The 72089-nt window shown below is 38.3% G+C and overlaps 1 protein-coding gene across 8 annotated transcripts; it reads right to left on the bottom strand.

Annotated features, from left to right (window-relative positions):
* Positions 1-13958: 13958 nt before the first annotated feature.
* On the bottom strand, positions 13959-54860 carry UAP1 (UDP-N-acetylglucosamine pyrophosphorylase 1). 8 transcript variants are annotated; one of them, XM_007171677.3, is made up of 11 exons: positions 54650-54858; positions 44310-44646; positions 36048-36252; positions 33789-33964; positions 31860-32032; positions 26684-26877; positions 21447-21587; positions 20467-20655; positions 19292-19342; positions 15303-15369; positions 13959-14527 (listed from the first exon to the last, which is right to left on the bottom strand). In XM_007171677.3, the coding sequence occupies exons 2-11, from the start codon at positions 44587-44589 to the stop codon at positions 14435-14437; spliced, it is 1569 nt and encodes a 522-aa protein (XP_007171739.1). In that variant the 5' UTR covers positions 44590-44646; positions 54650-54858; the 3' UTR covers positions 13959-14434. The 8 variants fall into 8 exon arrangements, 6 of the variants coding, with proteins under 6 accessions (XP_007171739.1, XP_057408335.1, XP_007171737.1 ...); XM_057552352.1 differs by lacking the exon at positions 54650-54858 and adding an exon at positions 54507-54525; XM_007171675.3 differs by lacking the exon at positions 54650-54858 and adding an exon at positions 54163-54304 and having other exon boundaries at positions 19292-19339.
* Positions 54861-72089: the final 17229 nt, after the last annotated feature.

Genomic DNA, 72089 nt, shown 5'->3' with positions numbered 1-72089 from the left:
TGCAAAAGAAAGAACCTGGACAAAAGCCATGAACAAGGCTTAGAAAACAACCAGTTCATGTGGGAGCATAGAGGGAAGTGGAAGGGAGGTCTGAGGTGTTTGAGAATTTTGAAAATACTATTGCTTGTATTTGACAGATTTTTTGGAGTATTCGGATAAAATAGCAGTAGGTAAATAGAAAGCAAAGCAAATGGAAAAAATGAGGAAATTATTAACCCTAGGTTGACCAAAAATTACGTATAAAAGAAAGCATAATCACAGCATACTACTTGGAGCAATTAGGGAACACATTTATAGAAACATAATACTATAAATATTGTGATATAATTATATTAGGAGAATATTAAGAGAATGAAGGGGAGATAATTAAGAGAAGGTGTTAGAAAGCTAGTTCCTCATCTACAATAACAGAAAGTTAATGGGTAACATCTAAAATTGATAAATTAATAAATCATAGTATATACATATACAAATACATGTGTAAATTGTCCCTGACTTACGGTTTGACTTAATGGATTTTCAAATTTAAGATGGTGCAAAAGCAATATGCATTCAGTAGAATGCATACTTCGAATTTTGAATTTTGATTTTTTTTTTTTCCAGCTAGCAACATGTGGTGCAATACTCTCTTGTGATGCAGGGCAGCAGCAGTGAGCCACAGCTCCCAGTCAGCCAGTGATCATCAGAGTAAACAATGGATATAATTACAACCATTCTGTACCCATACAACCATTCTGTTTTTCACTTTCAGTACAGTATTCAACAAATTACATGAGATAGTCAACACTTTATTATAAAATAGGCTTTGCGTTAAGTGATTCTGCCCAACTGCAGGCTAATGTAATTGTTCTGAGCACATTTAAAGTAGGTGAGGCTAAGCTATAATGTTTGGTAGCTTAGGTGCATTAAATGCACTTCAACTTACAATATTTTCAACTGAGATGGATTTATTGGGACGTAACTGCATCGTAAGTTGAGGAAAATCTGTATATGGAAATATGGAAGTAAATACCAGAAGAAAAAGCTACAAGAATTTAAAGTGGTTACTTCTACAGAACAGGACTGGGAGGGAGGTTCAGTAGAAGTGGGGCAGAGGATTAGTATTGTTTTAATAATCCTTGCACTATCACTTAATTTTCTAAACACATCAAGGGAAGTAACAAATGAAATCTGTGAAGCATCATTTTAGTATTAATAAATTTATCGGATTCTTTTCGCAAAAGGGCTTTTGTTGGAGCGAAATCTGGAGAGAGCATATGAAAGTTAAGAAAACTTCACAAATTTCTTTAACCCATACTTTTGGTACTGTTTCTGGGACTCAGTCCAGGCCCCATCCTACTCTGCCCTTCCTTGTCTTACTCTACGGTCGTTACCATTTTATCCACATCTAGACCTTTAATTACTTTCAATAAATTGATGACCCCTAAATCCTAACTCCAGCTCAGACCTAGAATCTAGTCTGAATTTTGTCACTAACGAGACGTGCGACCTGGGGGGAGTCACCTCTCTTTGGCTCTGGGTTGCCTTGTCTGTAAAGTGAAGTACTCAGATGAGTGATCTCTTAGGCCTTCCGCAGATAAGAGTGGTAACGGAGGAGACACGTTTGTGTGGGTCTGGTTGTGGTAGGACTCCTCCTGAAATGTTGATCTGGAGCGGGAAGTGGACTCATGGAGCAGTTATGCTGGCATTCTGAGATACACATACACATTCCAACATTCTGGAACCTCAAGTTCCCACTTTTCTCCTAATGGCTGAGCATTTGAAACTGCTGCCCTCTACTGCACAGAAATAATCCCACCAGGAAGGCTAGGAGGCCTCCAAGAACCAAAGCCAGCCAGGACAAGGCCCTCTGGGAGGCAAGTGAGTCACAGGAACTAGCCTATAATGCAGTCAGAAAATAAGTGAAAAATCAAGCTATAAAAATCTGCTTAAGCAAATACATTCTGCTCCAGTACTTCAGATATGACCTCATCATTACCCTCAAGTTTTGCTTACTCCAGCCCCCTGATAGCCGGGCAGATTAAGGTAGGACAAGCAAGGGGGCCAAGGGCTGCTGCCACATTCCAGAGGACTCCAGAAAACTCCAGAAACAAGTCCCTGGGAGTGTCACTATTGGAAGGCCACTGAAATATGGATACAAGGATAGGGTGAGGCAAAAAAGCCTAATAGCTGTTAGTTGAAAGAGTACTATGGGCCTTTAATTTGATCACCATTAGGATATTCTCATCTCTGACTGAGAATAGGCCAATAAGCAAAGTAGTTAGTCTTACAACTTTGTTCTCTGTGGGGGTAAGTTTTCAACTTCCACCTGCAACCCAGTGTACAACTGTAGCTTTGTGTTTGTTTTTCTTCTCACTCCCCAGAAGCAAGTTATCAAGATTCCCATTCCATTTCCCAACAGCTCAGTAAATGGGATTGAATAGAATTTAGTGTCCTCTGGCCTTTTTCTCTGCTGAGACAATCCAACCAGTGCCAAATTCAGCCTGCCAAATGCACTGCCCCTTAGTATGGCTTTTATGAGCAGTGGACAGATGTGGGCTGGGAATACAAGAAAGGGAGGGGGGAAAGTATGAGAAAAACTTTTCCATTGAAACAACTACACTTATCTAAATATAGCCCAAGTCTACTCTCGAATGTTGGTTACTCCCAGAACTGCTCTTTGCTATTCCCCACAACTACACACACACACACACACACACACACATACACTTTCCTATAAAGAGGAAATGTAGCGTAGGCTCAAGAACAGTAATTGGCTTGGGACTGGTGTTGCATAACCTTGTCATGATTCCCCTTATTTCACACTGACTTGAGCATGGCCCTGGCGACAGCCATCTGGTCCTGATCATCATCTGGTATCTCTCTTGTTGTGCTTAAAATCCTTCCTCCTTTGAGACTGTAGGCCAAATCAATCTCTTACCAAGTTGCCTTTCAATTGAACTGCTAATTGTGAAGTTCACTGAAAGCAACTGCTCTCCCTTCACTATTAGTTTTTTCCATTCCTCCTCAACCTTGACAACTTAGGAATTGCAACACACAACTATTACATTCCTTTTCTCTTTCAAAAGCTATAGTTGGTGCACATAGCATTTTTTAGAATGTTGCTGGGATTAGGAGAAGGCACGGCAGGAAGCAGATAGCATAGTAATGAAAAACAGGGATTTTAGAGTCAGATAGAGGTGGATTTTCATTCCTACTGTTCCATCTACTAAGTTATGGAATTTTAGATGTTATTTAAACTTTCTCTTTGATCAATGAATTATTTTTAAATGTATTTTAAAACTCAAAACGCATAGGGAGTAAGATATCTATTTTTTCTTCTTAATTGAGGTACAACTTTGAAGAGTAAACCAACTTATTAGTTCTAATAACTTTTATGTAGATCCCATAGGATTTTCTTGGTAGATGGTCATATCATCTGCAAATAAAGACAGGTTTACTTCTTCCTTTCCAATCTGGATGCCTTCTATATCTTTTTCTTGCCTTATCACACTGGTTAAAACTTCCATACAACACTGAGGTGGCAAGGATGAACATACTGCCTTGTTCCTGATTTGGGAGAGAAAGCATATAATCTTTCACCATTGTGATATTAAACTGTAGATTCTACATACATGACATTTGTTTATCTCATTCATCCCTTCTATCTCTAGTGCAGTAAGACTTTTTATCAGGAAAGGATACTGAATTTTGTCAAATGCATTTTCTTAATCTATAATTTGTCTTTTTTAGGCTGTTAATATGGTGAATCACATTGATTAATTTTCAAATGTTAAACCAATCATGCATTCCCAGGATAAATCCCACTTTGTTATAATACATTATCCATTTTATATATCATTGGATTCAATTTGCTAAAATATTAAGAATTTTACAACTATGTTCATGGCAGCCAGCCTCTAAGATGGCTCCCAATGATCTCTGCCACCTTTAAGCAGTCCCTTCCAGCACTGCACAATAAATGACCAATACAGTATTCAATAAGTGTTGCTATGTGACTCCTGAGATTAGCTTATAGAAGCTGTGGCTTCCATCTTGCTTGCTCTCTCTCTCTTGCTTGGATCACTCATGCTGAGGAAAGCCAGCTTCCATGTTATAAGCAGCACTCTGGAGAGGCCCCATAGCACAGGAACTGAGGACTCTTGCCAATGGCCACATGAGTGAGTTTAGCATCAGATTCTCCAGCCCTAGTCAAGCCATCAGATGATTTCCACCTTGGATGACAGATTGATTGCAACCTGACGAGAGAACCTGAGCCAGAACCATGCAGCTAAGCCTGGATTCTGAATCTTCAGAAACTATAAGAAAATATATATGGTTTTGTTATGCAGCAATAAAAAAATAATACAGACATCATTAAATTATGTGGAAACAGTTTGATCCTTTCGGTCTTGCTTTTAAGCTTTGTTAGGCTGCACAAGAACTGCACTTAGTCTAAACAAGAACTTTCTTAGTACTCTACCCAATAATGTGAATTATGAGGTTTTCCACTCCAAGCACTGTTCTTTCAGATGGTTCTTTCCTCAGCCTCAAGTAGTTTCTCTATACACATGTTATCATACTCAACTGAATACCCAAAGAAGTGCCTTTGCAGATCTTGTTTTCTTTGTGCAGCTCTCCCTTCTCTAGTATGCTGTGCTATGAACTCCAGCTACTTTGGCTTTCCCAAACTCCTAGCTCTATTTCCTCAACTCAGGGAGACAGCCATATTTTTCCTAGTTCCTCCTTCCTGTGCTATTGCCTGCAAATTCTCTCCAGGCAGCCATCTGGGACAATCACAGGGCTTACTTCAATTGTGTCCTGTCTCCCAGGGATTACTGACCCTCACTGCCTGATGGCCAATGTCTTCAGTGTCATTGTTTCGTTTATTTAACCTGGTTTTTTAGTTGTTTCAGGTAGGAGGGCAAACCCAGTTAGTCTCTCTTAAGCTCCAGAGAAACAGACCAATAGGATGTGTGTATATATTGAGAGATTTGTTTTAAGTAATTAGCTCATGCAATTGTAGAGACTGGCAAGTCCAAAATCTGTAGGGTAGGCCAGAAAGCTAGAGACCCAGGAAAGAGCCAATGTTGCAGTTCAAGTTCAAAGGTCATCTGCTGGCAGAATTCCTTCTTGCCCAGGACAGGTCAGTCCTTGTTCTATTAGGGACTTCAACTGTGATTGGAGTTGAAGGGATTGCCTACATAAGAAGGGCAATCTGCTTTACTCAAAGTCTAACAATTTAAAGGTTAATCTTACTCAAAAACACTGTCACAGAAACATCCAGAATAATGTTTGACCAAATATCTGGACACCGTGGCCCAACCAAGTTGACACATAAAATTAACCATCACAGTAATATAAAGAAAATAAATCATTACACTGATTGTTAGGAACCAAGATTTTCAGCTTAAGAAGAGACACAAATATAAAGTCCAAAAAGTACCTGATTTTTAAACATTGGAATTATCAGTATAACACATCATATTTTTCTTTTCACAACAAACAAAATGTATTTTCTAGCTCAGTCTCCTAAAAGAATCTAGAACCTCTAGCAATAACTACTACTAGTGCCTAGATATTTACAGTATCTAAATATCATTTCTTATTCAAAGGAACCAAGGCTTTTTGGAGAAATGGCTTCCTTTGACAAGTTGGACTCCTTTCCCACTGCTGGGCACGACTGGGTACCTCTCTCTTTAAAGGGCTTGCAATCTCATTTGAAGGTGACCTCAGTGAGGTTTGGAAGAATTATCCAGATTTAACTTGTATTGGAAGTATGCAGAACCATCTACAAAGTATTTTTTATCAAAAAAAAAAAAAAGCCTGAATCTGATCAAATCTCAGATTCAACTACAGTTTTCAGGAAATATGGAAGATAGAGGAAAATGTTAAAGGACACTATGAACATGAAATCCAAAATCTACAAAATGACACTGGAAAAACAACTAATTTTTTCCAACTAATAAATATTTTTTTAAAAAAGAGGGAGGAGGACCTGGATAGGTTAAAAACAGACAAATAGTCAAAGGCAATAAATGAACTCAATCAGAGCCTGATTCAAATAAATCAATATTAAAAAGATAAATATGTGATACTTGGGGAAATGTGAACACTGGTTGGATATTAGATGATGTCTTGGTCCATTCAGGCTTACTATAACAAAAATACCATAGACTGGGTGACTTGTAGACAACAGAAATTTACTTTTCACATATTTGGAGGCTGGGAAGTCTAAGATCAAGGTGCTGGCAGATTTACTGTCTGGTGAGTTTCCACTTACTGGTTCATAGATAAATGGCTATCTTTTTTCACTGTGTCCTCACAGGGAAGAAGGGGCAAGGGAACTCTCTGGGGTATCTTGTATAAGGGCACTAATCCTATTCATGAGGACTCAACCTTCATGACCTAATCACTTCCCAAAGGCCTCACCTCCTAACATTATCACACTGAGGGTTAGTTTTCAATATATAAATTCTGGGAGGACACAAACATCCAGTCTATAGCAGATGATATTAAAGAATTATATTAAGGTTTTTATGTAGAATTAATTTTAAAGTAACTCACTGGGGTTTGGGAGGTGGGAATTAAATGAAACAGGATTAGCCAATGTTAATTGTTAGGAACTAAGTAACAAAGGGTCATCATTCTGTTCTCTACTACTGTGTATGTTTGAAATTTTCTGATTAAAACATTAACAAAAAGAGTGGGTCTCTGGATTCAGACTCTGGGTTCACTTTCCAGCTTTGTTTCTTACTGGATAGATATAAAATCTTAAACAATGTACTTAACCTCTAAGCCTCAGTTTCCTTATGGACCAAACAGTAAGAGTTCTCACCTCATAGGAAAGTAATAAGGGTTAGATGAGACAATGTACATAACATGCTTAATACATGCCTGGCTCATAGTTAAGCATCATAATGAAATGCTGGGCATAGTTATCATTACTTAATTACTCACGTTGTATGTTCATGAGATTTAATCTCCCTTCTGTCAAATTTCAGATCTTTTAGAAATACATAAATTAAGAAAAATTTTAAACTTGAAAAGGAAATCTGTCATGTCTCATTTCAATCTTATTCGTATCACCTATGTTATATATTTTACCATATAAAATATATACATTATGAGTTCTACACATCATTTTGTTAAAAAACAAAAACAAAAACAACTTTGACTGCCAGAAGAAAATCTGCGAAGGAACACTTCCTGAGAAGTAGAATCACTGAGACAGAAATAAGAGAACTGATGTGGAAACAATGAGTCATGAAGCTATAATGATAGACTTTTCGTTCTTACATTGTCCTTTGTTTATAACTTTGAAAACGCTATGTCTATATAAACATATTTGGTGTCACCACTGACTCACTGAGCTTTTGGCAAGCCTATTAGGCCTCTCATCTTTAAGAGGCCATAATAAAATACTGAATTCATGTATTACACTAGAGGACTCATGTTAAGCCTCTCGCAGAAAAGCTTTAACTCCAAGTGGATTACCTTGAATTCTTATAGCATATTTGCTTCATACACCAGTCTGAATTACATCATCAAATTTCACAAAGAAGCTCCAAGTAATGCCCAAGCTCAGAGAGAACAGCATATGAAGACCATGTTGTTCTACACTACAGTAGTGCACTGTCAACATTCCATTATCTGAAGGTACGTTTACATCCCCCCAACTTTACCACAGCCAATTTTACCTCCAAGTTCTCTCACAGCTGTACGTAACTAGTTAATGTGAATACCCATGGTTTATTTATCCTTTGAGCCTTCATAAAAGGAAAAACTTTTTATCATAAAGTTACTAAGAATGAATTATCCAAAAATTTATGAGAAAAACACCCCACCCATAATGCCATCACCTTAACACATCGTTTTACTTTTTACTTCTCATTCAGCTTGAAATATAATATTTTTAAACAAAATTATTCATTAACTTTCTTTTGTCCCCTATCATCCCATGTTTTAGGAAATGCTAAGCCAAAGACAGATAAAATTTAGAAAGAGCACTATTTAGGGTGGTCCTTTCTAGCAGTCTGAGATATCTGCAAAATCAAATCGTCTCCAGAATGTTTGTTTCCCGGCCCCATCCACCCATTCTGTTTGTGCTGTCTTGTCAAGTGAAATCTTCTTCACTCTTTGCCCCACCCCTTGTCTATTTTTCCAAAGCCAGAACACATTCAAACTTTTCCCCTCTCACCCTTGGTTGTTGATTTCTAAATTAAGTCTACATCTCCAAGTCAGTGATTCTCACTTCTGGCTGCCCTTTACAATCACTGAATGCTTTTTACAAATTAGCTACACAGGCCTTCCACCAAACTGAGAATCATAATCTCTAGGACTGGAGTATGTTTTTCTTAAAGCTCTCCAAGTGATTCAGAGAATCTACAGGGCTTGGAAACCACTGTTCTAGCAATTACAATTGTACTGGTCAGGCCTTGCAAATTCCATCTTCCATTCTTCTACCAGTATTCGTACATTCCCTTGGTATTTTTTTTAACATCTTTATTGGAGTATAATTGCTTTAAAATGGTGTGTTACTTTCTGCTGTATAACAAAGTGAATCAGCTATATGCATACATATATCTCCATATCCCCTCCCTCTTGAGCCTCCCTCCCACCCTCCCTATCCCACCCCTCTAGGTGGTCACAAAGCACGGAGCTGATCTCCCTGCGGGATACAGCTGCTTCCCACTAGCTACCTATTTTACATTTGGTAATGTATATATGTAAATGCTACTCTCTCACTTCGTTCCAGCTTACCTTTCCCCTTCTCCGTGTCCTCAAGTCCATTCTCTACGTAAGCGTCTTTATTCCTGTCCTGCCCCTATGTTCGTCAGAACCGTCTTTTTTTTAGATTCCATATATATGTGTTAGCATATGGCATTTGTTTTTCTCTTTCTTTTTTTTTTTTTAAATTGATAACTATCAATATTTTATTCTTTTTGATGCTATTGTGAATGAAATCTTTTTTTTTAAACATCTTTATTGAAGTATAATTGCCTTACAATAGTGTGTTAGCTTCTGCTTTATAACAAAGTGAATCAGTTATACATATACAATATGTTCCCATTTCTCTTCCCTCTTGCATCTCCCTCCCTCCCACCCTCCCCATCCCACCCCTCTAGGTGGTCACAAAGCACCGAGCTGATCTCCCTGTGCTGTGCGGCTGCTTCCCACTAGTTATCTATTTTACATTTGGTAGTGTATATATGTCCATGACACTCTCTTACCCTGTCACATCTCACCCCACCCCCTCCCCATATCCTCAAGTCCATTCTCTAGTAGGTCTGTGTCTTTATTCCCGTCTTGCCACTAGGTTCTTCATGGCCTTTTTTTTTTTTTTTCCCTTAGATTCCGTATATATGTGTTAGCATACTGTATTTGTTTTTCTCTTTCTGACTTACTTCACTCTGTATGACAGACTTTAGGTCCATCTACCTCACTACAAATAACTCAATTTTGTTTCTTTTTATGGCTGAGTTATATTCCATTGTATATATGTGCCACACCTTCTTTATCCATTCATCTGTCGATGGACACTTAGGTTGCTTCCATGTTCTGGCTATTGTAAATAGTGCTTCAGTGAACATTTTGGTACATGACTCTTTTTGAATTATGGTTTTCTCAGGGTATATGCCCAGTAGTGGGATTGCTGGGTCATTTGGTAGTTCTATTTTTAGTTTTTTAAGGAACCTCCATACTGTTCTCTATAGTGGCTATATCAATTTACATTCCCATCAACAGTGTAAGAAGGTTCCCTTCTCTCCACACCCTCTCCAGCATTTATTGTTTGTAGATTTTTTGATGATGGCCATTGTGACCTGTGTGAGGTGATACCTCATTGTAGTTTTGATTTGCATTTCTCTAATGTTTAGTGATGTTGAGCATTCTTTCATGTGTTTGTTGGCAATCTGTATATCTTCTTTGGAGAAACGTCTATTTAGGTCTTCTGCCCATTTTTGGATTGGATTGTTTGTTGTTTTGATATTGAGCTGCATGAGCTGCTTGTATATTTTGGAGATTAATCCTTTGTCAGTTGCTTCGTTTGCAAATATTTCCTCCTATTCTGAGGGTTGTCTTTTCATCTTGTATGTAGTTTCCTTTGCTGTGCAAAAGCTTTTACATTTCATTAGGTCACATTTGTTAGTTTTTGTTTTTATTTCCATTTCTCTAGGAGGTGAGTCAAAAAGGATCTTGCTGTGATTTATGTCATAGAGTGTTCTGCCTATGTTTTCCTCTAAGAGTTTGATAGTGTCTGGCCTTACATTTAGGTCTTTAATCCATTTGGAGTTTATTTTTGTGTAAGGAAGCATTCTAATTTCATTCTTTTATATGTAGCTGTCCAGTTTTCCCAGAACCACTTATTGAAGAGGCTGTCTTTTCTCCATTGTATTCTCTTGCCTCCTTTATCAAAGATAAGGTGACCATAGATGCGTGGGTCTATCTCTGGGCTTTCTATACTGTTCCACTGATCTATATTTCTATTTTTGTGCCAGTACCATACTGCCTTGATTACTGTAGCTTTGTAGTATAGTATGAAGTCCAGGAGGCTGATTCCTCTAGCTCTGTTTTTCTTTCTCAAGATTGCTTTGGCTATTCGGGGTCTTTTGTGTTTCCATACAAATTGTGAAATTTTTTGTTCTAGTTCTGTGAAAAATGCAGTTGGTCGTTTGATAGGGATTGCATTGAATCTGTAGATTGCTTTGGGTAGTATAGTCATTTTCACAATGCTCATTCTTCCAATCCAAGAATTTGGTATATCTCTCTATCTGTTTGTATCATCTTTAATTTCTTTCATCAGTGTCTTATAGTTTTCTGTATACAGGTCTTTTGTCTCCTTAGGTAGGTTTATTCCTAGGTATTTATTCTTTTTGTTGCAGTGGTAAATGGGAGTGTTTCCTTAATTTCTCTTTCAGATTTTTCATCATTAGTGTATAGGAATGCAAGAGAGTTCCCTTGGTATTTTAAAGAATAAAGCTCACAATGGACATATCTATTTAGTTTCTGGCTCAACTATTCTTGCTCTAGGAAACTCTGTTTCTCCCCTAATTTATGTTCTCTTTTTGGTACCATCTCAGAACGTTTGATTAGCCACCCTGAATTCTCTTATGGCAGTGGTTCTCAAATTTGAGTATGCAGCAGAATCACCTGGAGGGCTTGTTAGAACACAAATTTCTGGGCCCCACCCAAAAATGTGTAATGTAGCAATTCTGAGAATTTGCATTTCTAACAAGTTTCCAGGTGATACTGATATACCTGATCAGGAGACCACACTTAGAAAATCACTGTCACAGATTTTATTAACCAATAACTTGGGCATAACCTGGCAACTTCACACAGGTAAGTGACTCCTTCTTCCCAGAATAATAATCAATCTCCCTTTAATAATCCATTTCTGAATCACAATATGCATTTGCATTTTAAGGCAATTAAAGTCAATAAGTCAGAGTAAACATTGAGTGCTTATTAGGGGCAAAACAGGGTTCTGATTACCAAAAACCTGACTTTTCATAATACATGTTAGAATTATTGACGTACATTTTCTTGTTAGAACATAAACTTCTGACCCCAATTTGAGAAGGGAAACGAGGAGGTTCTTTGTTGAGTTCTGCCACACCAAACTCCAGGTCATAACGATGACCTTTAACTGTTACTGAACTTTTCATTCCTTACATTTTAGTACTAGATTATCTTCCCAATGTGTTAAGTGGGTTAATTTTCTCTCTTTAAGCAGAATACAAGCTTTGTAAGGAGAGGACCCTATGTTACACTTTTTATCCCTTAGTAGTGCTGGACATGTGATAGGCACTCAACCTTTATTGGCTGACTCATTCATTCATCACTTCCCAACATGCTTTTCCTAAATTGGGGATCCAAAGAGGATCATGAATTGCAAAAGCATCAGTCTCAGCCAGAGGAAGAACAGATTTCTAGGCCAACTGAATGATTCGTGTTTTAGTCACTCTCCTGGGTTATGCATGATTTTTCCTTGCCTCTTTTTACCTGGATAACTGAGATCTTACTGTACCATGATGAATCATCAAGAGGAAATGCTGGAGATAGTTAAGTTAGAGTTAGAAATGAAATCACATATTACCAGTGACAGCCCAAACTTCTAGGGATAGAAATTGAAAATGGAATTCTTTTTGTTCACCATCCTATAGATAACACTAATAATTCCTTTTTAGACATCAAAACTGGATCAATTTTGAGAAGCAAGAGAAAAACTGAGGAAAAAGAAATATTCAAATATCACGCTCTATTGGGTTTATACGTTCATTTGTGGCTATCGGCAAAGTTATTAACACATAGCAAGGGTGATTTTGACCAAACTCAGTGATTATTAACTCTCACATAAATTCTACCATGCTGTTGCCAAGTGATTCTAATTCATATTTTGATAAACATTTTACCCAATTCTATATTTGCTGAATTAGAACAATAATTTGAAAAGGATTCATGAAGGTACCTAATGCTATCACTTATAATTTCATGGCTCAGAGGCTCTCCAACTCTTTGCCCTTAATACACCCAGTGTTCCCCAGCCATTGCTCCCCTATAAAACCACTACCGCAACCCCATACTGCCAGTGCTCCCCTTCCCTGGCACTATTAGTATGATCTTAAAGACAGGGAGACAGGAAATAGCAGATGAAGGTTCAGAAAAAAGGAAATGAAGCATACCATTCAGATGCTAAAGACTCGGCAGTTCTGTACTCACAATCCATCTTGGAGACTGTTCTGATGAAGAACTCAAACCTCACAACCTTTTGAGAAATGGAACAGATAACAATAGCAAAATTGGGCTGTTATTGAAATAAAACAGAAAATATGCTAGATACACTATTTAAGCCTTAGCACACACATACAAAAATTTTAAATAGATATAAATATCATACAGTCTTCAAAAAAAAAAAGTGATCTTTAAACTTTGTACTTATAAAGAACGAAAGACCCACCCATGACATTCTATCATGTGACAACTTATCAATGGAAAATAAAATTTACTAATGTTTCCTTTAGATATAATTTTTAGAATTTTTCACTTATCCAGATGTCAATTTTTATGCTTTTGGTCAGTACTTAAAGGCTATATAAAATGCATTTATAAAGCTCAACATTTTTATGCAAACTACATGTTAGACATAGAGAATCCTTACTAACAACCAATGATCTATGGCCCATATTTAAAGAACCACCTTTGTCTTTTTTTTTTAATATGGCATCTTTTTTAAAAAAAAATATTTATTTATTTGGCTGCACTGGGTCTTAGCTGCGGCATACGGATCTTTAGTCGCGGCATGTGGGCTCTTTTAGTTGCGGCATGAGTACACTTATTTGTAGCACGCATGTGGGATCTAGTTCCCTGACCAGGGATTGAACCCGGGCCCCCTGCATTGGGAGCGTGGAGTCTTAGCCACCGCACCACCAGGGAAGTCCAAAAACCACCTTTGTCTTTTTAATCCTCTAGCTGAAAACAATAGAACAAAACTGGAATAGTAGTGATTAACTCACCTGGGGAAATGCAGGAATTATATTCTTTTGAAATCCCAAGTGCCACCAAATATTTGAGCAAAAGATAATAGCCAATGATATACAAGGTTTTTCAACCTTTACAGTTTGGGCCAGATAATTCTTGTTTATAGGTGGTTGTGCTGTGCATTGCAGGATGGGTAGCAATATTCCTGGTCTCTATTCATTAGATGCCAGTACTACTATCCCACCCTCTCAGTTATGACAACAAAAAATGTCTCTAGACATAGCCAAACGTCCCTTGGAGGAGGGCAAAACCATCTCTGGTTGAGGGCCACTATTATAAAGTGATAGGAGGATAAAGTTCAAAATTAGATATTCATAAAAAAAAACTAGACAGTCACAGAGGTATCAATTTGATTTTTTGCATTATCTCAAAGTTTCTCCAAAGATTCACATTTTCCCAATGGAAAAATTCCCTCAAGGTACAAATGACACTCCAGAGACAAGAAGAAAAGTTCATTTTATTGTCCAATCATTTTCTTAAAAAAATTTAATTTTTGATAAAACAAACTTTTAGTACCATAGAAACCTTTCAACATGTACAATGACATATTATTACTATGTACAACTTCAAAAACAAACGTTGCCAGCTCCAAGTAAAGTGATGTCGAACACCCTGACTATACGTAAGCTGTAGGAAATTTCCTGGATGGCCAATGTTTTCCTTAGCTTGGAAAAAAAAGTATACAATTGAAAAATATAAATAAGACCTTCAATCAGTTGAGAATCATAAAAACACTTTCTGAAGTTCAGTCATCTGGATCTTGGGGAATACGTAGTAGTTACGAGAGTTCAACAATTAAGATGAAAGCCTGTGGATACTGAAAACTGTATACTCCAGGAGAGGTCCTGTAGGTTCACAGTCGGTCTATCAAAAATAAAAGCTATTCTTATTGTGGTGGAACTTGGTATCTGGCTCATATACCATTCTTCACCAGCTCATGGACTCCATTCTCATCAATGATTAAAGGTGCATGGAATTCTTTATCTGCCACATAACTTTCTAGTCCCTAAAAGAAGGGTTGAAATGAAACACAGTTAGAAAATTGGTGGACACTAGTCATGTAATGCTGGACTTAATGGCTATAATAATGATATAAAGCATGAATGCCAAGTTGGGTTGAGATACAGAATTTACAAGTCAATAAAAAATCTACTTAGTATACTTTTTAAACTGGGCTTAATGACCTATTTATGGAAGCATAAAACAAACAACAAAAAGAGGGAAAGTTATTCTGATTATAATAAAAGTTTTAAAGTTAATAAGATGATAATCATTCTTCCTTATAATCATCACTCAGTAGAGTTAACATTCTAAGCAAGGTGGCTGTTTCTGATGCTAGAACTGAACAACCTGACAAGGATCTCCAGAAAAAAATATTACATATTAGAATAAAGGGGTCCCTACATCCCCCAGTCTTAAAGGTGGAAGTACTAAGCATATGAACAAAACAGACCCACTGAAAGGAAAAATTACATCACACTAAAAAATGACAGATGATTTACCTAAAAAACAAGGCTTATTTTTTAAAAGCCCATTGCATTTCAATGTGTAGGTGAAATGAACTAAACATTAAACATTCTGTTCATGGCAACTAATGGATAGATGCAAAGCCATAACAGGAACTCTCAAAGAGAAGGTTTCTCATTCCCAGGATGAGCTCCTCAGGGCAGGGCCACTGGAAAATGATGTATCTTCTCTAAGGACAACTCTACTTCAACATAAAACAATATCACAATCCTACTTCTAAAAGAATAGGGAAAAAAAGCAAAAAGCAAACTTACTTCTCCAGCATAGGAGATAAGAGGAGAGATTTCACACTGTATTGGTACATCATTGGCATCTTTCAAGCTAAGAAAAAAAATCAGACACGGTAAAGATTCTGCTTCCCATGTTACTTGCCAGAGTGAAGATACAGACCATAACTTCCCTCTGAGAAACCTGAAGATAACAAAATTCTCCTAAACAAACAGAACAGACCCTACCCTCATGACCACTTAATTCCCTGAGGAGTAAGTTAACATGAAATCATCATGGTCCAAAAGACACTCTCTGGGGTAATCACCAGTAGCTCTTCAAATTACTTCACCAACATTGATATACTTATCCCCTAATGTACATATCATTTTTTATCATTTCCAAATTTTAAGTTCATAGAGAAGGGACTAGTTACTGAGTATGCACTGTGCTCCAGGCCCACTGCGAGGCATTTTGAATCCTTCGTATTTCATTTTAACCCCTGCCACAGCCTTGCATGTTACGCACTAATGTTGACCGACATTCTAAAGCTGCACTGTCCAAGACAGTGGCCACTAGCCACATATGGTTATTTAAACTTAGATTAATTAAAATTTTAAAAATTAATTAAAAATTTAAAATTCAGTCCCTCAGTCATAATAACCACACTTCAAGTGCTCTGTAGCCATGAATGGCTAATGACTACCAAATTGGATAGCACAGATATAGAACATTTCCTTCATTACAGAAAATTCCATTGGACTAAAAGGTCAGTTAAATTATTTCCCAGTACAGCCCAAATCTCCTAGATTAGCTGAGCTGATTTATTCAATGTTTCAAGGTGCTTCTCGGTTACTTTCACCAAGGTCCCTTTTTTAAGAGCTAAGGCAGAATGCACCCAAGTGAAGGCAAGGCCAAAGTCACCACTTGCTTCCTCTAGATCACGTTCTAACATTTACAGCCACCTGCGATCCTGAGTTTCTAAATTACGTAACACAAAAGTCAATAAATAGTGCTTTTAATATGTTTAAAGTCACTAACTTCGAGGTTTTTCACCATTTCAAGAATTTTACCAGTAAGATACAGGGCACACAAAAATCTAGTCTTTTGTAGGCTCAAACCATAGTTGTCCTGTGTTTTACCAAATATGTAGTCTGAAGCTTTGGTGGAGTCAATAAAATCAGAGGGCTTCTGAGGTTAGCCACACCCAATCTTTCTGTCAACAGAACCATTTAGTGAGCCTTCAAGGCACTCTATACCCTACTCCAACTCACTTGTCCTGCTACTTCCCACTCAAACCAGGCCAGACACATGCACTTTAGATTATTCCAAGTCATTCTCAACTACGGTCCCTTTAACTATCCAAATCATACCCACCCTCCAAGACATAACTCAAGCCCCAACCTTCCTTTGACCACTGCATTTCATAGTGATTGCTCTCATTCATTTATTTATAAGAAAATAAATAAATTTATTAGACATGTGGTAAGTCACTGCCTCCTAGGGTAATTATTATTTATAGCACACATTTAACACATAAACACATACTGCCTGATGATGTTACTTAACTTTTATGCATGTGCATCTTGAATCTCCCAGTAGGCTGTAAGAAATGACTTATTTCTCTTGTGTAAGCTACTTCAGCACCTGGGATACTGACAGTACCTGAAGGTAGGTGTGCAGGCCTACAAACGCTTGCTGGCTGAATGAATAAACGAACTATGAGGGTAGATGGATGGCAGACTAATTCAGGTAAAAGATGAACTAAAAGATGGAGCACATATCTCTCCAGCCAGAGATGTAGATATGTATCAGATTCTATCAAAAGAGCTCAAGAGATCTGGTCCAGACCCTCTGGGGCAGCTTGGAGTCCTATAAAACCAAATGGGAAAATGAGGACCCATTCCATTGATAAGATGTATATAGCCCAGCCCCACCTGAACCCCTAAAGGATTTGGTGTGCCAGGACCTGAAGGCGTTTTTGAACCGGAGGAACACATAGCCGACCTGAATATAACTTCCCTTCTAGTACCACAAAGATACCAAAAAAAAAAACTAAGAAAGTTGGATGCCCGAGAGGAGAGAAGAGAGGAGCTCCCGTCACCAAATGTAAAATCTCAGGAGAGACGCAAATCAGCCCCAAACAGCGCTGTCCCCCAATTCTTTAGTCAAGCATCCTTCTGGTAGCTAACACTGTTGAGTAGGTATTCAGGTAAAAAATAAAAATAATGTCATTTTGTCAAAATTCAGCATCCTTGCTTCCATTCTTTCAGAATACCTACAAGCTGTTTCTTCCCTCTTTTATAAAAAATACTTTCTTTTCATCTCTCATTTTTAAGTAATCTTTTTCTACTCTATGAGGGCATCCTTTAGTGCTAAGAATTTCAGCAGGACCCATTTCTAATTCCATGATCTCATTTGGGGCCAAACTTTGATTTCAGTTTAACTATTCAACGAATGGTTAAAATGAAGTAAATGGGGATGGGGGGAGTGTGAAATAAAAGAACACAAACAAGAACTAAATAACGTTTAAGACTTTTTGTATCTTAACTGAGATAGCTGGATGTTGTTTTCGGTTGTATAATTAAGAAGCTGTTTCACTTCACAGGTTAAAAGCTGTGGTTCAATCAGAAGGAAATTGAGGGTCAAAAACTTATTTTTTTAATTGTAAAAGCAGCTTGCTTCCACATATTAAAAACGATGGACGGGACAGAAAATGACAAAGGGCGCTGCGTCCCAGCTGCCATGGCATGAGGGGCAATAGTTAGCTATGGCTGCTGTAAGAAACTAGCCAGCTCTGTGAGTCCACTTCCTTGTCTCCAGGGCCACATCCCAGAAACACTGACACTCACAGGGACTTGTCTCTACAGGGCAAGGATGAGTGGCACAGGCAGGAAAAAACACACAGATGAAACTGACATCACTGCTACTCTGTTTCTGAGAAAACTCCCATCTCCAGATCCTTGGCTCTGTACACATTTCCCAAATTATCTTAAAAACTTAAAATTCAAACGAAACCTTATTACTTTTAAAGTGTAACAAGAATACCAAGCTGTCTCTTTAGCTATAAAGATAATGGCTTTTTCAAACTCTGTCAGTACCCAAACGAGAGAGGATACATGTTACTTCTAGCTAAAAATTATCAACCATTAAGACAAAAAGATACTTTCTTTAGGAGCAGGGAATAACTGACTAAAATTAACACAGAGAGACCAAAAATGGAGCTGTTACTATGAGAATAAATCAAAAGAACAGTTTTCTCCACATGAAGAGCCATCAAGGGGCTTCCCTGGTGGCGCAGTGGTTGAGAGTCTGCCTGCCAATGCAGGGGACACGGGTTCGAGCCCTGGTCTGGGAGGATCCCACATGCCACGGAGCGACTGGGCCCGTGAGCCACAATTACTGAGCCTGCGCGTCTGGAGCCTGTGCTCCGCAACAAGAGAGGCCGCGATGGTGAGAGGCCCGCGCACCGTGATGAAGAGTGGTCCCCACTTGCCGCAACTGGAGAAAGCCCTCGCACAGAAACGAAGACCCAACACAGTCATAAATAAATAAATAAATAAATAAAAGAACATGAATTTCTTAAAAAAAAAAAAAAAAAGAGCCATCAAATATGTCAGGAGCAGTTAACCTTTACACTGACAGCATATATCCAGTTTGATAAGACACATCTGCAGAATGTTATTTTTATCTAGCTTATGCTAAAAGGGGTACGCTGGGATCCAAATTTGTTCTCCCTGGCCTGTAACCTGCTCTAGATTTTATCTTTTACTTGTTAACTTGTCACTACAGGCTCAAATACGTATCGTCAAATTCTTTAGAAAAGCATTCTCCCCATTTCCAGCATGCACTGAGATTCTGAGTTAGTGTCATCCAGCGAGATACCTGCCACCAAATAAGCAGTACCCCCACCAAAGCTTCAATCATCCACCCCCCAGACCACCAAAAGGCAGAGAGCACTAAACTACAATGCCAGTTAGTATGGAGGGAAGCACAGCCCCATCACCATGCACTGCAGGCAGGCTGGTATATTTACTTGTGATTGACATCAGCTGTGATGGTCTCTGACTTTCCATTTGTAGCACTGCTATGTAGGAATAAATAAGCATTAATGGGAATGGAAACATACCAAACAATAGAAATGAAGTGGAACTGCAAAATATACTTGACTGAAAGGCATGTATTTATGGTAAATTATAAACTTGGCAAAGGAGATCTGAGGGGGTAAAAAAAATGAAAAACAAAAAACTCAATGGTCAAAGATGAAGCATGAGGACAATCTGACATGCCACAGAGCAAGCCTGTTGACAAGACAGAACCTGAAAGTAGCCTTGGACTGCGAGACAGTCTACCACTGATCCTTCTTGTAAAAACACAGTTATGGACCAGTAAGTGCCAATGCCCAATGTTCTAACCTTTACCAAGGCATTCTAGTGCTTTTGTGCATACAAACAGTCTTTTTATCCCTTAAGAATATAAATTATATGGCAGAATGTTTTCTACAAAAGTATAGAAACATCGAATGATTTTGAAAGGGGGAATTCTAGGTGCCAAAAGAGGTTTTATCAAAAAACATAAGACGTAGCTTAAAAGTCCTTTATCTCACATTTGAATAGCTCCAAGGATCTTCTTTTTTTTTTTAAATTCTAAAATCCTAAAACGTTTGCAAAGTTTGAGTATCAGTGAATGTAAGCAGCATGCACATCCGTTCCTGGCACCTCCCTCAGCAATCTGAAAGTGCCATGGTCAGAACTGAAGTACGCCTATGTCTCATAGGCAGCCTGTGGGTGGCAGGTCTTTTGAGGGTTGGAGGGCAGGGGCTCGTAGATAGCACTTAAGTGAAGCCACAGATATACGGGCAGCAAAAATCAATCCTCTTGCGCTGTGGCACAGTGGCTTCTGATGGACTTTAACCATGGGGCACACCAGAAGAATTACCTTCTGACCATTATTCAGTAGGAGTCATTTCACTGACACAGTAGAGAGGCATCCAAAAAACCAAGAGCTTTAGAAGATTCCTCTTTAAGGGGAAGTTAAGCTATTGTTCTCTTTGAAATGGGCCAAGCCTTCATTACTTCACATCAGGATCTGCCCACATCAATACTTTGCTTTTTTAAAAGTTCTTGGAATACATCAGAGATAGAGGAGAAAGAAGTCCAAGAGGAGAAGCCCAGGAAGCATCCACACAAAAGAGAAAAGGCATCGACCTACCGCGGAATTGCAGGGAGTCGAGAGCCATTTTCATCTATGAAGTGGCCCCCGGCATTGAGGACCCAGCAATGATGGAGGGACATCAAAGCGTGCCTTGCAGTAGTGGGGTTGTCCTTCCCGTTCTGACTGTCTGCATTCTTCAGCGGGGAAAACTCATCTTCCCGTAATACTTCATACACCACAAACTTCCTAGAGTAGAACCATACAAACACTGCTTTATTATGAAATAAAACTGTGCACACAGCTTCTGACTCCTCTCTATATAGCTAAGCCTTTGGTCTTCAATTACAGTCTCTCTTAATCCAATTTCAAACGAATGCTGAAAGAAATAATGTTCATCCCTGGATGAAATAAAGTTGGAATTCTCTTCTCTCTGCAAAAAGAAAAATTATTTCCACTCCCAACAATAAAATACTTCATCTTAAGTCAGATTAGAAATCTTAATACAAAAAGATCATATTAGTATCTATTCTGGAACAAAAAAACAGGCAAAAAGGATGATTTAGAAATGTATATAGGAAGATGACTCTTCTGCATTTTCATATTGGTCAAATTCTGAGACACAAATCTCAACATCAATGTGATCTTTAACAGAGGGCTATATAAGATAAAAACATGTTCACTGAAACATCTACTCATAGATCAGTAAGACATCCTAAACACAAAATGGGCCAATTCTCTATCTGAACCTTTTCTGTCTCTCAGCCAAAATAAGTGACTTTAACAATTTTGCAGGAGAGCCAGATAATAAACTAACTGAAATTTTTAAAAAAGTACTCACAGGCAACTCAAACCATATTCTTGGATTGGTGGTTTCACACTACAGGATGATAATGAGTCAAGACTATACACTCACAAGCAAAATGCCATAACTGACATATATGCTGTCAACTGTTTTCTGAAAAGAGTGTCCTGCCTAGAAGAGTAAAGGGCAACATTTCAAGACATACTTAATCTTACTGATGCTATTCAAAACATACTTTGCAAACTGGAAGATGTCAAAGACAAATTTTTCCATCTTTATTCCATTTGGTTTGTCTGGCTTAATTAACTGCCCCTGGGAATCCACATATGGAATCTTCTTTTGAGCCACATGGTGCTGCAACTGAGGTTCATAAATACTAAGTAGGAAAAGAAAAAAAAAAAAAAAAACATAATCACTTTCCAAATTTAAAATGCCAGAGAATCTGATAATCATACTCAGGAGCAAACGCACCAACAATGAGTACTAAGATTTCAAAGGGAAGAGCATTTGTTAAATTTCAGTTCATGTTTAAATATTAAATGAATAGACTTCCCTATTCATTTCCTTAAATTAAAAAAAATCAAATCATGATCTCCAAAATAAAAAAATACACACACAGCTCACACCATCTCTCCCATGATTTCCATGTCTTTTATAAAATGTTCCACTCTTCGCCCCAACTTTCCCAACTGAGATACCATCAAATGTTAGATGGAAAGATGAATATTTATAATTACTTTGGATGAATTAATAACACAACTACAAAAAGCATAGTGGAATGAGAAATATTTTGGAACTGGACTTGAAATTCTAAAGTAAAGCTGAAAATGGAAATCAAAAGAATGCTGGAGTAGCAATTCTCATATCAGACAAAATAGACTTTAAAGACTATTACAAAAGACAAAGAAGGACACTACAAAATGATCAAGGGATCAATCCAAGGAGACGATATAACAATTGTAAAAATTTATGCACCCAACATAGGAGCACCTCAGTACATAAGGCAAATGCTAACAGCCATAAAAGGGGAAATCGACAGTATCACAATAATAGTAGCAGACTTTAACACCGCACTTTCACCAATGCACAGATCATCCAAAATGAAAAAAAATAAGGAAACACAAGCTTTAAATGACACACTGAACAAGATGGACATGACTGACATTTATACGACATTCCATCCAAAAACAACAGACTACACTTTCTTCTCAAGTGCTCATGGAACATTCTCCAGGATAGGCCATATCTTGGTCACAAATCAAGCCTTGGTAAATTTAAGAAAATTGAAATCATATCAAGAATCTTTTCCAACCACAATGCTATGAGACTAGATATCAATTACAGGAAAAAAACTGTAAAAAAATACAAGCACATGGAAGCTAAACAATACGCTACTAAATAACCAAGAGATCACTGATGACATCAAACACAAAATCAAAAAATACCTAGAAACAAATGACAATGAAAAGATAACAACCCAAAACCTATGGGATGCAGCAAAAGCAGTCCTAAGAGGGAAGTTTATAGCAATACAGTCCTACCTCAAGAAACAAGAAAAATCTCAAATAAACAACTTAACCTTACACCTAAAGCAATACAGAAAGAAGAACAAAAAAACCCAAAGTTAACAGAAGGAAAGAAATCATAAAGATCAGATCAGAAATAAATGAAAAAGAAATGAAGGAAACAACAGCAAAGATCAATAAAACTAAAAGCTGGTTCTTTGAGAAGGTAAACAAAATTGATAAACCCTTTGCCAGACTCATCAAGAAAAAAGGGAGAAGACTAAAATCAACAGAATTAGAAATGAAAAAGGAAAATAACAACTGACACTGAAGAAACACAAAGGATCATGAGAGATTACTACAAGCAATTATATGCCGATAAAATGGACAACCTGGAAGAAATGGACAAATCCTCAGTAAAGCACAACCTTCTGAGACTGAACCAGGAAGAAATAGAAAATATAAACAGACCAATCACAAGCACTGAAATTAAAACTGTGATTAAAAGTCTTCCAATTAACAAAAGCCCAGGACCAGATGTCTTCACAGGTGATTTCTATCAAACATTTAGAGAAGAGCTAAAACCCATCCTTCTCAAACTCTTCCAAAAAATTACAGAGGAAGGAACACTCCCAAACTCATTCTATGAGGCCACCATCACCCTGATACCAAAACCAGACAAAGATACTACAAAAAAAGAAAATTACAGGCCAATATCACTGATGAACACAGATGCAAAAATCTTCAACAAAATACTAGCAAACAGAATCCAACAGCACATTAAAAGGATCATACACCATGATCAAGTGGGGTTTATCCCAGGAATGCAAGGATTCTTCAATATACACAAATCAATCAATGTGATACACAATATTAACAAACTGAAGGACAAAAACCATATGATCATCTCAATAGATGCAGAAAAAACTTTTGCCAAAATTCAACACCCATTTATGATAAAAACTCTCCAGAAAGTGGGCACAGAGGTAACCTACCTCAACATAATAAAGGTCATATATGATAAACCCACAGCCAACATCGTTCTCAATGGTGAAGAACTGAAAACATTTCCTCTAAGATCAGGAACAAGACAAGGTTGCCCACTCTCACCACTATAATTCAACATAGTTTTGGAAGTTTTAGCCACAGCAATCAGAGAAGAAAAAGAAGTAAAAGGAATCCAAATCAGAAAAGAAGAAGTAAAACTGTCACTGTTTGCAGATGACATGATACTATACATAGAGAATCCTAAAGATGCTACCAAAAAACTACTAGAGCTAATCAATGAATATGGTAGAGTAGCAGGATACAAAATTAATGCACAGAAATCTCTTGCATTCCTATACACTAATGATGAAAAATCTGAAAGAAAAATTAAGGAAACACTCCCATTTACTACTGCAACAAAAAGAATAAAATACCTAGGAATAAACCTACCTAAGGAGACAAAAGACCTGTATACAGAAAACTATAAGACACTGATGAAAGTAATTAAAAGATACAAACAGATGGAGAGATATACCATGTTCTTGGATTAGAAGAAACAACATTGTGAAAATGACTATACTACCCAAAGCAATCTACAGATTCAATGCAATCCCTATCACACTACCAACTGCATTTTTCACAGAACTAGAACAAAAAATTTCACAATCTGTATGGAAACACAAAAGACCCTGAATAGCCAAAGCAATCTTGAGAAAGAAAAACGGAGCTGGAGGAATCAGCCTCCTGGACTTCATACTATACTACAAAGCTACAGTAATCAAGGCAGTATGGTAGTGGCACAAAAACAGAAATATAGACCAGTGGAACAGTATAGAAAGCCCAGAGATAAACCCACGCACCTATGGTCACCTTATCTTTGATAAAGGAGGCAAGAGAATACAATGGAGAAAAGACAGCCTCTTCAATAAGTGGTGCTGGGAAAACTGGACAGCTACATGTAAAAGGATGAAATCAGAACACTTCCTTACACAAAAATAAAACTCCAAATGGATTAAAGACCTAAATGTAAGGCCAGACACTATAAAACTCTTACAGGAAAACATAGGCAGAACACTCTATGACATAAGTCACAGCAAGATCCGTTTTGACCCACCTCTTAGAGAAATGGAAATAAAAACAAACAAATGGGATCTAATGAAACTTAAAAGCTTTTGCACAGCAAAGGAAACTACAAACAAGATGAAAAGACAACCTTCAGAATGGGAGAGAATATTTGCAAACGAAACAACTGACAAAGGATTAATCTCCAAAATATACAAGCAGCCTATGCAGCTCAATATCAAAAAACCAAACAACCCAATCCAAAAATGCTCAGAAGACGTAAATAGACATTTCTCCAAAGAAGATAAGTAGATTGCCAACAAACACATGAAAAGATGCTCAACATCACTAATCATTAGAGAAATGCAAATCAAAACTACAATGAGGTATCACATCACACAGGTCAGAATGGCCATCATCAAAAAATCTACAAACAATAAATGCTGGAGAGGGTGTGGAGAAAAGGGAACCCTCTTGCATTGTTGGTGGAATGTAAATTGATACAGCCATTATGGAGAACAGCATGGAGGTTCCTTAAAAAACTAAAAATAGAACTACCATACGACCCAGCAATCCCACTACCGGCCATATACCCTGAGAAAACCATAATTCAAAAAGAGTCTTGTACCACAATGTTCACTGCAGCACTATTTACAACAGCCAGGACATGGAAGCATCCTAAGTGTCCATCGACAGATGAATGGATAAAGAAGATGTGACACATATATACAATGGAATATTACTCAGCCATAAGAAGAAACAAAACTGAGTTATTTGTAGTGAGGTGGATGGACCTAGAGTCTGTCATACAGAGCGAATTAAGTCAGAAAGAGAAAAACAAATATCGTATGCTAACACATATATATGGAATCTTAAAAAAAAAAAAAAAATGGTTCTGATGAACCGAAGGGCAGGACAGGAATAAAGACAGACATACAGAATGGACTTGAGGACACGGGGAAGGTGAAGGGTAAGCTGGGACGAAGTGAGAGAGTGGCATGGACATATATACACTACCAAATGTAAAATAGATAGCCAGTGGGAAGCAGCCACATAGCACAGGGAGATCAGCTCGGTGCTTTGTGACCACCTAGAGGGGTGGGATAAGGAGGGTGGGAGGGAGACACAAGAGGGAGGGGAAATGGGGATATACATATGCATATAGCTGATTCACTTTGTTATACAGCAGAAACTAACACAACACTGTAAAGCAATTACACGCCAGTAAAGATGTTTAAAAAAAAAAAGTAAAGCTGAGTAACTTTTAAAAAAGTAGATAGTCATCTTAAATGTCTAAAAAGCAATCAAGTGAAGAATCAGATATTGAGAATGTCCTTCATTTAAAAATCTGGTGTGATAAAATAGCTCTTATTTTATCCTTAGTTGGCACTACTATGCTGATTTCCATCCTTGTCTCACATTCTTTTTTCTTTACTTTCTAATGCACTAGTTCCTAAATGCTAGTCTGAGAACCAGCTAAATTAAATGGTGTGGGCAGCTTGTTAAAAATACAGATGTCTGCATCGACCTCCAGAAATTCTGATACAGTAGATGTAGGGTAGACATCTGTTATTTTTTAAGGTTTCCAGTTGTGGTAGAGAGGGTATTCCCTTTCTTATTCTTTGCTTCTCCAGAACCTAGCACAGTTGGAGGGAGGGAAGTAAGAGAAGAAGGAGAACTGCTTTGGACTCCAGTTAATGCACTGAGGAGAATGGGCTACTACAAATTTGCACTCGATGATACATCTTACTAAAAACAACTACAATGTCAGGTAAAATTCCATTTGATAAAGATGATCCTCAGAAGGGAAGATGAATCATGTACGATATGGACTTGAAGTTTCTCCCTACTTCTCAAGTGACTTAGCTTCGGATTAACAATAAATAAAAATTTTTAAAAGCCCCCATCTTGCCCATACTTGACAACATCTCTCAGAAACGGTACAGTGAAGAAATGGTTGGCAATGTTCCCCGCATTGAACAGCAGTCGTCCATCTGAGCTTCGTTTTTGAGCTGTAGACAGAGAAATCTCACTATATTCCACCACCTGGTATACTCCATCCACTCGGCAAACCACTCCAACTGGTTCTGTAGGGTTCGTTTTCTCTACCACCTGCCCACCAAACGAAGACAACAGTAGAGAAAGAAATTTAATCAGGCGCTGCATTGGAGATCTGTCATTTTCCAAGACCACATTTACAATTTTACTTACTTTATCTTTAAGGTTTAAGTCAAGAGGAATCTTTAGATAATCATCTATCTGGGAAGAGGTAAACTATCTCCCTCCTATTTATCATCTAACCAAACTGTAGAGTAGAAATTCCATCATACACATAGGGCCCAGAAGAAATCACATGGGACTGGGAATAACTAAATGAGGAGTCTACGTCCCCCCGAATATGTTTTTTTTTTTTAAGTATTTGTTTATTTATTTATTTATGGCTGTGTTGGGTCTTCGTTTCTGTGCGAGGGCTTTCTCTAGTTGCGGCGAGCGGGGGCCACTCTTCATCGTGGTGCGCGGGCCTCTCACTATTGCGGCCTCTCCTGTTGCGGAGCACAGGCTCCAGATGCGCAGGCTCAGTAGTTGAGGCGCACGGGCTTAGTTGCTCCGCGGCATGTGGGATCTTCCCGGACCGGGGCTCGAACCTGTGTCCCCTGCATTGGCAGGCAGATTCTCAACCACTGCGCCACCAGGGAAGCCCCCGACTGTTTTTATTATTGAATTTATCCTTAACCACACTCAACTACTTTGAGAATAAATGAAACAAAATCTGAGATTCACAAAACAAAAGAAGTAAGGCATTTTGCCTCTCCTTTTGTACTGCACAAATCATTATTTCATTTGAAAATGGTGTTTCTTTCATTTTCATTCATGAATACAGAAAATTCCTTATTTTTCAGGGACTTGGCTAGGAGGTAGGAGGGTTAGAGCAGGCAGGTCACAGGGTTCCCACTCCAACCTCAATCAGAAAAGCCCACTCATATTTACGTTTTGCAGGCTAGGTTTTGTTTGAAGTAAGAGGTTCTATGCTTTTTTTTAAAAGTCTGAAAACCAGTGATTTGATAATCTAGCAAAGACTCTAGGATGATCAGAGAGCTGAGAGAAAAGTATTTGGTCAAAATCAGAGGGAAAACATAAGAGTATGTAATTTTAAAAAACCTCACAGGTGATTCTGATACCCCACTACCCTAAGCATATATCACTGACTTAAATTAAGTGTTTAGAATAAAATTACAAAACAACTGTATGCAATGCACTAATAGAAAACTCAAGCCTCAGATGAGATGAATATCCAGCAGAAGAATCAAACAATTAAAATATATGAAGATATTGTTTTTGCCCTGTTCGATTAACAATTCAGCATACTCCAGAGTATTTTGAAAAATCTGTCCCCACTTTGAAAAGTCTATCCAAACTATACATGAAATTGTATCAATAAAATGAAAGCTTTTCTTCAGCAACTGATTTCTTAAAATAAATACAGCCAGTGGCAGTCCCTTCCAGACAACTAAAGCCACTATTGAGCACTTGGTTTACACTGCAATTAGAGATATAGGCACTGAGTGTAGCTCAGTGAGGCTGGGCTACTGGATATGTAGGCCTGCTGTGTAGTTTCACTGTTTGCTGCCCTGAAAGGAGTACAGTATTCAATGAAAAGAAACCTTCTACCACAGAAGTGGATTAAACTGGAGGGAAACATACAGCAAAATTATTTAAACCAATCATGGACCTATTTGCAATTCTAGTCTATCACTTCACATTCTCTACAGTAGGTATCTCAGTAGACAGGGAATCTGGAATAGATTCCTCCCATTCCCATTAAAACACACACACACAAGGTTTGTTTTCCAATCACTTCTATACAACCCTACTCCTAACCAGCCATGGAAAATAAAAATAAGCACATTCACACTTTACTTCCCAAGTGTTAATCTGCCAGTAAAAGGTTTACTTTTATAACAACTATGAACCTCTAAATACTATAAAAGTCCAGATTACAAAAGAAAGCATTTGTAAAGTACATGAAGTTGGAAGTCAGTTTATATTCTACAGAAAAGATTTACAGCATAAAATTAAGAGGTCTCTTGATTTCCTACAAGTTAAATCCTGAAAAGCTGAGTTCAAAGTAACACTTTAACCTCAAAGTTACTGCAACTGCTTTACAAAATTATCTTTTCTTTTTTTAAACATTTTTTAAAGGAATTTTTTTCTTTCTTTTTTTTTTAAATTTATTTTATGTATTTATTTATTTATTTTTGGCTGCATTGGGTCTTCATTGCTGCGTGTGGGCTTTCTCTAGTTGCGGTGAGCGGGGGCTACTCTTTGTTGCGGTATGTGGGCTTCTCATTGCGGTGGCTTCTCTTGCTGCGGAGCACAGGCTCTAGGCACGCGAGCTTCAGTAGTTGTGGCTCGCGGGCTCTAGAGCGCAGGGTCAGTAGTTGTGGCGCACAGGCTTAGTTGCTCCACGGCATGTGGGATCTTCCGGGACCAGGGATCAAACCCATGTCCCCTGCACCGGCAGGTGGATTCTTAACCTCTGTGCCACCAGGGAAGCCCTAAAATTATCTTTAATTCACAATCATTCTTACTCTCTCAGCTATGTACTTTTGTAAACCACTCCACTAAGTCTTTTCTCAAGGCTCTCACTCCATAAAAAATACTCAATTCACCAAGACAGGAACCTATTAAAGAATTAAAAAAGAATTCCCTGCATAGAATTCTACTACACACTATGAATCACTCCCTAATTTAGGTGTTTTTAAAAATATATTTTAACATCTTGATTTTTTAAATTAAAAGGGTGGGAGGACAGATTACATAAATGGTTTCTACTATTTCTAAAATTTTTTAACATATACCAGTCTTGTAATATTTCGGTTCCATCTGAATATGTATTTATGCATTCACTGAGTGACTATTACATTATATGCCAGACACAGAACTAAGCAGGAAGACTGAGGCAGGATTTGTCCTAGAGGATCCAGGGGAAATGGAGAAGAGAGAATGGTTATATTTACATCCCTGTATGATTAATATACTCATAAAAGTTGGTACACCAATTCAACGTTTTTTTGAGCTGCCAGCAAAAACATAATTAACGTAAAGAATTTGGCTTTATAAATGTGATATAATACTAAAACTAAGAGTTGGGAAACAGTTCTAATCCTGCCTCTGCTAATGTGATGAAGGATCCTGAGCCTGGAACTTATTTAGTACTGGAACCAGAGTGCTCATTTCTGAGATCAAAGGGGTCGACCAGATAGATGATCTCTGAGGTCCCTCGCGCGTTCAACATTCTCTAATCATTTAAAATTTAAATTGATTCTGAAGCTCAGAGCAGTAAAATTTTAAGTTTCTATTTTAGAAAGAAGAGTGACACCAAGTGGAACAAAGTCAGAAATACAGTTTTGTTTTGTTTTTTAAAGCTTAGTAGCTACGTAATTAAAATCCAATGCACTATTTCTATTACAGTTTAGTAGCTATTTACAATACAGCACAGATACTCATAGAGTACTGAAATGGATAGAGGTCTTCAATCAATGAACTAAACCAACCCTTTACTTTCAGAGTCAGGAGGAGTCTTCTTAGGTCTACCAGCTTAATCTCTCAAAACTTGTACTAGTAAATTTAAGACTTCAGCTTCTATGACTTTGCATTAGATTTGTAGATTAATTTTGAGAGAAATGACATCTTTATAATAGAAAATTTCCAACCAAGGATATGATATGTCTCTTATGGCAGCTCTTCTTTTTAAATTCGTATATTTAAAATTTATACGTAGTTTAATTTGTTTTTGTCAGAAGCCTATACGGTTTTGGCTTCTGGGAAATAGGTCTTCCCTTCATGTCGATTATAAAATTATTCTAACACAACACTGTAAATCAACTAAACTCAAATAAAAAAATAAAAATAAATAAAATTATTCTAAACTTTTTTCTGTCATCTTTATGGTTTTTTACTTGGTAATGCATTTGAAATTGATTTTGGTATGAGCTCTGAGGGAGACATCTTATTTTTAGCCAGTTATCCCATTCATTTCCCCCCAATGAGTTGAAATGCCATCCTTACGTGAGTTTGTTTCTGACTGATCTGTTCCATTAACCTGTCATTCTATTCTGGTTTCAGTACTACACTCCTAGTTACTTTTTATTTACAACCCATTTTAATATCTGATAGATTGTCTTCAACCCTCTTCCTTCCTTATCATCATCTTTTTTCAACATCTTCCTGGTCATCTTTACAATCTAAACTTTATTTATTTATTCTAAACTTTACAATCATTTTGTCAAATGTCCCTAAAATAGTCTCACTGGGACTTTGACCAGGATTGTGTTATACTTTAATTCTGTGAGAACTGATACCTTTACAGATTTCCAGGAAAGTAATATTTACATTAATATTTTCAAGTCTTCCAAAGTGTTATTAAGGTCTTTCATGTCATAAAGACAAGTCTCTTATATTATCATCCATGCAACCAAAAAAAAAATGCTAAAAAGAACTATGCCAAGGACAGCCGTATTATATGGCATTACAAACCTCCCTCTGTCTCAGTATCAGTATGTTTGTGGTCATTCAAGCAGTTATTTAATCTCTTTAATTGTCCTTATCTCCTATCTGCATATTTCCATCTTATTCACAAGACTATCATGAGTTACCTTGTCAAATGCCTTACTGAAGTCTACATCTGCTATTTCTATCATATTTCCTTTACCTACTACTCCAGTAACTTTGTCATAGGAAGAAACTGGGTTAATCTGATCAAATACAACTTGATATTAATGAATCCAACAACTTGATATTAATAAGCCCATCCCAGGCCTAGTGATGACCATTCACTTTCCCAGGTACTTACAAATCATCCTCGCATATTTTAAACTCTTACTTGTGATGGACTAAGCATACATCATTACTTCTAGAATCAAATGTTGCCAATTTAAGAAAAAAAGTGGGTGCAGGATAGTTTAGTTACTTTAGAAGATGAATGGTTCTAAAATATCCAAATCACCCTAATAAATCTAGTTTGACTCCTGGAATGTATATACTGACAAGAGAATGACCACTTAAAGCCTCATTACAGTTGAGAAAGGCATTACCTTTGCTCCACAGTCTGCTCCTTTCTGAATGCAAAATCCAATGAAACGTGGGTCTGCCACTTTTACTAATATGTTGTCAACACAATAGACATGAATGCTCCAAATGCCTCTTTGCTCCATATCCTCCACAATATTCTGGGCTGCAAGAGCCCGATAAAGACCACCATTCCCATCTGGGAAATAAAATAGCCTGTTAGTAGCACACCAAAACTCAGTATGACGGTAACCCAAAGATTGTTTGTTTTTTTTTTAAGGTTTTTTTTTTTTAAATTTATTTATTTATTTATTTATGGGTGTGTTGGGTCTCGTTTCTGTGCGAGGGCTTTCTCCAGTTCCAGCGAGCGGGGTCCACTCTTCATCGCGGTGCACGGGCCTCTCACTGTCGCGGCCTCTCTTGTTGCGGAGCACGGGCTCCAGACGCGCAGGCTCAGTAGTCGTGGCTCACGGGCCTAGCCGCTCTGCGGCATGTGGGATCTTCCCAGACCAGGGCTCGAACCCGTGTCCCCTGCATTGGCAGGCAGACTCTCAACCACTGCGCCACCAGGGAAGCCCCAAAGATTGTTTAATGTTTCTCAACTGGGATGAAGATCTCTGAAAACCAGTTTTACATTACAGGGCCAAGAAAACTGAATGTCCATAAGGAAGGATTCAGGTGTCAAAAAGTTATACTACGTGATTTTGAAGGTAATTTAGCGTAAGTATAACATTATTAATGTAGGGCTAGGCAACCCCAAAGAACATACTTTTCTTTTTAACTCAGCCCTTTTAACAATTTGGCCTATAATATATTGTGAAACATACAATTCTTTAACAGGCAATAATTATTTTATAACATTTCAAGTTTTATTTGTATGATTCAAGTTAGCTCTGTATTTATAGCCCCAACACTGACAATTTCATCCATCTCAAAAATAAAAATACACGAGTATTGATACCAAATGATTTGTTTAGAAACCAGATTAATATGAAGGTCTATGGTGATTTAAACTAAATATATGTAAACGCCTCTTCTTTCCCCATCTATTTTTAGTGCTGCTTTAATGTACTTCTTCCATCAACAACCTCAGCTACAGCTTAAATGACAAAAAATTAGACAACTTCACAAAACAAAGCTAAAAATAGTAAACTCTTCCATTAATTAAAAAGAATTGAGTTGGGGGGAAAAAAGAGATGAGATGAAATAAAAGCCTACACCTGCAAAGCACCACTGTAAATACTGTTTTTATTTCCTTTCACCCTTTCCTTCAAGAAGAGCTTCACGGAGATGAGAATCTGTTGACACGTTTACTTTTATAGCGGGATCATACTTACGGTCACTATATGTGGCTACACAGGCAGCACACTGCCCAATCCTAGGGATGCCATCAGCAAACTACAATGTGCCCTACAACTGTGCAGAATGGTGGCCCTAATCGTACTGTGCATGCAGCTCTGTATTTCTCAGTCTCTTACTTAACCTACTGCAACTATTTCGCTTTGTCATTTAGTATCTCCACACAATTATTTCAATACTGTTGAAGAATTAATGCTACAGGTAAACTATAATCTAGCCTCTTATTTTTTAAGCAGCAGGTGGTTTCCAATTTTTCACTACAATAAACAATGTAGCCATGAACAATACTGTATATAAAATACTGGGTAAAGAGAATAAATACTCTGAATGCTGCTCAAACTGCTCTCAAGAGCAGACATCCACAGGAAGTATAAAAGCATATCCATTTTACCCATGGGCATTTCCATTTTTTTTAATCATTGCCAAATTTAAAAATAATTAAAATATTAATTTTTAACGTCCAAATCACCGTATTAAAAAAAAAGTCAAAACTTAATGAGCTACATATCGTAAATCAACCGTACTTCAAAAAAACAATTTAATGAGTTGTGTTACTACCACTTCTAGTCACCATTTAAATAATAATGGTTACAAACCTGGAGCCATAGAAACCTTGTTCTTCTCTTCCAAAATAATTTTCCCATCAAAACTCATAGCAGGCAGCATTCCCTGCTGAAAAAAGATTACATTCTCTTTTTTTAAACCAAAGTACTTGTGCTTTGTGAAGAATTCCTTTGTAGATTCCATTGTTCTGCCACTGGTCATTATATACCTTGCAAGAGAAAAGTAGATCTTCTAAGCCACAGCGCTATGTGAATTAGGGCAAAGTCAAGTCTTGTCTATTTCCTAAGCTAAAGAAAATTTTTGAGAGCACCGTTTATTGTTTTCACTTCCTTCATCCTCTTCCTGGATAAGGCAGCATTAGCTGCTACCCAAGGGGAATTTCTTCCAGTAACTTCATCAATCCTTATGCATACAATAAATCTGTAACAATATTAAAACACATCTCCTGCAGCAGAAAGCCTACAACTGGCTCAAGTCAACATTTTAGAACTCTGAAAAGTGTATTCTAGGTTGAAATCGCCTATTCTAGTAATAGGGAAAAAAGGGTAAATGTAATACGTTCTAATTATCTCTTATGGTTCTTTTTACAAAAATTTTGAAATGGAATCTGGGCTCTGCTCACCCTTTATTTAAAATCATAAAAGTGTAATTATACTCTCTGTTGTCACAAAAATCCAACCCATGCCACTGTAGCAAAAGAGAAAAAAATTCTATCTAAAACCATAATTAGTGACTACAATAGCTTTTCCCCTTACTAAAATGTAAACCATATATAAGTAGGGATTTTTGTCTGTTTTGGTTCTGTCTGTCTCGGTTCCCAGCACCCAGAAGTAGGTACTCCATTAATATCTGTTAAATGAAGAACATTATATAATTTCCCAGCACAGTCAATATCTGTCTGATTAACAAATTATCCTGGGTATTATGGGTATTATGAACCCTGGGCACAACAACTTTGGGCATCATAATTTAGATGACAAAAGAAGTGACTAAACTGTTCCACATAAGAAAAATAAATTCTGAGCTATGAGGAGAAAGAAAAAGAAGAAAATCCAACATGATAGTGGGAGGCCAGGGCTGTAAGTAGAATTTTGGCCACTTAGAACACAGACGTCCTTCAAAAATCCCCAAGGGAATAAAAATGAAGAAAATAGTTCACAGCTGGCCAATACCATTCTTAATAGCTAGAAAAGCTGAGGAAATTACAAAAAGCCTATTTTTAAAGGCATCAGAGAGCTACAAAAGCAACATGGATTAGAACTACAATTCAAGAGAGTGAGAATCTTTCAAAGGAGAGCTAAAGATATGCAGCTGCCTTTTCCTGGGGGTATTTGCTGATCTGGGGTAAAGGCTAGTGGTAGAGAATCTGAGCTTGGACCAGGCAGAAGGACAGAGAAACCAGCAGAGTTTTTGTTGGTCACCTGGGGCTAAAATAACAAGATTAGGGACTTGAGGGATTTCAAACGCACAGCTGATTTCCCCCTCAAAACATGCTAACTTCCAAAGCTGCTCTGAGAAACAGATTCAAGAGCTAAATCGAAACCTTTTAAAAAACAGAGCAGAATTTCCTGTAATCTCTTGGTGTTTAGAAGATGAACACTGGCCGAGATAGGCCCTGAGGACCTGGCATACTAGCAGAGACTGAGAATCCAAGTTTGGCCCACAGCAGAGAAATCAATGGGGCTTTCAGCTAGTGTGTATGGAAGAAGGGTGAGGTTTCAGGAGGACTAGATAACCCAATACTTAAGGACATGAGTTTCTAGAGTGAGAGAACCCACTGAGTGCCCACAGCAGTGACTGAAAATAGATCCATACCACGTCGTCATGAAATTTCAGTTACTAAAGATAAAAAGAGACCCCAAATTCTTTCAGAGCAAAAGGGGGAAACAAAAAAGATTGGGAATCAGAATGGCAATGGACCTCTCCAAAGCAATGCTGAAACAATAGAGCAATGCTTTCAAATTTAAGAGGGAAACTGATTTTCAATCAGAAATTCTATACAAACTACCAATCAGCATGAAGTTTCTAGACCGAGAGAACCCTCTGAGTACCCAAAGGTACTCAGGTAGGGATTAAAAGTTGGAGGTGAGTATATACTGCTCATTAAGGCTACAGTGATTATCTATCTAGCTGTAACACATATTACTTTTAACATATATAGTAAATTATAGCTCCCAAGAAAATCTGTAGTAACAGGAAACACATCTGCCAATGAATAAAGTACATATGCATTTTGAATATTATAAACCAATATATGTTCAGACACTGTCCCATAATGAGAAATATCTTACCACGGAATGATGCATTTGTTGCCATGATATTTTTCAGCTAACTGTTGAAGCTTCAGGATACGCTCTGCTTGAATCTGAAAAAGTGTCTTATGGGATGGCAAACCAACATCATACATCCCCTTGGGATATGCAACACCAAGTCTTGTCCCCTGCCCACCAGCTAGAAGAAGAACTGCCACTTTGTTCTGAGAAATCTGGAAAAGTCCTAAAAAAGAAAATACGTGTATCACTCTATAATTCAACACTTTAGGATTACATATACAAAGGTAGCTGCAAAGAGTCATCCTATCTGCATAAGGCATAAAGACAAGGAATTCACAAGTAATCATGGATAACTATCTTGTTAATAAAAACATTTTTATTATTAAAAAATTAAATTTATATAACCCAACCAAACACCAAACACCAAACAATGAATAATATACTTTAATGAACTAATAATTTTTATTCTGATAAGATTGGAAGGCAAAGACCAAGAGATGTTATAAATGTTTTTAAGCACTTGACAACTTATTAGATGTTGCAAGTTAAGAAAAAGATAGGATAAAAGCAGCTCCCTAGGCTTCAGGATGAATGACGATGCTATTAAATTACCTCCAGCTGATAAATCAATCAATAACAATTAATCAATCAATGAGCATGTAAACATACTAGACAAGCTACCATCCAGTAAATGTAAAGAAAAGAAACCCTGAGTTGGGAAAGCAGTGTAGTACAACGGTTAAGGAGCCGGGCTCTGAATTCAGGACACCTGGGTTTGAAACCCAACTCAAGTGAATGAGCTTAGGGGATTTGCCTGCAAAAGGGCATCAGGAGATGTGGAATGGTGGAAATGTTGTATATCTGATTGGGGTGGTAGTTACATGGGTGTGTAAACTTGCTAAAAACTCATAAAACTAGTGCATTTTATTGTATGTAATTATACTTCAGTAAAATTTATTAAAATGTCTTCTTTTTTTTTAAATGGGCCATCTATTGCAGCTCAGAAGGATGTGACACGGAGTTTTTATGAAACTGTAAGTGAAACTATAAATGTTATTAAGAGACGGAGGTTTTCAGTTTGGATTAAAAAATAAAATAAAATAAAATAAAATCTTGCCATGTACCATTTCTAAGAGCTACCTCATAACTCTAAGGTAGACAGCTTCAGCACCAGAAGGTAGAGTAGCTTGTGGGAAGAGGCAACATAGAAACTGGATCTCTGGGAAGCTAGAAAAGCTGTAAAAGGTCAGATGTGATAAAGCAATGGTTGATGGGTTTTGTTCTATTTTCTGAATTTCATACTTTCATTAAAATCCTCAGAAATTCTATGAACAAGGCAGGCCACTATCCACAATTGTAGGCCAAGCCAGAGGGGGCAGTGGTGGCCAGTATCAATTATTATTATTTTTTACATCTTTAGGGAATGCAGCTTTGTCTAATTTACCAACTTTATGCTTTATGTGTTTTTGATATATTGGGCTTTCCTAAAGCTAATATACTAGTACATTGTGAACTTAAAGAAATATTCTTAATAAATCCATTACAAAATCAGAACTGTCCTGATTCTACAATCTGTCTTCGCTAGTAACTAAGTACAGCCAAGGATGTTATGCAAGAACTTTCTAGCAATTTTTTCAATCAAAAAATTTAAAAGCACATTAGGTATTTCCATAATTCTCACCTTTGATGTTAAAGCTGAGAGCTTAGCTACCTGAGAATTAATTTTCTCTCTTTCTTCCTTGCCTATAACTAGATTGTCCCTTGTCCTTTTCTCCACGGCATTTCACTGTACCTTATCAGAGTTTGAAAATAAAATACCAGGGGTAATGTTAGACTCCAAAATAGTAAATAAAATCTAGAAGGTAGGTATAATTTTCCCCATTTTAGAGATAATAGGCTCAGATGAGTTCATGATCTTGCCCAAGGTCACACAACTAAAAAGTGTGAATCAGGATTAGAACTTGACCCCAGGGCCTATTCACCAGCACTGCACTGCCTACAGCAGTCTCTTATCACACCCAAACATTTAACAGATAAATTATACAGCACCATAATTTTTAGGGGTGTAAACTGTCCTTTCTATTTCCTTCTTGCCCTTCCTTGTCTTTTCCACTGAATTCATGAGAGGTTGCGCTGCCTTTTCTTATCTATCTTACCCATCACCCTACATGGAAAAGCGGCTGAGCTGGGAAGAGCCCACATTCTCCAAAACTTGCCAAACACTGAATTTCTAACAGCATTCCAGCTCCGTGTTGCGCTTAAACACTCCCCACAACCACCATGTAACAAAGACTGGCTGAGATGAAGCAATCTGAAGGGAACAGGGAACCATATAAAGCAGTTTTGAAAACCGTTTTACATTTGGTTATTCCTTGAGTTATGAAAGAAACTATGGTTTCTAGGAAATAAATTTAACTCTGCTGTCACTGACCCAAAAAGCATTATTTTAAAACACAGGTCCACAGTCCCTTACCTAAACCAGATTTATTTCAGAATTTTATTTCAGAATGCAGAACTGTTCAAAATTTAGAAAAGGAATATAGTACACAGACAATATGTTATATTTTACCCCAGCAGATCTGAGACGGTACCTTATAATCACATTAAGTGGGATAAAAAAAGTTTATCAATAGTCTCATGTCTGTTCAGGTCAGGTTTTGCACCATTTTAGAATGGCAGATAAATAACTTCAGTCTGTCTGGACCCTCACATACCACCAAAGGTGCTGGAATCAAAAATATTTCTAAACATGTTCCCAAAAAGTCCCAGATAAACATTCTGGACACAAAGGTCTTTGTTTTTTTGGTACTATTTATTTTCTTTATAGAGCACATGTGTTTTAAGTTGTACTATTAATATGGCTCTAATCATGCTTCCTGCCTTCTTACTTTTACCTTCGGTCCAAAAGTAAGTTTCTTCTCTCAGCTCCCTTACCTGTAAAAGCTAAGAGCCACACTCCCAGAATCAGCTCCACATCTCAGCTCCTGCTTGCCAGATGGCCAAGCAGCACCAACCAGCACTTTCCACTGATTCTTACTGGTTATCAAAATATCACTGTGTAACCTTTTCTCTTCCTTGGATCAGTTCCCTAAACTACTGCTTCATTCCAGATTTCCAAATGTTTCCATTCTAAAGCTGTGCTAACCAACAGCTGATAGTGGTCTCTTTCTTCATTGAAATAAATGGCATGTGTTTGTTTCCTAAGCCCCCGACGGCCATACTTTCTCCAATTCTTCATTCCATCTGTGGACCTGATAACCCATCGAATCACTATGTCTTAAAAGCAGCATTGAGACCATGCTTGCCAGGGGTACATTTCCAGGCAGATCTACATTTACATCTCATCTCCATCTAGCCACAACTATTATAATGAATTATAACACAATCCATAAATATTTGTGATAAAAAGGTGTCTCTGCATTAACTTCTTCCTGCGTATGCATCTCACTTATGAGCAGACAGAGAAAAACAAGAAAGAAAGCAGTTCCTAGAGTATCAAAGCCAGCTGCAATTCAAGAAAGAAATAAATGTAGCTGCAGCTGTTGTTAACAATACCAAATTGTGTGGGGCTGAAGTATTCATCCACTTCATGTGTGTTACTACAATAAAACTGCAATGTTTATCAAAAGTATGTAACACATAAATTAGTATCTGTCTTATAATGACAGATAAAATACCTCTTGAAATTAAGCAGGCCAATAAAATTCAGTAAGCCTTTTAGTTACATGGCAATATACATGATTTCAAACTGTATGGGTCATAACGTAAATTTTATACGGGCAGCACTGCACCTATTTGAAAAATGTTAACTGATTATAAATGTACTTAACCCATGTGACAATCAGGAAATTATGAACTTCTATCCCAAAACTTCTGCAAAAATATGGAAAAAAAACCCTGAAAAGTACATTACTATATCATCTTTTCATTATAGGTCACTAGAGTTAATTACCTTCCCACAGAAATCAGGACCTAACACACACTAAATCAGAAGTTTAAAAAAAAAAAAAAAAATCAAGCCAGAATGAGCCATTTCCAGGGCAGGGGTATACCTCTCTCCTTGAGGAGTCTTGCATGTTAGCCCAACAGAGTCTGAGCACTTTTCCTGATAACATTTACAACAAACAGAAGAGTTTACAGTGGCCGCTCACAGGTCAACTGCTTCCTGGATAACTTCCTGCTTGGACTAGTTCCTCTCATGCATACTCTTTCATTTGGGCATGTGCCTGAAACAAGGAGGTTGGCACAGGTGCTTCTGACGTAGAGCATTGCCAGAGCTTTCTATCTAAACTTTCAGCACTCCTGGACAAGGGGTGGGGTAAACAGGCTATTCAACTGGTGGAAATGAAGAAAGACTACACACGAGAAAGGAGATATTTTAAGTCTTTAATTTTTAATCACATTTTACAGGTGAAACAATTATTTTATGGATTAACTACTTCCCCAAAATATTAAGCACAAAAAGTAGGTTAATAAGGGAAATCTCTATTTGAACTGGTTTTAGATACTGGGGGATTATTGTGAATTTCATTAGGTATAATAATGGCATCGTAATTAGGAAGAAAATGTCCTTCTACTTAAGAGATGCATACTGAATTTTATGAGGGTAAACATAATGTTTGCGAGTTGCCTTAAAATACTACAGCAGAGGGGCTTCCCTGGTGGCACAGTGGTTGAGAGTCCGCCTGCCAATGCAGGGGACACGGGTTCGAGCCCTGGTCTAGGAGGATCCCACATGCCGCGGAGCAACTAAGCCCATGAGTCACAACTACTGAGCCTGCGCATCTGGAGCCCGTGCTCCGCAACGGGAGAGGCCACGACAGTGAGAGGCCCATGCATCGCGATGAAGAGTGGCCCCCGCTTGCCACAACTGGAGAAAGCCCTCGCACAGAAACGAAGACCCAACACAGCCAAAAAAAAATTAAAATAAAATAAATTCTATTAAAAAAAATACTACAGCAGAGAAAAATGAAAAAGGGATAGATGAAGCAAAATTAGCAAAATTTTGATAATTATTTAATTAAGGTAATGCATATATAGAAGTTCATTATACTATTTTTTGTCTCCAAATATCTGCTTCCAAATATGCTTGAAATATTTCATAATAACAATTTCTGGAGTAGGCTACAAGACTATACATAAACTATAATCCTAATGTACATGTGTGTATATAAGAAAATACTATAAAATATTACTAGCGAGTACTTATCTCTGGATTGTGGGACAGCAGAGATTTATCTTTTTTCCTTTGTAACTCTTAGTATTTTCCAACTTCTCCAAAATAAGTATGTGTTACTTTTAAAATAAAACAAATCTATTAGAAATATCACTGCACTAGATTTCAGAAAATGTAGAGGAGGATAATGTTATGAATACATTTTTTCTGAACAATCCATTTACTTTTCTACAATGCTATACAGATTAATTTTTTAAATGTCTCACAGGTAAAAAAAAAGGGCTAAACACTGAATATTAGTTTCTTATTATAACATAGAATTAGAAGATTGTTTTGTGTTCAGTTTAAGCATGCATTTCTTTTTAATAAAGAATGGGATTTTTTTTTAAGCAAATATATTTTCCCAGTGTGAATATCTTTACTAAAATGATATTCTCATCGAAGCTTCTGAATTACTTCTTCCAAGATCTCAGTTTTGTAAGATAGAGGTTTTTCAGTTACCCCTCTACATTCCATTTTCTACAACTGGCCAGAACACTTCAAGAATTAAATCAAAACAAGATCTCTCTTTAATAAAGAGCACAGTGGTAGCTTATGTATTTATCCTTCACCAATAATTTTCCACCCTAGGTGTTAAAATGTCTAATGTCAATAGCCACCAGACACTTTGAAATTATTGTACAATGCTTTTATTTCTCCTATCCTGGGGCAGTGGGATGGGGGCAGGGGCAGCGGGGGTTTGGGGGGGAGGGTTGTCTTTGATACAATTATCAGGAATTTCCTACTATCTGAAATAAAGCATTGTAAGCTTTGCAATGGCAATCTCTTTCCTGTGATAACTTACTGCAGAAACTTCATTTTGTTATGAATTTGCAGACATACGGCAGTTTCTATCTAATGAAAAGGTTGTAACATCAGTTAAAAAGTCTCCCTCTCCACCCCTACTGCTTAAGCCACAAATAAATATTCTTCCCTTGACCGCAAGCCAAAAGGAAGTTTGCTTTGCACCTTCTTATACTAGACTTGCTTGTAACAGTTCTGGATTTTAATCTAAATGAAAAGTCATAAATGTGGACTTTTGTTCCACAGATTCCAACAAAAAGGCCATAAAGAAGACTCCAACTATAGGAAGTCTTGATTGTTGCTCATGGTCCCCATTACACAAGGCCAAAGCTTTGGCTTTCCGTAAGAGTTAATTCTAAGACTTTATCTCCATAAAATCACAAGGAGAAATATAGGCAGCTGGAATACCAGAGGGTAAGAAGAGGTCCTGTGTGGCTTTTGGTGAAACCCAGGGAGGGAGGGAAAGATTAATGAATCCAAAGTTAGTGGGGGTCACAGTGTTACTACTGTCCTCCATTCAGAAGGATCCATCTGGAAGTCACTCTCTCACATCTTAGTGGCAGAGCCCTGTTCTAAGTTAGAAGCGAGGTTAGCCACGACCAAGCATTTTAAATAGGAAAGGGCCCTCCTTGAAGATCATCCAATTATTTTCAATGTTTTTAATCTTCAAACCCTTTTAAGTAAAACCTCATGTAAAGAGGTTTATTTGTTTATGTATCAAACACATAAAAACAGGTCAAAGTAGAACTGCTCCTGGAGTGGGGAGATGAAGGGGCTGGAGACCTACCTGTTTAGTATCTGTTCCCCCCTCTCCACAGTTTCAGCTGCAGTCGAAACCCTAGAGGTCTTCGGAACAGTTTGAAAAACAGTAGATTTATAAGCCCAGAGAAAGACATGAAGATAATGGCAGAGAAGAAGGTTGATACTGGCAGTTATGTTTCTTTTTTGGCGGGTTGCAGGGAGTGCCAAAAAGCCAAAGACAATAAAAATAGCCATAGTGTGGTGTGAATATAGACTATAAATCATATCTATAAAAGTAAATATGTATATAATCAAGTACTAGGTGGCAACGTGGACAAATAAAAACATAGATTTGATGAGGTTATGGGCAATTTCTCTACAGTATTTCTGTTACTTTGATATTATTTTTGCAATAAAGTAATGTTTTTTTAAAAAGGAAAAAGTATTAGTCCAATCTGTTCATTCTACAGCTGAGGAAATGAGGTCCAGATCTGACAAGAAGCATGTAGAAACACTCAAGGGCCTGCAGTATTTAGTCACTTTTACTTAGGGAGGAGTAGTAGATTATAAAAACCACAGTTCTTAACCCTACCAAAAAAAGCTAAATTTTAGCTATTTTGTCATTTTCAAAAGCACTCATTAGTACTAGTTATGGGGACAGATTTTATGATATGCTTTAGAGGAAGAAGCATTGGGGAAATTCAACCAACATTTATCGACCAACATATAACTGCAAAACACTGCTCTAAATGCCATGTGACACACATAGACAACTAGGACATGGGCTGCTCTTTAAAAGTTTACAATGTAATCATGAAGATAGACATAAACAAACCTTATTATAAGGAAAAATGAAAGAAGAGCATGGACAAATAATTTCAACCTGGGACACTGAAAAAAAGGTGACAGATCAAAGAGTATGCGTGGTGAACCTTGGAGAATGAGGGTAAGTTCCCCAAGTGGCAGAGCCACCTCACTGCACAGCTCCAGGAGATGGGTGGCGTCACAAGGTGATCCAGCTACACAGAGAAGGGGCAAAGGCCAGACCCAGCTAAGGACAAGCATGAGCAAAGGCAGGGAAGGCATACTAGAATGTTCAGAGAAAGGTGAATTACAGCATCCAGCTGAAAGGTGTGGGGCAGTAGGAGTGGAGAGAGACATAAGAGACAAGATTGGATAAGGCCGTGTTAGGGAAGGGTTTTGGAGTAAGCTAGCATAAACTGAAACATTCAGCTTGTGCTTCAGGAAGGGGAATCTAATAGAAGTATGGACTCTGAGAAAGGAAAGAGACTAGAGGCAAATTATGACTTGAATGAGAAGAGCCTTGAATCAGGCACCAGAAATGAAAAGAGAATGGAGAGACGGGCAACAGGAGCCACTGCGGCCTCTTGGCCACACAATCTGTCACTCTCAGATCAGTCACCTGGTTTAAGGTCTTAAGGAAGTGAAAATATTGTTACTTTAATGGTTTTAGTACATCTCATAATACGCCTTAGAGCAAATCTTCCCATGCTCAGTACCTTCACTTTCCCAGGCTTGCAGCTGATCTTGATCCCTGGTAGCACTGCCCAACACCTCTCGAGGGACAGGTTCCATCCGTGCATCCACTTTCTCTGGCTGGGAAGAATGGTTAAATCCTTCAATGGCCTTTTGGAAAAAGAGGTTCAGCTCCTCAAAGTTCATGGCCTGGAGCTCTGTGAAAAGTTCTACCTGTTGGGCTTCTTCCAGCTCATTCCAGAATTGCAATAGGTGTTCTTGCCCAGCTTTGGACAACCTGAGTTTGAGGTCATTAACATTCATAATGCTCTGGTAGCCAAGTTCTGTGATAACTGGGGTGTAATTTCTGTACCTGTAAACCTGAAAGAGAAAGGAAATGAATAGCAGGTCAAAGTCCAACCTCAAAACCTGAGGAGATTTTTCCTACTAAAAATAAGTACATTAAAAAAAAAAAAAAATCTTGGGAGTTCCCTGGTGGTCCAATGGTTAGGACTCAGTGCTTTCACTGCCAGGGCCCGGGTTCAATCCCTGGTCGGGGAAGTAAGATCCTGCAAGCCCCATAGTGTGGCCAAAAAAAATTTTTTTAATAAAATTAAAAATAAAAAAAATTTTAAAAACCCTTGATGTTAAAGAAATTCTGCCTTTCCATCATGATCATATTCATAAGAGATCAAACTTGTAAGACAATACTAATAATTCTTATATACCAGGCACTGCACCAAGTACTTTACCTACATGGTCTCATGCAATTTTCAACAGCTCTATGACATAAATACTATTATTATCATCACTTTACAGTTGAGAAGAATGAGACACAGAGAGGCAAAGCAACCCGGCTGACTGGTGGAGCTAGGGTGTGAATGCAGACAGTCTGATCCCAGGGCTCTAGTTGCCTCTATACTACTCCTCTGACCACTAAGCTACTACTGAAAGAACACTTGACTGTTTAATATTTCAACCTTCTCCTTTTATCTCTAAGGACAGAAACACAGAATTCAGAATACAACAATATCAAGAAGACAGGAACACTATAATTATAAAAAATACATTTTATTTCAAGAGCAACTTCCACAAAGAAGCAATAAAATATGTCCACTGTCTTTACTAAGAATTGAGCCCTAGGAGATTGGTTCAAGATGGTGGAATAGAAGGATGTGTGCTCACTCCCTCTTGCGAGAGCACCAGAATCACAACTGCTGAACAATCATCAACAGGAGGACACTGGACCTCACCAAAAAAGATGCCTCACATTCAAGGACAGGGGAGAAACCACACTGAGATGGTAGGAGGGGTGCAATCACAATAAAATCAAATCCCATGGCCGCTGGGTGGGTGACTCACAAACTGGAGAACACTTATACTACAGAAGTCCACCCACTGGAGTGAAGGTTCTGAGCCCCACGTCAGGCTTCCCAACCTGGGGGTCTGGCAACGGGAGGAGGAATTCCTAGAGAATCAGACGTTGAAGGCTGGTGGGATTTGATTGCGGAACTTTGACAGGATTGGGGGAGGTGGAGACTCCACTCTTGGAGGGCACATACAAAGTACTGTGCACATTAGGACCTAGGGGAGAGAGCGGTGAGCCCACAGGAGACTGAACTGGACCTACCTGCTAGTGTTGGAGGGTCTACTGCAGAGGTGGGGGAGCGGCTGTGACTCACCACGGGGACAAGGACACTGGGAGCAGAAGTTCTGGGGAGTGCTCCTTGGCGTGAGCCCTCCCAGAGTCTGCCATTAGCCCCACCGAAGAGGTCCACTGGTAGGCTCCAGTGCTGGGTCTTCTCAGGCCAAACAACCAACAGGGAGGGAACCCAGCCCCACCCATCAGCAGACAAGTGGATTAAAGTTTTACTGAGCTCTGCCTACCAGAGCAACACCCAGCTCTACCCACCGCCAGTCCCTCCCATCAGGAAGCTTGCACAAGCCTCTTAGATAGCCTCATCCACCACAGGGCAGACAGCAGAAGCAAGAAGAACAATTCTGCAGCCTGTGGAAGGAAAACCACATTCACAGAAAGATAGACAAAATGAAAAGGCAGAGGACTTTGTACCAGATGAAGAAACAAGATAAGACCCCAGAAAAACAACTAAATGAAGTGGAGATAGGCAACCTTCCAGAAAAAGAATTCAGAATAATGATAGTGTTGATGATACAGGACCTCAGAAAAAGAATGGAGGCAAAGATCGAGAAGATGCAAGAAATGTTTAACAAAGGCCTAGAAGAATTAAAGAACAAACACCTAGAAGAATTAAAGAACAAACAAACAGAGATGAAAAATACAATAACTGAAATGAAAAATACACTAAAAGGAATCAATAGCAGTATAACTGAGGAAGAACGGATAAGTGACCTGGAAGACAAAATGGTGGAATTCACTGCTGCGGAACAGAATAAAGAAAAAAGAATGAAAAGAAATGAAGACAGCCTAAGAGACCTCTGGGACAACATTAAACACAACAACATTTGCATTATAGGGGTCCCAGAAAGAGAACAGACAGAGAAAGGACCCAAGAAAATATATGAAGAAATTATAGTAGAAAACTTGCCTAACATGGGAAAGGAAATAGCCACACAAGTCCAGGAAGCACAGAGAATCCCAGGCAGGATAAACACAAGGAGAAACATGCCGAGACACATATTAATCAAATTGACAAAAATTAAAGACAAAGAAAAATTACTGAAAGCAACAAGGGTAAAATGCCAAATAACATACAAGGGGACTCCCATATGGTTAACAGTTGATTTCTCAGCAGAAACTCTACAAGCCAGAAAGGAGTGGCACGATATATTTAAAGTGATGAAAGGGAAGAACCTACAACCAAGATTACTCTACCGGGAAAGGATCTCATTCAGATTCAATGGAGAAATCAAAAGCTTTACAGACAAGCAAAAGCTAAGAGAATTCAGCACCACCAAACTAGCTCTACAACAAATGCTAAAGAAACTTCTCTAAGTGGGAAACACATGAATAGAAAAGGACCTACAAAAACAAACCCGTAACAATTAAGAAAATGGTAATAGGAACATACATATTGATAATTACCTTAAACGTGAATGGATTAAATGCTCCAACCAAAAGACACAGGCTCGCTGAATGGATACAAAAACAAGACCCGTATATATGTTGTCTACAAGAGACCCACTTCAGACCTAGGGACACATACAGACTGAAAGTGCGGGGATGGAAAAAGATATTCCATGCAAATGGAAATCAAAGGAAAGCTGGAGTAGCAATACTCATATCAGATAAAATAGACTTTAAAATAAAGAATGTTACAAGAGACAAGGAAGGACACTACATATGATCAAGGGATCAATCCAAGAAGAAGATATAACAAGTATATATATGCACCCAACATAGGAGCACCTCAGTACATAAGGCAACTGCTAACAGCTATAAAAGAGGAAATCGGGAGCTTCCCTGGTGGCGCAGTGGTTGAGAGTCCACCTGCCAATGCAGGGGACACAGGTTCGAGCCCTGGTCTGGGAGGATCCCACGTGCCGCGGAGCAACTGGGCCCGTGAGCCACAACTACTGAGCCTGCGCGTCTGGAGCTTGTGCTCCGCAACAAGAGAGGCCGCGACAGTGAGAGGCCCACGCACCGCGATGAAGAGTGGCCCCCGCTTGCTGCAACTCAAGAAAGCCCTCGCACAGAAACGAAGACCCAACACAGCCAAAAAATTAAAAAAAAAAAAAAAGAGGAAATCGACAGTAACACAATAATAGTGGGGGACTTTAACACCTCACTTACACCAATGGACAGATCATCCAAAATGAAAATAAATAAGGAAACAGAAACTTTAAATGACACAATAGACCAGATAGATTTAATTGATATTTATAGGACATTCCATCCAAAAACAACAGATTAAACTTTCTCTCAAGTGCGCACAGAACATTCTCCAGGATAGATCACATCTTGGGTCACAAATCAAGCCTCAGTAAATTTAAGAAAATTGAAATCATATCAAGCATCTTTTCTGAACACAATGCTATGAGATTAGAAATGAATTACAGGGAAAAAAATGTAAAAAACACAAAACACATGGCGGCTAAACAATACATTACTAAATAACCAAGAGATCACTGAAGAAATCAAAGAGGAAATCAAAAAATACCTAGAGACAAATGACAATGAAAACACGACGATCCAAAACCTATGGGATTCAGCAAAAGCAGTTCTAAGAGGGAAGTTTATAGCTATACAAGCCCACCTCAAGAAAGAAGAAAAATTTCAAGTAAACAATCTAACCTTACACCTAAAGGAACTAGAGAAAGAAGAACAAACAAAGCCCAAAGTTAGCAGAGGGAAAGGAATCATAAAGATCAGAGAAGAAATAAATGAAATACAAACAAAGAAAGCAATAGCAAAGATCAATAAAACTAAAAGCTGGTTCTTTGAGAAGATAAACAAAATTGATAAACCATTAGCCAGACTCATCAAGAAAAAGAGGGAGAGGACTCAATTCAATAAAATTAGAAATGAAAAAGGAGAAGTTACAACAGACACCGCAGAAATACAAAGCATCCTAAGAGACTACTACAAGCAACTCTATGCCAATAAAATGGACAACCTGGAAGAAGTGGACAAATTCTTAGAAAGGTATAACCTTCCAAGACTGAACCAGGAAGAAACAGAAAATATGAACAGACCAATCACAAGTAATGAAATTGAAACTGTGATTAAAAATCTTCCAACAAACAAAAGTCCAGGACCAGATGGCTTCACAGGTGAATTCTATCAAACATTTAGAGAAGAGCTAACACCCATCCTTCTCAAACTCTTCCAAAAAATTGCAGAGGAAGGAACACTCCCAAACTCATTCTATGAGGCCACCATCACCCTGATACCAAAACCAGACAAAGATATTACAAAACAAGAAAATTACAGACCAATATCACTGATGAATATAGATGCAAAAATCCTCAACAAAATACTAGCAAACAGAATCCAACAACACATTAAAAGGATCATACACTGTGATCAAGTGGGATTTATCCCAGGGATGCAAGGATTCTTCATTATAGGCAAATCAATCAATGTGATACACCATATTAACAAATTGAAGAATAAAAACCATATGATCATCTCAATAGATGCAGAAAAAGCTTTTGACAAAATTCAACACCCATTTATGATAAAAACTCTCCAGAAAATGGGCACAGAGGGAACCTACCTCAACATAATAAAGGCCATATATGACAAACCCACAGCAAACATCATTCTCAATGGTGAAAAACTGAAAGCATTTCCTCTAAGATCAGGAACGAGACAAGGATGTCCACTCTCAACACTATTATTCAACATAGTTTTGCAAGTCCTAGCCACCGCAATCAGAGAAGAAAAAGAAATAAAAGGAATACAAATTGGAAAAGAAGAAGTAAAACTGTCACTGTTTGCAGATGACATGATACTATACATAGAGAATTCTAAAAATGCCACCATAAAACTACTAGAGCTAATAAATGAATATGGTAAAGTTGCAGGATACAAAATTAATGCACAGAAATCTCTTGCATTCCTATACACTAATGATGAAAAATCTGAAAGAGAAATTAAGGAAACACTCCCATTTACCACTGCAACAAAAAGAATAAAATACCTAGGAATAAACCTACATAGGGAGACAAAAGACCTGCATACAGAAAACTATAAGACGCTGATGAAAGAAATTAAAGATGATACCACCAGATGGAGAGATATACCATGTTCTTGGATTGGAAGAATCAGTATTGTGAAAATGACTATACTACCCAAAGCAATCTACAGATTCAATGTAATCCCTATCAAATTACCAATGGCATTTTTTACGGAACTAGAACAAATCACCTTAAAATTTGTATGGAGACACAAAAGACCCCGAATAGCCAAAGCAGTCTTGAGGGGAAAAAACGGAGCTGAAGGAATCAGACTCCCTGACTTCAGACTATACTACAAAGCTACAGTAATCAAGACAATATGGTACTGGCACAAAAACAGAAACATAGATCAATGGAACAAGATAGAAAGCCCAGAGATAAACCCATGCACCTATGGTCAACTAATCTATGACAAAGGAGGCAAAGATATACAATGGAGAAAAGACAGTCTCTTCAATAAGTGGTGCTGGGAAAACTGGACAGCTACATGTAAAAGAATGAAATTAGAATACTCCCTAACACCATTCACAAAAATAAACTCAAAATGGATTAGAGACCTAAATGTAAGACTGGACACTATAAAACCCTTAGAGGAAAACATAGGAAGAACACTCTTTGACATAAATCACAGCAAGATCTTTTTTGATCCACCTCCTAGAGTAATGGAAATAAAAACAAAAATAAACAAATGGGACCTAATGAAACTTCAAAGCTTTTGCACAGCAAAGGAAACCATAAACAAGACGAAAAGACAACCCTCAGAATGGGAGAAAATATTTGCAAACGAATCAACGGACAAAGGATTCATCTCCAAAATATATAAACAACTCATTCAGCTCAATATTAAAGAAACAAACACCCCAATCCAAAAATGGGCAGAAGACTTAAATAGACATTTCTCCAAAGAAGACATACAGATGGCCAAGAAGCACATGAATAGCTGCTCAACATCACTAATTATTAGAGAAATGCAAATCAAAACTACAATGAGGTATCACCTCACACAGGTCACAATGGCCATCATCAAAAAATCTACAAACAATAAATGCTGGAGAGGGTGTGGAGAAAAGGGAACCCTCATACACTGTTGGTGGGAATGTAAATTGATACAGCCACTATGGAGAACAGTATGGAGGTTCCTTAAAAAACTAAAAATAGAATTACCATATGATCCAGCAATCCCACTACTGGGCATATACCCAGAGAAAACCATAATTCAAAAAGACACATGCACCCCAATGTTCACTGCAGCACTATTTACAATAGCCAGGTCATGGAAGCAACCTAAATGCCCATTGCCAGACGAATGGATAAAGAAGATTTGGTACATATATACAATGGAGTATTACTCCGCCATAAAAAGGAACGAAATTGGGTCATTTCTAGAGACATGGATGGATCTAGAGACTGTCATACAGAGTGAAGTAAGTCAGAAAGAGAAAAACAAATATTGTATATTAACGCATATATGTGGAATCCAGAAAAATGTATGAACCAGTTTGCATGGCAGAAATATACACACAGATGTAGAGAACAAATGTATGGACACCAAGGGGGGAAAGTGGCAGAGGGGTGGGGTGGTGGTGGGATGAACTGGGAGATTGGGACTGACATATATACACTAATATGTATAAAATAGATAACTAAGCAGAACCTGCTGTATAAAAAATAAATTAAATTAAATTAAAAAGAAAAGAACTGGGGCTTCCCTGGTGGTGCAGTGGTTGAGAATCTGCCTGCCAACGCAGGGGACACGGGTTCGAGCCCTGGTCTGGGAAGATCCCACATGCCACGGAGCAACTAGGCCCGTGAGCCACAGCTACTGAGCCTGCGCGTCTGGAGCCTGTGCTCCACAACAAGAGAGTCCGCGATAGTGAGAGGCCCGCGCACCGCGATGAGGAGTGGCCCCCACTTGCCGCAACTAGAGAAAGCCCTCGCACAGAAACGAAGACCCAACACAGCCATAAATAAATTAATTAAAAAAAAAAAAAAAAGAATTGAGCCCTAAAAGACAAGCAATACACACATAACAATCAAGTGATAAGGCGATGCTTTTTAAGAGCACTCCATGATAATCCAGCCAAATGTTAATAGTAATAAAAAAACAGGAGAATGAGGAAATATTTAATCTACTCAGCTAATACAGATAAATGCAAGAGAAGACAGGCGTTGTCCAGAAAGAGTTCACAAAGGAAGTATGATCTAGCTGTGCCTCAAGGGTTGAACAGATTATATAGACAAGATTAGGAAACAAGCAGAGCCTGGTGGCCGTGATAAGTAAACATGTGTAGGATGGAAGCAGTAAGAAAGTTGAAGTTTTATGTAGAATGATGGGAAATGATGTAGGTTAGGGCTAACCCATGAAGAGCCTTGAAAACTAAGCAAAGGAATTTAGACCAAACACAGTAGGTAACAGGAAGCCAACACAGATTACTAAACAGGGCTGTTCAACCATGCTTTAGAGAGATGAGAGAAAAAAGCATGGCACAAAACAGACTGTAAGGAGGGACAACTTGAAGCAGGAAAACAAGTTAAAAGACAATTGCAGGTGTGAAAAACCAAAGAGCGACCAGATTTGTTGCAGAGGAAATAAGAGTGAAAGGGATAAATTTGAGACACACTGTAAAGAATCATCACTGCATTATAATTGCTTAGCTTAGATATAAAGGACAGAGGAAAAGTAGGTACCAAAGAAAAAGCAAGTATCTTCTCCTGTAAGAATAGTAAAAGGCAATATACAAGAGCAAAATTCTGGAGTTCAGCTGAATTACTTCATTTCCCTATGCCGTTTCCTCACCTGTAAAGTGGGATTAATAATACTCTCTACCTCATGAGGACTATTAAACATCAAACACCATTTACAAACTCAGGTTAAGAGAACCTACATCTGTGCGTCCCTTGAAGGGGCAATAACAACGAACACTAACATATATATGGCAGCACGATTCTTAATGCTTTATAGATAGCTGTTAATCCTCAAAACAACTCTAAGGTACTGTTACTGGGATTAGTTTACAGAGGAAGAAATTGAGCCACAGAGATAACTTGCTCAAGGTCCAAAACCAGTAAGGTGACAGAGCTAGGATTCAAACCCTGACAGCCTGACTCCTAAATTCATGCCCTTAACTATCATGCTATACTGACTATCAGGAGAAAGACTCTGTTATCTCCACGTGCATGTGTATGTGCATGTGTGTAAAAGAGAGGGGTGGCAAGAGAAAGAGAAACAGGTGATTTGTACTTTCTTCAGACACAGACACAGACACAGTTGATTTTCTTATACCTGACTCACTTTGCAAAACTGAGTTCATAAGCCAACAGAATGGAGAAAGGAAGAAAATGTACCGGACAAGTAGGAGAGGAACTTTACAGGATGAACCAGATATAACCACCTCCATGCCACAAAAATAGTATTATTTTCTCCATTAATTCTGATAAGAGGTGTGTGCGTGTGTGTAATGGTAAGCAGTAGTGAATAAGAGAATTAGACAAGGATTTTTACTTTGACAACCAAAGTCTGAAAAAGTTGAAGATCTAGAAATTATGACAGAACTTGCTACATGCCCATAGCAATGCATCTGCATTAAAACAATGACATATTTGGCAGTAGCCCACCATTATCACATATAACTTTATTAGAATTTAAATTCCAGTTTAGAAGATATCTAGTATTCCCCCCTCCTTTTCTGGTCTCCTTCCTACCTCTATCTCTGCAGCTATATTATGTCCCCCAAATTGATAAGTAACCTCTTAGAGCGTTTGAAAAATAGTCATGGGGAGGAGCCATAACCATTGAATCCTTTAAATGCTTCACAGCATCGCCTATTAAGTCTTTTTTATTTTTTAGCCCAAGCTAAGTGAGCCAACTCAATAACAGTGAAGGAACAGAAACTGCCTTCGGTCCACACCTAGTTAATTTCACCAGCAAGCCCTTAAACTAAAGGCACTACATAATAACATACGCACATTATCATAATCACTATTCCCTGATTTCAGATTTCATAAGCCATGTACAAATAAATATAGCATAGGGTCAGGCCAAACTTCATAAAATCTTCGGGAAGCCATACAGCACATGTGTGCTCTGAACCCTCCAATCCCATGTTTCTGCTTGGCCAAGCCAGGGGAAAGCCAGAAATTTCAACCCTCTTCCATCACCAGTATTAAAACAAAACAAAAGTGGCAAGTAGGTTTTGTCCCACTCTCATGGCCCCCACAAGTATCTCCAATCCTTACCATCAACGCTTTCATCTTTTCCTCATATACTCAGGACACCCCAACTCACTCCCACCGCACAGTTCCAACGACTTGTCCCCACTGTAGGCCCCCCAAGCTTGGCATAACTGTCCACAAGGCCCTAGCCTGAGAACCTCAAGGCCCCCATCCCAGGTCCAGGCGAGGCTCCACTCCCAACCGCTTGACAAACCCCTGATTCCAGACACTGCCCATGTGGGGCGCCCTCATGCCAGCACTCCCAGCAGGGTGGCCGAGGCTGAGAAGCGCTGCGGGCCACACGGGAGCAGTGTGGGTAGGCAGCGCGCTCCTCGGCGTGTGCCAGGTTGCTGGCTCTTTGCACGTACGTGCGCCGCGTGTCCACGTCGCGAGCGTGGCCATGGAAGCGTGTGCGTGGCGGCACCAGGCCCCCACCCGCCCCGGGTCCCAAGTCCCGCCGTCTCCTCCAGGGTGGCAAGAGTAGACAGCGACTGAGCTGGGAGCCCCTCACCTCTCTCGGCGCGACCACAGCTCCGCCCAGCTCCGGCTCCTTCGGCGCGGCCACTCATCGGCGTCCAGCGCCCGCTCCAAATATATACCCTCATCCAGGGGGCCGGGGCGGCGGGGCGGGCCGGGAGCTGGGGCCAGGGGGAGCGCCGGCCCCGGCCACCCCGCCCCTCCGTCGCCGCGACGAGTGGCTGCCCGCGCGGGGAGGAGTCGCAACCACCCGCCCAGACACGTCAGCGCCCAGAGCGCAAGCGACGAGGCGGGCGCGGAGAGGACGGCCGCGAAGGAGCGGGGCGGGGAAGGGCGGGGCCTCTCGCGTCACTCATTCTCCAGTCCAATGGGGATGGCGCGAGGGTCCTGTCAGTAGGTGGCCCCGCCCCCCAGCGTCCTAGCGGCTGGGAGGGGTGTCCTTTGCGTTCGCTGGGTGGGGCGAGTTCCGAGCCCAGCGGAGGTACCACGGCTAGGCCCTAAGATCCCTGACGTCACTGTGTTGTTCCTCGAGGTGCCCTCCTGCGGCTCCTAGTCTTCCCTGTGGCCCCACGGCTCGGGGCGCCCCCCCTTTTCCCAAAACGGACCGCGGAGCTGGACTGGGAGCTGTGTCATGCGGGTGGCGTATGTCCGACCACCCAGACGGAGGGTTGCGAAAGCTCGGCAGCCGACGTCTCAGCGCAGAACCCCAGGGGCGGGCCTGGCGCGCCCTCTGATCTTGCGCTATTTTCGTCTCAAGTTGGCCAGGTAGTCAGGGCCCTGACTTTCTGTTTTATGGTGTTTGGGGTCGCAAGCACGAGAAGCCAGACCCATTTACCTTTGCACAAATGGGCACCAAAAAAAAAAAAAAAAAAAAACCAAGAGAGGAAATGCAAGCAAATGTATTAGGTAACCTGAGAAAATGAAAAGCGCGCGCCATAGAGACTGAGCCCGATGCCAGCTTTGTGTGACTGTGGTCTTAACCTCCCTGGGCCTCAGTATATGACACGAAAAGGGTCGTTGGACTGGTTGACCTCCAAGGCCGTTGCTGTGCGACTGTTTATAATTGCCTGTATACCATATAACCTTGTGCGGATGTGCACATGCGATTATATGCTCGGCACTGTGCCTTTAAAAGCTGTGTTTACGCGTGGCACTTGGCACAGTTTCTGCAAGAAGTCCAGAATGTTGAAATACCAAAACATCTAGATTTAACAAAATACCTGACAAAGAAATTCAGGCATCTCGGTGCCTTTCTTCTACCTTCTTGAGTGCAAAAGCCTTTTAATTTTCTTTATCAATTTCAAAATCATCCACTGCATTAAGTAACAGAAAAATTTACCCTGGATGAGTAATGCTGGTAGTTATACATTCAGGAGGCTGAACACTGTCTTTCATGATCACAGAATGTCATCCATTTGTTTGAAAGATTTATAGTTGTAGTGGTTATGAACATGAGATCTGCAGAATTCCAGCTTCTTTATTGCTTGGAATCTTTGGCAAGTTAACTTTTCTACATCAGTTTTCTCATCTATAAAATACAATAATAAATATGCCCCTTAGGGGTGCTGTGAGGATTAAACCAGTCAATACAAGAACAGAATGTAGAACAGAGTAAATAATAAATTGTAATTGTTTTTATGTGAGTGCTTATGCTATGTCAGGCACTGTTCTAGGTCCTGGGTACCTTGATATACTTACCATCATCTGGAAAATCTTTTGTTGTTTGGATCCCTGATACTATAAAGAGCATTTCTCTCAAACCTTTCATGATAACTAAAAACAAAATTACTCCCATTAATGTTGCTGAGGTCCCACTTGAAGAGACCTAGAAGCCTCCCCACAATAATACAGCTCTGTGACCTTTAAAAAAGGGAAGAGAATGTAAGACAATTGCTTTCTAAAAATATACTGAATGTCACTCATCTATATTTCTACTCCTTGAGGAAGAAATATATGAGAATTTAGAAAAATTTGACCTAGGAGAACAGATTCAAAATCACAGTTGAACCCTGATTTCTTCCTTTATAAAATGAGGATAGGGCTTCCCTGGTGGCGCAGTGGTTAAGAATCTGCCTGCCAATGCAGGGGACACGGGTTCGAGCCCTGGTCTGGGAAGATCCCACATGCCGCGGAGCAACTAAGCCCGTGAGCCACAACTACTGAGCCTGCGCGTCTGGAGCCTGTGCTCCGCAACTGGAGAGGCCGCAACAGAGAGAGGCCCGCGCTCGCCGCAACTGGAGAAAGCCCTCGCACAGAAACGAAGACCCAACACAGCCAAAAATAAATATAAATAAATAAATTAATTAAAGAAACGTTTAAAAAAATACTTTAAAAATAAATGAGGATAATACCTAACTCACATGGGTGTAGTAAAAATTAAAAGATAAAGACTCTGTAATAGTGTCTGGAGTATTATAGGCATTCTATAAATCTTAGATGAATGAATGAATAAAGAGAAAAATCACTATTAAAGAGTTCATTAAAGAAAAAAGGAAGAACTGAGCCCAACACAAGTGTTTTCAACGAACTATTATAAAATCAAATTTTTACTTTTACCCTTTGTGCTAAAAATTTTTTTTCTAGTTTCTAAGCATAAAAAGGGCCATAATCTCATCTTACCAGATAAATATTCAGAAACATCTTACCTAAAGAGTTGTTTCTGTCTTTTAAAATATTTTTTATATACATAGTCTTTTAAAAACTAACGGCAGTGGCTTCCCTGGCAGTCCAGTGGTTAAGACTTCACGCTTCCACTGCAGGGGGTGTGGGTTCGATCCCTGGTTGGGGAACTATAAGACCCCGCATGCCACGTGGGGTGGCAAAAAATAAATAAAATTAAATTAAAAAATAATGGCAGAGAAGGGAAGGAATGTCACTATCCATGATTATTTAACATTACACTGAAGATCTCTTCTAATGCAATTAAGAGGAATTGTAAGAAACTTAAGAATTAGAAAAGAATAAGCAGAACTACCTTGAATTTCAAATGACATGAGAGTACCTGGAAAACTCTAGAAAATCAACAGATTAACTCAAACTATGAGAATCAATGATAAGACTAAATCATAAAAGATTTCAGTAAGTCTATAAAATGAACAGATGGAAGTCAATCGTTTTCATATACACAAACAACTAGTTAGAAGACATGATAATAGAGGAAAATCCCATTTACAATAACAAAGGAAATTAAATGTAACACAAAATGTGCAAAACCTGTATAAAGAAAGCTGTAAAACATTCCTACACAAAAGCCACAAAGATACTTGATAAAAGGAAAAACAGCCCTTGTTAATGTATAAATTACACTCCATGTTAGATTATAAATGTGTAAAATAGACAAGCTGATACCAAAGTGCTCATGGAAAAGGAAACGTGAAAGGATAACTAGGAAAACACTGAAAAAAAAAAAATACAATAAGAAGCCTACCTACCAGATAATAAAATATTCTATGAAACCTCTGTAATTAAAACAATGTGGTAGATTGTGAATAGATGTGAACAATGTGAACAATTGTGAATAGATAGTCAAGTGGAATAGACTAGACAGTCCAAAATAGGCCCAAGTACTATATCATAAAGGTGGCATCTCAAACCACTGGACTTTTGAGTAAATGGGACAACTAGGTAGCCACTTGGAAAAAGATGAAACTAGATCCATACTTCACACCATTTGTAAGAATAAACTCCAAACACATCAGAGATCTAAGAGTAAAGTATGAAATCATACAGGTAGTAGAAGAAAACATGGAATACTACATAGCTACATGGAATACTACAAAAAACAGAGAGACCGATAGGAACTGAAAAGGGGTGACCTTCAGGACATTGGTATGTGGGAAAAAAAGCAAAGTGCAAACAAGTATACACAATGAAAGAAGGGGAAATAAGAAAATGTACACACATCTGCTTATTTTTGGAAAGAAAACAAAGCAGGAAAGACAAACCAGAAACCAATAAGATTAGTTACCTGCAGTGGGTGGGTAGGAATCAAGTGGAGGAATGGGGAGGTAAGTCGCACTTTTCTAAATACAACTTTCTGTATCGTTTTGACTTTTGGAGCCCTGTTAATGCTTTACATATTCAAAAAATGAAATAAAAATAACAAAGAGGGAGGTTGAACCCTGAAACAGAAACCAAACAAACAAATCAACCTAATTGTATCTTAAATAACATAACTTTTTAAGAAGGTTCCTTGGGGGAATTAACCCAAGTAACTTTTGAAGACAGTATTTTTTCACAGCTTTATTGAGGTTGACTTAAACTACAGATATTTAAAACGGACAATTTGGTGATTTTTGACATATGAATATACCTGTGGGCACAGTATTTTAACTTTCTACCCTCAATCTAAAGACAAAATGAATTGTAAACAAGTGTTAAACTCTAGTTAGTAGGTTGGCTTTTCACAGTGGTGTGGGTTAGCAATTCTGAAACTATTTTGTTTGTATCGTGGAGGTGAGCAAATGACTAAATATATTGAAGGTAATGAGAGAGAAGTTACTTCTGGAGAAGAACATTACACATATGGAAAGGCAGAGAGGCTAGAATTACCGCTTTAGTGCAGATTGGAATTGAAGTTAGCATGAACTCATGATTATTAATCCCAGTACAGAAATTGGCATACATATGTGTGTATATGTGATAGAAATGCATATCTGGGGGAAAATGCTAGCAATTAGTGAATTTGGGTAACGGGTATATGGAACTTCTTTATACTGCTCGACAATTTCTCTGTAAGGTTGAAATTATATAAAAATTTTAAGTTCAAAAAATTAGAATACAACTAATGGTGGAGTTCTTCACTATCAGTCCAAACAAAAAAAGAAAATCTTTAACCCACGGAGCACACAGCTCTGGAGGAAAGGACCGAGGGTGTGAGAGTCAACAGAATCGTTTGCCTGTCCCCTGTCACATGCCCTCAATCACCGGGTCAGAAAGCCTCATCACCTGGGAAGCTGTAAATGCCACACAGTGCTGTTTTGGGTGACAGCTCCCTTAGGACAGGAATAATGCTAGGAGAGTGTTTTTCTCTAATTCTCAACCTTCCAGTTGAAAACAGGCTTAGATGAGGAGTATGGAAACGTGTTGTGCAGAGTGGGGAATGGCCTGGAATCCCTGGATGTTTATATGGATGTCCCTGGGCTTGAACTATTCTCTTAAGAACAAACTGGCACATTTTTCAGTATTCAATCAAGAACAAATAGATGTTTTCTCAAAATATGTTTACTGGGTTGTTCTGTGCCAGTCCTCGTGATAGATACCATGGGGGATCAAAAGCTAGGGTCTGGGTCCCCAGGGAATGTATAAACATGGGGGAGATGTTCCTTTTTCAAGCCAAGGGGCCATAAGTGCCACAGTGAATGCACAAATGAAGGATTTCAGAGCTCAGAGGAGGGAGAGAATAAAATAAAGAAATTTCTTAAAAGGATAGGCCAATAGGGTTTGAGAGAGAACCAGGAGATGAGAAGCCTCACTCTTTAAGAACGCCACCCCTTGATCCTCCGCCTTAATAATGAGGCTTCTATGAACCAGTTATTTGTTTTCACACTGGTAACACCTGATGCCTCCTTAGCAAAAGAAACCAAGGAATTTGTACTCAGAGAACTTAGCAAGAGATCTAGTAGGGTTGGTACTAAATAAACTGTGAAATCAGAAGCATCGAAAAGGGAATATTTACCAAAGGGTATGTATTTTGGGTAGTATGTATGATCCTAGCTTGGCTTTAAAAAAAAAATAGATAATACTTTCATCAGTTAGATAGATAGGTAAGATAAATTAGATAGATAATAGGTAGATAGAGGCTGTGAGATTAGGAAAAATCACCCTAATTCACTGAACTTCCGTTTCCTTATCTACAAAATAGAGATAACAGTACATGCAATATATCTTACAAAGTCGGAAAGAGAATTAAAAGAGAAAGGACCTAGCACACAGCAATTATTCAATAAGTGTTAGGTGAATAAATAAGAGAAGGAAAGACAAATAAAGAAAATAAGGGAAATGGAGTGGTCCTCTATTAAAAATACAAAATCATGTTGGGATTCCAAGAAAGGTGTTTTAAATGGGCTATTATCAGACACGTTCAAAAATTCAGAAGTGTATACCAAAGAAGATCTTATGTTTTGTCTTTTAGGGACAATGGGATTCCGGTGACTTTGGGGTGTTTTCTAAATTTACTAAAGTGAAAATTATTTTACAGTTAAGAGAATATATATTTTTTAATTTCAGAAAAGCAGGTATGTTACTTAACAAGTAAAGAGGCTACTTGCTTGCTTGTTTTTCGCTGCAGTTGTATCGGATATGTGCCAGTCTGTCCACACTTCCTTTTGTAGTACAACCAGTGAGGATCCACCCAGACTTTTCAAACAGTGGGCTGGTATTAGTGAGCGTACACCAGGAGTCCTCCCTTCACTGTCCTGAATGTGATGGCCTCAGCTAGGCCCCTGAACATCTAAAGGACCCAGGTGATTTCCCAGCAGTTCATCAGATCACCAGGAGCGTCTGGCTTAGCTCAAGGCTCGGTTCGAAGCCAAGCATGAGTGTTTCATGAGATCACTATTTCCAAGAGACAAACAGATGAGTGGTGGAGGAATTAGGGCTTTGACTTTCCTGTTGATATTTTCCTAGAACTTGAGTCATCCTAACTTAATAGCTCATCACTCCTCCCACTCTCTAAATTTTCTGTAGCTCAGGCTGTGTTTTGAAATATTGTGAAATAACGAATACACCCTGTTATATATATATATATATATATATATATATATATATATATATATATATATATATATATATATATATATATATATATATATTTACTCAAAGTACAGCCCCTCTAAACTGACTATAATCTAGGAAGTAAATAAATAACAGGAAGAAATGAACCAGGGAGAGAGTAGATGAGTGCTGTGTGTAATAATTACAGAGATACACAACCTCAGGACTCCAAATTGAGTAGGCTGTTATGGTGTGGGAGAGTGGACTTTAAATTCCATTCCAGTGCTGTTAGCCAGAGATTGTCTGGTCCATCTCCCTTAATTAATAGAAAAGGAAACAAAACCCCCCTAAAGTTAAGTGATTTACCAAAGGATAGAATAGATAATTAAGAAGCAGAACCAAGATTAGAAGCCTATCACTGTATAACAGGGTTTTTCTGGATTTAATGAGTGGAAAAATAATCCAGTCATTAAAAACCTCAACCACCATAATAAATGTTTTGAGTATATTTTCTTCTCTTCAAGCTAAAAGGCTCTCTACCATTCTGAGTCCTGGGTCAAATATTTAATGCACCCTCTTGGGAGGCCACTTAGCTGGATATTTCTAAAGCACAGGGGGGCTGTCCCCAGGGGAAAGTCCTTAGAAACTTAGCCTAGAATGGCATCAGGCCAGCACTGAAACCAGAGCTGCAACATATTTTGTTCTAAACCTGTCTCACCACCTATCTGGTCATTGTTCTCTTATGCCTCTCAACTCAATATGAATGACAAACCAAGGTATAGCATAAGTTGTTATTGTTGGAGATATCTCCTAGTCACCTATTCCTTCCTTATGAATCTACTACAGCTGAAATTTACTTTATATTTTCCAGGTAATATCTTTAAATAAGGAAAAGATAAAAATGGCATGTCACCTCCGAGAAATCTCAGGCACAGCAAGGAGGTCCACACATTTTTTTTGTTCCAGGCTCCACCTCTCCACTTGGCCTGTGTTGCTTAATATTAATAGAAAAAAAGACCTAAAATCACAATAAAAGTCTCTGATAGTGCCAACTGGCTTAGCATCAAAATTGAACTACAAAATGCAGTTTCAAAACTTACTTGGTTCTCAGAGCTGCTGGGTAATTATTTCCTGTACCTCTCAACAGCACTCATTTATTCATTCACTTTGTTTTTGGCCGCTTAGCATAATAGGTAAGAATATGGACTCTGAAGCCAGAGAGCACGAATTTAAGTGCTGACTATGCAATTACTTAGCCGAATGACCTTGCATTAATTGATGTCTCTGTCCCTCATCCCCCCATCTGTAAAATGGGGATAATGATAGGACCTACCTACTAGGGTTGCTGTGGGGATTAATATTTTTAAAGTGCTTAGAGCAGTTTCTGACTCAGAATAAGAGCTTGGTCAGCTTTTGTTTAAAAAATAATATTTACTAAGTTTGGCTTACTGGGTATCAGGTATTGGGACTAGAATGGTGCAGCAGACAGACTCTAAAGTAACTCCCATGATCCCTGCCTCCTGGATTGTGTAATCCCCTCCCCTTGAAGGTGGGCAGGACCCATGACTCGCTTCCAATAGAATATGGAAAAGGTGATGAGATAATCATTCCCATGAATACATTATGCTATATGACAAAAGTGATGGGATGTCACGCCAATTATTAGGTTATATTATTTAAGACTTTTTGCTAGCAGACTCACTTTTTTAAAAATAATTAATTAATTAATTAATTAATTAATTTATGGCTGTGTTGGGTCTTCGTTTCTGTGCGAGGGCTTTCTCTAGTTGCAGCAAGTGGGGGCCACTCTTCATCGCGGTGCGCGGGCCTCTCACTATCGCGGCCTCTCTTGTTGCGGAGCACAGGCTCCAGACGCGCAGGCTCAGCAACTGTGGCTCACGGGACTAGTCGCTCCGTGGCATGTGGGATCTTCCCAGACCAGGGCTCGAACCCGTGTCCTCTGCATTGGCAGGCAGATTCTCAACCACTGCGCCACCAGGGAAGCCCTAGCAGACTCACTTTGACTATTTTTACTGGCCTTGAAGAAACAAACTGCTATGTTGAGAACTGCCTATGGAGACAGCCACATGGCAGGGAACTTCACACATGTTCTAGGAGCTGAGAGTGGCCTCCAGCCGGTAAAAATACAAATAAACGAAAAACCCTGAAGTTTGCAGTCCTACAGCCATGAGGAAATAAATTCTGCCAACAACCTGCCAGCTTGGAAGTGGATTCTACTCCAATCGAGCCTCCAGAAGAGAATGCAGCCCAGCTGACACCTTGATTGCAGTGCAGTGAGACCTTGAAGCAGAAAATTAAACCTTGCCCAACACCTTGATTACAGCCTTTTGAGAGACCCTGAACCAGAAGCCCCAGGTAGCTGAACAGGTTGGAGAAAAACACACAACCATTCTGACTGGAGTCACTTTAAATTCATAACTACAATATTATGCAAATACCATATACTATATTTCTATAGTCCACTCATTTTGCAATTCTCCTAGATAACTGTTTCACATCTTTTATTTCTCTCGAAGAGAAACGTTTGTAATAACCTTCTCCCCCATGCTCATTCTCAGCAGATAACCTTGCTTCTCCTTTCATTGAGAAAATAGGAACAATCAGAAAAGAGCTTCCTCAAGCTCCCACCACCACATCCACCCATCTACTGTATCTGTACCTGTATTTTTATCTTGTCTCCAAGTGCTTAGAATAAACTATCATGGTCCAATCCCTCTACCCATGAGCTAGGTCCCATCCCCTTATGCCTCCTTAAGGATATCATGATTCCTAATAGGTATCTCAAAATTGGCATGTCTTTAACTAAACTCCTGATCTACTCCTATTATCCTCTCCACTCTGCCCCACATACAAACCTACTTCTCTCAGTCTCCTCTATCTCTATGGTAACTACATGCCCCTGGTTTCTCAGGCCAAAAAACTTAGAGTCATCCTTGGCACCTTCTCTCGTCCCAGATCCAATCTACAGTAAATCCCATGCACTCTATCTTCAAAATGTATCCAGAATCCTACCCGTTTTCACCATCACTTTCTTCCATCCATGTCTAATGCAGCATCATCTCTTACTTGAATTGTACAGAGCAATAACCCCACAACAGATCTCCTTGCTTCCACCCTTGCCCCTCTGCCAGCCATTCTCAATATAGCAGCCAGAATGATCTCTCAAATTGCATCACTCTTCTGCACGAAACCCTCTAACGGCTTTTTATCTCACTGGGAGTAAAAGGCAAAATCATCAAAAGACCTGCAAGGTCCTACAAGATCTCCCCCCCCACCCCACCCCCACATACAGTCCTTCTCTAACTCCCCCCTTTTATTTTCTCCATATCCTGCCCTGGTTCACCAGACTCCAGCCACACTGGAGCTTAGAATTTGTCCTGAGAGCAGTGGGAAGACCCTGACAAGTTTTACAAGCCATCTTTCTTTCTTCTCTGCCTATAACATAGGACAAAAGATAGACAGCTAATATCACAGACTTGCACTACTATGAAATTGTTGCAATGGGCCTTGCTGCTCCCAGCAAGGGCACAAAGGATCCCTTTGCATAGTTGGTGGGGCTTGAGATACATTTCTTATTTTCCTTTTTGTGCCAAAAGAAAGATTAAAGCAGAAAATTTAAAGACTGAAACTCTTAATGTTTTTAAAAGTTTTTTCTTAATTTTTTGTATTATACAAGTATTATAAATATTAAAATTTGGAATGTACAAAAGAGGTAAGGAAGGAAGGAGGGAGAAAGGGAGGGAAGGAGAGGGAGGAAAGGGGGAGGGAGAGAAAAAGAGAAAGGAAGAAAAGTAAGAAACAAAGGAAGGAGGGAGGGAGGGAAGGAAGGAAGGAAAGAAGGAAGGAAGGAAGGGAAAGAAAGAAAAGAGATGAAAGAAAGAGAAAGAGAAAGGGAGAAAGAAAAGAAAGAGAAAGAAAGAAAGAAAGAAAGAAAGAAAGAAAGAAAGAAAGAAAGAGAAAGAAAGAAAGGGAAAGAAAGAAAGGAAGAAAGAAAGAAAGGGAAAGAAAGAAAGGAAGAAAGAAGGAAGGAAGGAAGGAAGGGAGAAAAGGGAAAGAAAATCATCTCAAGAGCCTGCCACATAAAACAGTTCCTATTAACAATTATGTTAAGTACTTTTTAAACCACCACCACCGCTCCCCTCCCCAGGGAAGTGGGAGGAACAGTGGCTTCTCCTCTGAAGGCCTGACTTCATTTAGGATGCCACACCCTGCCCTAGCTGAGTTCACTTCTCACCCACAAGTTTTAGAAAAGACTTCCTGGGGTTTGCTTATGAGTCCATGATTTTTCTGGCATTTCCCTCAAGTAACTTCTGACTAGGTTTTGTCTTGGCCATAACGCTGTTTTTAAAAGAGATTCTGGATTTTTCTCTTGATAGAAAAAGGGTAAATTTAGTTGCACTATATTTTCAGCAGTTTTAATGAATGAGTGATAAAATATAAGCAGGCTACCCAAGAATAGAATAAATCTTTTCAAATCGAAATGACCATACAAACTCTCTTCTTCTCACTAGAATCCCTCATTAAATTACATCAGGATAGAATTCTACTGATCTCTGTGTTTTTTAAAAATTGATTTCTCTTTTTATTTATCTGTTACTGAATATACTATCCTATTAGTGTTAGGTTTTATTAGGTTCTATTGTAACTATTTTAAAAAGTTGTAATATTTTGTTTGGACATCATCATTTTTGCTTAAATAACTCTTTAAATATTGCTATTTATCATTAGCCATAAAAGATGAAGCTTTAGGTCACAATTTAGTACACAGAAATAGTAATTGATAAAAAGTAATTTAGAAATTTTAAAATACAAATGAAACTGTCCAAATGGCAGTTGGAATCAATGAGTCATTGATTACAGCATCTGATTATAGCCAGTTTGGATTATTTTTAGAATGAGGAAAGTACACATTTAATTAACAAACAATATGAAATCTTTCCAACTATGTGCTTAAAAATTTTCTGACCACAAAAATTTAAGAACATTTTCTAATAATTATTTTGGTCATTTTTTCATCACCCATTCTCTTCACAATTGATCCAATAAAAGTATCTATGAACAATGCCCTAAATATAATAGTTACAAGATTGGCAGGTTTCCAGAATTTCATTATTAAATATATTGACTTGACATTTGTTATGCACAACAAAGTATATTTGGCTAAATTTAGTATAAAATTAATGGATGCAAATCCTTTAGTTATTTATAACTATAGGTAAATTTCCATTATTTCTTAGGTGCATATTGTGAAATAGTAGGCCTAAAACACAACTTTTTTAAAATGTGAAAGTGTCCCTTAAGTGATTCTATGCTGTCATAACTTCTCTCAGAAATCAACAGATTCAACAAAAGAAATAAATATCAATCAAGTGAATCACGGCTTAGAAAGCAAGGATGTTTCTAAATCATTGAGCTCTTCTCAAAAACAACTAAGATGTACAGAACAATTTTTATTGAAATTTACATGCATTTTTTTCTTATAGTCTCATTTCATCTTCATAATAATCCACTAGTCTAATTTCAATATCCTCTTCATCTTATACATCAATAACCTTAGGCTTAGAAATGTTAAGTGACTTTTTTTTTTAATATCTTTATTGGAGTATAATTGCTTTACAATTTTGTGTTAGTTTCTGCTGTATAACAAAGTGAATCAGCTATATGTATACATATATCCCCATATTCCCTCCCTCTTGCACCTCCCTCCCACCCTCCCTATCCCATCCTTCTAGGTGGTCACAAGGCACCGAGCTGATCTCCCTGTGCTATGCAGATGCTTCCCACTAGCTATCTATTTTACATGAAATGTTAGGTGACTTTTGCAAGGTCTCATACCAGTGGCAGATTTTGAATTTGAACACATATTTGTCTGACTAAAAATTTCATTCTCTTAATCACTGTTTTAATAAATCCATATCTCCAACCCTTTAATTTCCAAAATAGTAAGTACTCTCCTCACCACTCACCACCCATTTAGATATATATTGCTTGGTGATGTCTAAAAAAGACAATGGTGACAAATTAAATATCTGTGTACTTCTAATCAGTAATGTAGTGATATCTTATTGTTTTAATTTGCATTTCCCTGATGACATAGGATGTGGAGCATCTTTTCGTATGCTTATTTACCAACCATCTGTATATTTTCTTCGGTGAGGTGTTTGTTAAGGTCTTTGGCCCATTTTTTTAACTGAGTTGGTATATTATTTTTTATCTTTTTATTTTCAACCAATTTGTGTCTTTTATTCTGAAGTTTATCTCTTATACACAGCATATAGTTGTAGCCTGACCTTTTTCCAGTCTGACAACCTCTGCCACTTTATTAGTGTTTAGTCCATTTACATTTAATGTGATTATTAATATGGTTGGATTTATACCTGAAATTTTGCTATTTGCTTTCTTTATGTCTCATGTCTTTTTTGGACCTCCATTCTTCCTTTATTGCTTTCCTTATGTTAAACAATTATTTTTAGTGTAGCATTTTAATTCCTCTGATGATTTAACTATAATTGTTTGCCATTATTTTCTTACGGTTACTTTAAGAAATACAATATGCCTTGTAAGTTTTCACAATCTACTTTTGGTTAATAATCACAATTCTGGTAAAGTTTAGCAAACTTGCTCTAATATAGCTTCATTTTCTCATATATATTACATATTTATATGTTATAAACCCAAAAGTAAAGTGTTAAAGTTATTCTTTTATACAATCTTAGGTCTTTTTTTAAAAAGTTAAGAGAAGAAAAGATTAAAATCTATCTTTGTCTTATATTTACACATATTTACCATTTCTGATGCTCTTCATTTCTTTGTGTGGATTCAAACTGCCATCTGGCACCACATCCTGTCAGCCTGAAGTACATCCTTTAGTATTTCTTGAAGGCAGGCCTGCTAGGAATAAATTCCTTAAGATTTTTTATCTGGGAATATTTGTAATTTACCCTCATTTTTTGAAGCATGGTTTTCCAGAACATGAAGTTTACTCATTTATTTCTCATCAAATTTGCTATTTTTACTGACAATTCCAATGGATATGGGTTTCTCACTTTCCACCCAGATCAAGCCAGCCCCTTCTAGCAGTGAAGCTGCTTGTTTTTACAGCCAGCCCCACCTTGGTAGCACTATCAAGGTATTAGGGTTGGGGAGTTGGAAACATCCCCAGGCAAGAATACCGCAGACTCCCACTGCTTGTACAGAAGTTCAGCAGTTTCTCACAAATAAATATTTCTTAATTTGTTGTTTGTCTTTGGTCTTTTCCCAGACTCCTGAAATGATCATTTTTTGAATTTTTTGTCTAGTTTTATACTTGTTTTTTGGGGAAAGCATTGTCTGCCAGAAGTACTGCTCTCTGATTTATATAGATTAAATATTCTCAAAGGATTTAACGCTTAGAACAGCCATTGACTTAAGAACGCTTTATAATTTTGGCTGCTCAGGGCAGTAGGGGTGATTTCCTATCCTATTATAGAAACTTATTGCTCTAGAGTGTCACATTTTAACTTTATTTTTTCCTGTTGGAAGTACAGCTAGTTCCTTTTTATCAGAGATAACAGGGGACTTACATTTACTGAGCATATACCAGGCTACTGGCATGATACACTCTCTCATGCTCTATTTCTCTTTAAAATAATGATTGTGGGCTTTTTATAACTGTAAATGCAACATAAACTGGTTTTTGAAAAATTGAACAATACAGAAAAGATTCATCTCTCCAGAAATATTTTATAATGTCACCATCTATAGAAAGACTTACTTAACATCAGTCTACTTCCCCTCTCCCCCTCCCTCCTTTAAATCTGTGTGTGTGTGTGTGTGTGTGTTTTGAAATTAGTTGCAGGAGGTGGGAATTAAATCTCCTACTGCTCTCAAGATCATAGCCCTCTTCCAAGGTTCTAAGATTTGTAAAAATCTTTTTTCTCATACCAACTACTGGGGTAGAAGAGAAAGCCATAGCCCTTTGAACTTGAACAGTGCCTAAGACATACATTTTGGTTATACAAAGATAAGCAAAGATTCTGTTCTTTAAGGAGAAACTAGATGTTTAGCTCCAAAAACTATATTGCCCTCTATATGCAAGATTTTTTCCCTTGTGGGTGCATATTTTATCCTCTAAGAATTTTTAAAATATAAATATGGATTGATACTGCTTTGCTCTTAAAAATTATTGATGACAGTAGGATAGACTGCCATCAGGAGAAAACTTGGACTAGAGAAGAAAATAATCTTAATTTGAGCTGGTGCTTCCCCCTTTTTCTTTTCTTTTTTTTTTTATAGGAAACAAAATGTAATTTACAGCCAGGCCCAGGAAGAAGCAAATCTTCAATAACCAAGGGTATGTTGGTTGAAAGGAGCAGCCAAATCAATAGCAATCTTTAATGTCTTGTCTTTTTTTTCCCAAGAGGGAAAAAATAAATGCTGTTCTTGGTTAGTTTGAGTTTTACTCATTTTTTTAGGTGAAGTGAGTAGGAAATCGTTGGCTGCTCTCATTGATGGGGAAACAAATAGAACTGGAGTATCCCCATAACTCTCAGTCCAGAAAGGACAGCTAGTTCCTCTTTTCCCAGGAGCTGACACAGTCTGAGTGGAAGGGAGTCATCATTACCATCTAACCAAAGCCTGAGGCATTCCCCTGAAATGTTGAGAAAGAGAGAGGAAAAAGTTCCTTCTCCAGTAGATGGGACTGGAATCTCCCAAGAGAACAGAAGCCGTGAGGCCACTCAGTTGAGGGAGTTTGATGGCAGAGGCTGTGAGAGAACAGAGGAGAACTGAGCGAAGAGGGGGTTGTGGAAGTAGAGACGGATTGATCAGTCAGTGCAGACTCTGAAAACCCATTTGGTAGCCATGGTGAGGATCTGCTCTTGACTCAGTTCTAGGGAAGCTATCAGTCTAAGATGCATGTGGGTACTGCACCAGAGTTCCAAACTATCTCAAATGGACCCAATATGTTCTCCATCTGCACTGTAGTTTTTTAGCTTCTGAGAGCAAGATAGTTTTGAAATCCAAATAAGATAATCCCAATTTCATGTCTTTGGGTTCCCCACAAGCAGAAAATCAGGTGACCACTCAACATGCTCTGTACCCAAGGAACACAATCTTGGTCATACAAAGCAGTTGGGCTCCTTATTTCCACACACTCGTCTGTGAGTACTATCTTTACATAGCCCAAATGCCCATTAAATTGCTCCCCCAAAGAAAAGATGAATTCTCTTTGGAGCTATAAAATGCAGCTTGTGAAATCGTAATAGTTTTTCAGTCTGTGAAAGCCACCCCAAAACTCTGCTAAAATGATCAGGGATTCCCTGGTTTCTTGTTCAGAACTTATATCTAGGATCTTAATTATTCCATCCAGATTTTTTTTAACACGGTGCCTGTTTTTTTACGAACAATGTCTTTGGATTGGAAAACTATAACTTCCTATATCATACCAATTCTCTAGATTAGAAAGAGAAGGGTTATGTTACCCAGCAGGCTTGGCTGCTAACTCAGCATAGTCGGGCAAACCTGCCCTTTTCTGTAGATGGGCTATGAGCATTTGTTGAGTTGTTCTAACAGACATCACAGTTATTGCACTTACCCTTGATTGAGAACTTTGTTTTTCCATAAACAAAGTTTCCAGTTTCTCTGTTGCTAAGGAACTTCAGAAGGGCTGAAGGTGTGGCAGTGGTGGTGCAGGGCAAGAATAATGAAAGGCCTATGAACTCAGGCAACTGGAAGGCTGAGACATGTCGTAGTCCGAGTCCATTCATACCCATGAGGTCAGTCATGACTAGTGTAATTTTTGTTTTCTCTTGAAAAAGCAGAAAATTAGTGTCCCAGATCATGTTCCTGGAACTCAAAGAAATATCATGAGCAATGAATGAAGTGTGGATTTTATCCAAGCACTGTAGTCTGTCTACATAGAACATATGTATGTGGGGCATATCTACAAAATTGATCAGCTTTATTGAAGCTAACTGTGAAAAGTGTAATTAAAGAGAGACTTAAGGCTAGAAATTCTGGCTACGCTGGGGATAGACTGAATTGGGCCACAAAACTTTACTCTTGGCATATTAAACCAATAGCTTAAGAAAAAATTAGCCCACATGGGCCCTCACCTACATTAATAGTAAAATATCCTTTGTAAATTAATCATCAGCCAACTAACCTGGCTTTTCATCCAGAAGTAATAATCCTCTTTTAGCTAGTCACACAGCTATAAACTATAAGCAAAATGAAGAGCTCATAATCTTTGGAAGGAAAAGATAATATTAAAATCCCAAACAAAACTCTTGCCCAAATCTTCATTTAGACCTGCGTGACAGCAAAATTGTATTAATGAGGTTAACTTTAACATAATAATTTTATGTGAAACAATAATTTGATGGTTGCAATATTTATTTTTTGCCCACAACATCAAAGGGTAAAGAATATATAGTTTATACTTAATCATCCTTAGACAGGCTTAAGAACTTAAAAGAATAATAACAGTAATAACAAGGAAGAAGGAAAATACCTTAATAACTATACGCTGGATCCATCATAGTTGACACATTTTCCAACAATTGCAAGTAGAAATGAGTTTTCCAAATGTAAACTTGATAGAAATAAAAAGTATGGATTTGCCAAAAAATCTTGCTATTTGGGATGTTTCTTACATCAAACGTAGTCAGGATGAACTATGTACTAAACCAACACGGTTAGAGAAATGGCGATAATACTGAAAGGAAAAAGCTTTGAAAAGTTCAACCTGCAGCATGACA

Source organism: Balaenoptera acutorostrata, chromosome 1 (genome assembly GCF_949987535.1).
Source record: "Balaenoptera acutorostrata chromosome 1, mBalAcu1.1, whole genome shotgun sequence".
NCBI lineage: Eukaryota > Metazoa > Chordata > Mammalia > Artiodactyla > Balaenopteridae > Balaenoptera > Balaenoptera acutorostrata.
The sequence above is the reverse complement of the archived record's forward strand: the minus strand, read 5'-3'. Positions and strand labels throughout refer to the sequence as shown.

Bases quoted from the DNA above. Each gene is read 5' to 3' on its own strand.
- UAP1 (XM_007171674.3), bottom strand. The intron at 21,588-26,683 runs GTATGGGCAAGA...TTTCCTACTTAG, and splicing joins TTTCTGAGAGATGTTGTCAA to TATTTATGAACCTCAGTTGC. The intron at 20,656-21,446 runs GTATGTTTTGAA...GTTCTACTCTAG, and splicing joins GACATCTTCCAGTTTGCAAA to GAAGTTTGTGGTGTATGAAG.